The sequence below is a fragment of the Osmerus mordax genome, chromosome 10, assembly GCF_038355195.1.
Source record: "Osmerus mordax isolate fOsmMor3 chromosome 10, fOsmMor3.pri, whole genome shotgun sequence".
In the NCBI taxonomy this organism is placed as follows: Eukaryota; Metazoa; Chordata; class Actinopteri; order Osmeriformes; family Osmeridae; genus Osmerus; species Osmerus mordax.
In genome coordinates, this window is record NC_090059.1 from 5,295,570 (window position 1) to 5,367,658 (window position 72,089).

A 72,089-nucleotide genomic window follows, 5' to 3' on the forward strand; every position below is an offset into this window, starting at 1 on the left:
ACAAAGTTGCACATACAGCGGTTTACATACAAAACAACAGAATGAACAGTGGAAAGTTTGAAACTCCAATAGCTTTTTCGTCATGTGACCTATGATCCTCAAAACCATTTGAGAGTGTTCACTGACCATGCGTACTTGTAGCACAGCCTTTAGTTTCTTTATTTTCACCTCACTATTTTCAGTGAATTTTTCAGTATTTCAAACTTCAATAGCTTTTTGGTCATGTGACCTATAATCCTCAAATTACTTTGAGAGTGAGCGAGGTGAGGTTAGTTTCGACATTCAACCGTCGTCTCACATTTGGGAAACGCTAGTTTGCTGCATCGCGTTAGGGGCCATGTTTAAACTACCCGTACAATTAAAATCTAAACGGTAAAACCTTAAACGGACACCAGAGTATTCTAACAATGTCTGGTATACTTCCACACCTTTTACTTTTTCAATTAAGTTTAAAACAAAATTATAGAAAATTGCTAATCTCTGAAAATCAGGAAATCCTCGCTAAACCTAATAACTTTTAAAAAATTGTATAAAAAAATCTCAAATTGACACCAGATTGTTCTACTGTGTGGCCTACTTCCACGCCCTTTATGTTTTCATTAACGTTTTTTTTGTTTTTTATGATAGAAAATCGCTCATATCTGAAAATAGCATGAAATCCTTGCTAATCTTAATAACTTTTAAAAAATTTGATTGACACCAGATTATTCTAATAATGCCTGACATAGTTCCACATCCTTTACTTTTTTAATTATTACAATTATTATTATTTTAAGAAAGATATTGCAAATCTCTGAAAATAGCATTAAAGCCATGCTAAACTAAATTCTGACTAATGGCCACACAGCTGCAGGTCAACCAGGAGCTAGTCTGTGGTTTGATTGTGACAGGATAACCAATGTGTATTTGCACCAATTTGCTCTCCACCAAATGTATCACAGGACAGCCAGGGAGATGGACAGGAAGGGACCAGGAACTGCGTCATAGGAGACCAAAGTTCACTTGGGGACTAGGTCCAACATTGTTACACCAGCGACCAGGCCAATGTAGACAGGTGGGCAACAGAGAGAAAAAAAATATATAATTATAGAATGGAAAGGGACAAATAAAAATTACAATAACAGTAAGGGTGAGGTCCCCACCAGTCAAGTATGAATTAGTGTAGCAGTTAAGCAAACTAAAGAGTTTTTGATGTTGCCCTAAATCCCAAGACAGCACCAGCCCCCCTAGATTGGAAAATTAAGTATGTTCCAGAGAAGAGAAACTGTATACAATAATTCTCAGTAGAGCACAGCCTGATGCATGGCTGCCAGCTACATGGACATAAAAGTTATGTCTCCACTGGAACTGCATGACTATCAGTTTAGGCTAGAAATGTGCAACTATAAAGCAACCAGCTGATTGGAGAGTCTCTAAATACTTCCAAAACAATGATGACCAGGCCAAACACAGTGATAATAGCAACATATCTCCCTCTGGCATGAAGGTCAGAGTACAGTTTTACAAGTGAATAGAGAAAACAAAGAAAACATTCAGTCAACAGATGTTCCACTCCAAAACTCATGTTTCAATCATGTAGAGACAGCCACAGTACTTGGATTACTGATGTTCTTTGTTCTATACAGGGCTGTCATTGATACACAATATACATGGCATTGAAAGGAATACAATTATGTGAATGATTAATAGGACATAATACTGATAAAGATAATAATGCATTACCTATATAATATAATAACTCACTCTGGTGGGAGCGTCAGAAATATTTAGAACTAGAGCTACTTGGGTGGCAGTGAAGGCCAGGGGCCTCGACGGACCAGACCCGGGCGGCAGAGGCTGGCTCTGGGGACGTGGAACATCACCTCGCTGGGGGGACTGAGCCGTAACTGACGCGGGAGGTGGAGCGCTACCAGTTGGATCTGGTTGGGCTTACTTCTATGCAGTGTTGTGGCTCTGGATCCTTACTCCTTGATAGGGGATGGACTCTATTCTTCTCTGGAGTTGACCAGGGTGTGAGGCGACGGGCGGGTGTGGGAATACTCACAAGCCCCCGGCTGAGCGCCTTTATGTTGGAGTTTACCCCGGTGGACGAGAGGGTCACCTCCCTACGCCTACGGGTTGTTGGGGGGGAAAACTCTGACTGTTGTCTCTGCATATGGACCGAACATCAGATCATCAGAGTATTCTGCCTTTTTGGAGACCCTGAATGGAGTCCTGTGTATGGCCCCAGTAGGGGGACTCCATAGTGCTGCCGAGAGACTTCAACGAGTATGTGGGAAATTACAGGGACACCTGGAGAGGTGTGATTGGGAGGAACGGCCTCCCCGATCTGAACCCAAATGGATGTTTGTTGTTGGATTTCGGTGCTAGTCAAGGATTATGTATAACAAACACCATGTTCGAACATAAGGATGCTCACAAGTGTATGTGGTACCAGAGCACCCTTGGCTGAAGGTCGATGATCGATTTTGTAATCGTGTCGTCGGATCTGAGGCTGTATGTTTTGGACACTCGGGTGAAAAGAGGGGCTGAGTTGTCAACCGATCACCATCTGGTGGTGAGTTGGGTCAGGGGGTGGGGGAAGACTCTGGACAGACCTGATAAGCCCAAGCGAGTAGTGCGGGTGAACTGTGACTGTTTGGAGGAGGCCCCTATCCGCAAGATTTTCAACTCACACTTCCGGCAGAGTTTCTCAGGCATCCCTGCAGAGGTTGGGGGCATTGAACTTGAGTGGGCAATGTTCAAAGCCTCCATTGATGAACCGCAGTGGAGAGATGCGGCCTCAAGGTCTTAGGTGCCTCAAGGGGCGGTAACCCTCGACACTGTGGTCAGGGAAGCCGCCCGTGTCTGGAGGCAGTTGCAAGGTACCAACTGGCTTGAAGGGCTGCAGCTTCTGCTGTGAGAGAGGCAAAGCAGCGGGTGTGGTAGAAGTTCGGAGAAGATATGGAGAAGGACTTTTGCTCCGCACCAAGGTGCTTCTGGAAAACCGTCCGCCACCTCAGGAGGGGGAAGCGGGGAACCATCCAAGCTATGTACAGCAAAGATGGTACGCTGTTGACCTCAACTGAGGAGGTTGTTGGGCGGTGGAAGAACACTTTGAAGAGCTCCTAAATCCCACCATGGCTTCTAGGATGGAGTCAGAGCTGGAGGCTGATGGGGGGACAGATTCGATTTCCCTGGGGGAGGTCACTGAGGGAGTCAAACAACTCCATAGTGGCAGAGCCCCGGGGATTGATGAGATTCGATAAAAAAATGCTGGAAGCTTTGGATGTGGAGGGGCTGTTGTGGATGACATTCCTCTTCAACATTGCATGGATGTCTGGGACAGCACCTAAGGAGTGGCAGGACGGGGTGTTGGTTCCCCTTTTTAAGGGGGACCAGAGTGTGTGCCAACTACAGGGGTATCACACTTCTCATCCTCCCTGGTAAAGTTTACTCTAAGGTGCTGGAGAGGAGGGTGGCCTGGGAGTATGCCCATCCGGTCTACATATGTTTTGTGGATCTGGAGAAGGCGTATGACCGGTAGATACTGTGGGAGGTGCTGCAGGAGTACGGGGTGAGGGGAGCCCTTCTTGGGGCGATCCAATCCCTGTACACCCAAAGCGAGAGTTGTGTCCGGGTCCTCGGCACAGTCGAGTTTGTTTCGTGTGGGAGTTGGTAAGGACCGCGCTTTGTCACCAATCCTGGAAGGGTTGCCGTTTGGTAGATTGGGATTTCATCGCTGCTTTTTGTGGATGATGTGGTCTTCGTGTCATCATCGGTCCGTGACCTTCAGCACTCACTGGATCATTTCGCAGTTGAGTGTGAAGCGGCTGGGATGAGGATCAGCACCTCTAAATTTGAGGCCATGGTTCTCAGCAGGAAACCGATGGAGTGCTTACTCCGGGTAGGGAATGAGTTCTTACCCCATGTGAAGGAGTTCAAGTACCTCGGGCTCTATCGCACCGTTGAGCCGGAAGGCAAAGCTCTCAATCTACCGGTCAATTTTAGTTCCTACCCTTGTGGAAGAAATTGGGATTTCCTGTGTGCTTACATTATTCACTAATCAATAGAACTAGTCATTAGATACTAGTTAGTATGTTTTCATGTAAGCTTGCTATTAATAAGAGTACATTGTGTCTATGTGTCAGGGTTAATAGATGTTCAGGGTCAGGAGAAAGTACTGGCTTAACGTTCCTTGTCATGACTACAAGGAGAGCTCCAACTATGAACTCTCTAGTCTGAGAGTTGTCATGAGTTGGGAGCAGTGTTTGTTAGTTGTCAGTAGTTCGTTGTCACTGTTCTACAGTGCTATGTGATTTTGTGACTATTCTATAGTGCTGTGTGATCCTTGTTGCAGTAAATCATAAGAGTTGGCTGCATACCGTTACATAAATTTGTTACAGATACATTGTAATTCAGTATGGGTAATCTAGCTTCCACTACGGGAGCGATAGACGTTGTTGCCTGAGAATAGTCCAGCCCGATATATGTTTGATTTACATGGAATTCAAGCAGTGTCAGGCATTGACAAATGGCATGCGTGGACTAATCATGACCCCAGACATTGTTTTCCGCAGGAGGGAACGTTTGACGTAAAAATATAGGAGAGTTTAAAAGCGGTTTTGAAAGACAAGGAAACAAGTCGGACGTGTAAACAATTTGTCAGCTGGACAATGTTTATGATATGGTTAACTGAAGCTACGAGACGACGTGGCATTGTCTATCTTGGGAAAAGACGGTCAGATCAAGCTAAAACTGATTCTGATAGAGAAGCTAGAAATGAGCCTATTGAGAGACAGAGACAAGATGAACAGAAAAGTAGAGCAGTTTGAGAGAAAGGGAGAGGGTTTCGGGAGTCATTGTTAAAACGTGATCAGACTGAACAAAGTCATAGTGAGGGAACTCAAGATATTGATTGAACATGCTAACATGAAGTTCCTTGAACAGACTAACACTGCCAAAGTCAGTGAGAAGTTAGTAGTTGTGAAACAGGCTGAAGGTAGCGCTAATTATCTAGGGAAACAAGAGACTGCCTAAGATTTGTAGCCTATTTACAGAAGATGATGTTGCTGCTATAGCTGCGGCTATGCAGAGGAGAGCCAGAGACAAGGAAAATTCATTGTTAGGGGAAGCAGCGGGTCAGGTGTGGCCAGCACAAAACCTATAAAAGAAAAGATGAGGATCCTACAGATTATCTGGAAAGATTTACTAGGATTTTTTGAAAAACATTTCTGGTTTTAAAGCAGCTGCATCCCCATGCCACTTTGTCATGTGTTCATATGTGGATAGATCCCGGACTCCAGGTAGAAGTTAAGAAACAGGTTCTACATTGGGAGAACAAAACTGTTAATATGATTATGGATTATGCCAAATATAATTGTACATTGATGCAGGAGAATGCAGGAAAGAAAGTTGAGAAATTAATGACATTGCAAATGAATGTATTACGGAAATAACATAATATGTTTAAAGGAAAAAGGAGAGCCAGGAGCAGGCAGCAAGGGGAGTAAGAGATAGACAGGGATATGTGCATACTCTGTAGACAGATACGCCACAGGGCAGATGATTTTCCAGGCACAGTATACAGAAAATAATCAGTACGCTTCAGTCACATACTTCATACTACTGCACTCAACCCCTCCCGTTTTCTTCAGAACGAAGAGCTTGCTGTGGCCTGCTCAAGGACACTCAGACAGTAAACAGCCACAATCGAAATAATAATAATCAAGAATAGGGGAGACAGAGAGCTTCTCTTTTTCAAGTAAGACACAGAGCTACTATGTCAGCCAGTTCAACAGTAGACAGTACCCAAAACAATGAGATGGTAGTTGTAGTTTCTGGGGTTCCTGTGGACACAACTGTCAGTTAGCTCTTATGGGTGGATAGATGGATCTTTGAAAGATGAACATGTATTTCTTTAAACTATGGGGTGTCAAGTAAATTTGTTGGAAAGGAATTTGTTGTGCAAACTGAACCAAAATGAAATGCATTACTGACTTTTAGGTAACACTTTATAATAAGTCAACGCTTTTTGGCATTTACAAAGTGTTAACTAATAGTTAGTTAATTCTTTATAAAACATTTTGAAACATTAACAATACATTATTAAATAGTTAATAATCTTATTATTAAACACTATGTTGATCATTAATAAACACTGTTAAATATTATGGATTTGATTCATAATACAATTCATAAGGTGTTTGATAACTGCATTATCATACTTTATAGACAGCTTGTTAATATAGTTGCAAACCAGTAGTTTAAAAGGTGTTAGTGGTAGATGAGCTGCTATAGAAAGCATTAGCAAATGGTGAACAAACCATTTACATTACCTTTACATTACCGGCAGAAGGCTGCGGTCTATCAGGACCAATACCTCACGCCACAAAAACAGTTTCTTCCCTTCCGCTGTTGGCCTCTTCAACAAGGCCAAGGGACCACACTGACTCAAATGACTTATTGCTTAAAACACTCTGCTTTTGCACTGCACCACAACATGGTATCTTGTACATTTGTATTTTTTGTAATATTTGTATTTTTGTATTTTTATATTGTAATTTACGGCAACTTATATTTATCCCACTTAGTACTGCTAGTTTATGTACCCTTAGTATAGTTAGTCCACATATTTAAATTTTAGGTATATGTTTATTGTATGCACCTTCCTGCCAAAGCAAATTCCTTGTCTGTGCAAACTTTCATGGCGAATAAATCCCTTTCTGAGTTCTGAGTTCTGAGTTCCAAAGCATGAGTAAATAACTAACAACATATTTACTTATGTCTTTAATTAATGTACGCCAAGTCGAATACAGTACACTAATACTTAGCAGATATCTTAACAACTATTTTATAAAGACTTACTAATGATGCAACTTCTGATTAATAAAGCATTTACTAACTGTTAGTTAAGGCTTTTGCGTGACCTAATCTAAAGTGTGAACTATCTATGCCTTATTAAACATTTATAAGTTATTAAGGTATTCTTGTCCATTCTCGAACATCACATTCACAAGGCTGAACATACGTTTCTCAAAAGGAAACAGACACAACACAATGTGATACACAAGATTACTATTTTATTGAAGTAATGACAGGCATGTGTCTTACTAACTAATTGTTGGAATGCTGCTTCAGCATTCCAACAATTAAAAAGCTATTAAAACCGTTCAGCTATCATAAAATTCAGCAGTTTCAGGCCATGGGTGCTATGACCTTTCAGCTTTGTACCTCTTATGTTTGAATTAATATAAATCAATATTCATAATATTTTTAACATGGTTTTCCAATTGAGTTTTCTTTCAAATCCTCTCAAACTTCTTAAAACTTCTTCAACTTCCAAATCCTTCTTCTTCCTCAATCTTTCAGCTGGAGCCACCATTTAAACTTTAAAATGTTGACAAAATCCTAAACTATTTTTTAAAAATTCATCTTTTTGATATCTATTTAACTTTTTTCTATATCACTGATTATGTTTCATGAGTTTTTCAAACCGTTTCTGAGATTTACATGGGTTTCTATGTAGAGAGCTAGAGCTAATGGCACTTTTGCCCTCACGGCCACAATATTAACTTTTCAAGCTTCATTTTGGATCAAAACGATGCCGTGCTTGTGCTGGTCGGACTCATGGGTATGGAAACCCACAGTTATTTACTTTTTGCGTGAGGAGCCCGAGAGTGAGACAAAGTCTGTCTCAAGCCCCATAGAGACTAATGCAAATATGGTGACAAAATCGTCAGAGAAAGCAAAAAGAACCAGATTTTGAAACTGCCGGTAGAGTCGTATTTCTGACCGCACAGAAATATAAAGGACATCTCTGGTTTCGGCAGAGTCTTGGGCTTTTTTGGATTGGACGTATAGTTTTGCGTCTAGGTTAACTTGTTTGAGGTGTGGATTCTAGCTACATTTCTGTTATTCTCTGCCCTCAGCGCGTTAGCAATCATAGCTGCACCATCACCGTGGCAACGACAGACACGCACCACTCAGTCTCACGCAGGTGATTGGTATTAGCTGATTAGTATATTGGTATATTGTGGAAGAAAGTCAAACGTTTTTTAGGTGTGGAGAGGAGTATCCAGCCATAGCGCTAGCTACTTTTGGAGGAGGGGAATTCCGTTTTTTCAAAATGTTCCACTACATTTACATCTAGTCATTTAGCAGACGCTCTTATCCAGAGCGACTTACAGTAAGTACAGGGACATTCCCCCGAGGCAAGTAGGGTGAAGTGCCTTGCCCAAGGACACAATGTCAGTTGGCATGACCGGGAATCAAACTGGCAACCTTCGGATTACTAGACCGACTCCCTCACCGCTCAGCCACCTGACTCCCATTCTGACCCATCAGTCATTGGACCCACCGTTGTATTGCGACAACTTTACCGCATACAAAAACAAAGTGAATCATTTTCTTTTAACCGTTGGGCTGTCTCAGACCCCCCACATTGCGATAGTTAAAATAAATTATTTGTATTTATTTTTGTATTGGGTAAAATTGGGTAAACACAACGATGGTTCGTTATGAACCGTTGGGTCATGTGACCCGAAGGCAGCACAAGGGTTAAGACAACTCAGAAAATACGGGACAAAACCTGTCCCGTATTGATTCAAAACGGGACGCGCCATTTTATTCTCAAATACGGGACGATTCCGTATTTTAAGGGACGGGTGGCAACCCTACTCATAATATCGTCTCCGATTTCAATTCGAAGTGGTAAATCTAACACTGTATGCAATCTCCCATGGTATCCTCTCTGGCTTCGCCTCAGAAAACAATGGCTGCCGTTACTGACGATACATTTATATTTCACTGCCAGTATCCCCTTAACCAATGATATGTGCTTTGAGCTTAAGTTGTCATGAGTATCTGGCAGTTTTAAGAAATAAAATCGGTGATTGGACGGCCAAGATATTAAGGCGGGAACCATGGGAATTTTATTTCCCATATTTGAATGGTCCGGCAGGAAAGGGTTGCACCATGTCACAAAGCTCAAATCATCTTAAACTGTTTTTTTTAACATGACAATGAGTTCACTGTACTCCAATGGCCTCCACAGTCACCAGATCTCAATCCAATAGAGAACCTTTGGGATGTGGTGGAACAGGAGATTGGAATCATGGATGTGCAAGCTGACAAAAATGCAGCAACTGCGGGATGCTATCATGTCAATATGGACCAAAATCTCTGAGGAATGTTTCCAACACCTTGTTGAAAGTATTCCACGAAGAATTAGGGCAGTTCTGAAGCCAAAATGGGGTCTGACCCGGTACTAGCGAGGTGTACCTAATAAAGTGGCCAGTGAGTGTATATATATATATATATCGTTAAAAATGTTGTTGCCGATAATCGCTATAATTCTTTTTGTTTTGTGAGGTTCATCACCCAGGGACAAGGGGATAGGTAAGCTGCCCATGGGTATATATTCCCATCACATAGTGACTTGGCACCCATTCCTAACCTAAAGTGTTAACAGAGACAACACATGTATTTAGGTTAGGGCTGTTTTTTGGTTAAGTAGTTAGGGTTCATTTTACTTTTCTTTGGCACCATTTGTACATTCCCTTATTCCCTGGAGTGTTGTTGTAAATACTTAACCTTTTAAATTTGGTGTTTGCAGTTTGTTATGGCTCCCTACACCTAGACGTAAACAAGTTTTCAATCTGGGGCCATAACAGACAATTAGACAGTTACGTTTCAACAGGTTTGACCAATGTGAGGTTGAGGCCTCTGTTAATGTCTGAGGACTCATTTGAAGGTCTTTACAAATGATGAATATCCAAAGTCTTCCACTGCAAGGATTGTGAAACTGAGTCTGCATGATTTCAGTCAGAGTTCGCAGTGAGAACTGCGTTTTGGAATTGATTGGCAAACAGTCCTGATGTTCCCTCGTCTCTTCTGTTGTTTGGGGAAACTCAGATTTGTCTTGGTGAGCTCCATAATGCTCCATAATGCTAATCCTGACGGTGTTTTCCGTGCCATTGTTGTGGCATTGCTGGACTGGATTGTCATCTTAGAGTTCAGAGTACAGGAGGAGTCCTATGTCTAAGGTAAGAAGGTGATTGGTCAAAAGTGGAATGTTGGATTGTCCCATCCTCCCCTCTTCCATTCGTTCCATTTGTAGGTGTGAACAGGTCTTAGGCTGGTTCACAATAATCTTCATATTATTGTTCTGGACATATTTGTACAGTTAAAAAATACAGTTGAATGATTGTTTTATAACTTTTGTTTCATGTAGATACTGAGGATGACTTGGATATCTTGCAGAAAGGAGAAGTGGTTGCTAAAGTCAGTTCTAGTTGTACAGATGAAGTCTCAAATAACTTAAATCTTACAATTTGGTTCACTTCATTGCATCACTTCAAAGTATGTTCATTTGTTTGAAATCCTGCCACAACCTGAGAGGAACAAAAGGTGACTGGTCCGTAAATGGTGACTGGTCGTCTAAGCAAACCCTTTGAAGCTCCTTGGGAGAGATAAAGAGTCCATATGCAGAGTGGAGTGGTGACTGGATGGTGTGAAGAAGGCTGATTGTTTTGACTCCTGTGGTCATTGAGGCAACTCTGTTGTTGGCTGTATGTTAATTTTTTTCTTTTTCTATTCCATTTTGCAATACTTGAATCCAGAACTAAACTGAATAGTTACACCATTCCTGAAGAGACGGACATTCCTGACATCACAGCTGATTTACAACTACGAACTGGTTTACTTCACAAGGAAACATGTAATGATTAAGACTGTAATATTTAGAATTGACATTCTGAAATGTATAAGCTATGCTGACTGAGAGGAGAAGAGATAGTACAATGCATGTGCCTGCACATCAAGGCGCAACAAGTTACATTGTTAGATTGTTATTTTGGCTTTTTCCTAAATGAATGTACTTCACACCTTTTTCCCACCTAACCCTAACAATGGGAATAATAATCATTTAAAAAGCCATGTACAGAAAAATGTCCAGTCAATGCACCGACTAAGCTCCCAATGTTCTTGTATCTATTAATTTATGAGTTGCTGACAGTCAGCTATACTGTACAACTCTAGCTGCATACCATAATTTGCATGTACATCCGTGTTAATTTATTTTGATAATTGACTAAATGGGATGTCAAACTCTAAGAATTCATTCTAAAATAATAACTTACATTTAAGTGGTCCACATGTCTGTAGTCAAAAGTATGGTGATTACTTTTAAACATTAAACAATGATGTTTATTTATTTTTTATATATATATATTTTCACACTGTGGAAATATAATGCGACTCACTTCTGTAACTAAAATGTATTTTGTTGAGACATTGAAAAGCTATCACCATTTCTTATTGCTGTTTGGCACAGTTTCCATTGCACCACAATTCTACAATCGACAGTAATCTTGACGGTAACATCAAAGTAACTAAAGGCACAATATAATCAGGATCTGTAAATGTAACAGTTTCAAGTAGTTTGTTTTGCAAGTGTTTATATGGATCTTGTAGGTCAGGTCAAACCAAGTAAACATTCAGGTTTTAAAAGATGCTTGTCCCCCCCCCTTAAGCTCCCAACAAGGTGTAAGGCGAGTGGGTACTGTAAACATGAAACCAAAACAAACTTCTTGAATGCTACAAAATAATGTATATTTGTGTCTAAAATATTTGATTTGTGTATGAACTAGATAAATCTTCTTGTCCGTCTTTTGATTGATAGGCTTTTTTAAAAATTAATTGGCTTTTAAAAAGTTTAGTGAGTTGACCACTACAGAAATGTAGGAAATGAAACGTCCCTTTTTTCTATATTAGACTTTGAAACAAACATTGGGTGCAAGCGTGGGTGGCCCCGACTCATTCATGACTTTAATGGCACTTGGGATTAGTTCATATAACATGAACAAGGATTATAATATGACTAACATTTTCTTGTTGTTTTGCACTTGCTGTTGTTTTAAGGTAGACGGGGCCTTGTGACAGAACACAGCTCAGTATGTCAGTCCTTCAGATCTCTTTCCAGGTACTTCTGAAGACGCAAGCATCGCGGACACGAGAGTGACTGGGTCTTGCAAGCAGTGTGAAAGACAGCCTTGCACACCATACACCTGTGGTGAGAGAGTGTGGGTAATTTCATTCAGATTCTTGAACCATAAAGAAATTCAGTGTGCTTAGATACGCATAATATGTATATTTAAATGCATAATTGGCTATAAAATAATTATGTTGAGCATGCTGAAAATGACTGATTGGTAATACTAAACATAAATGTCTACATTACTCTCAAGACCCTGTAAAAGTATTCACCAGGTGGTGGAGCATCTTGGTACTAAATATATCTACTCCAGTAGGTATGCTTCTCTTTAGTCCTATTTTCTAACGGTCAGTTACAGATTATCAATCTTTACCATTACTGGAGGAGGATGAGCACTTACCGGACTGTGGTCTCAAACTGAAAGGGGAAGATGATGTCATTGGCTTGACATATTTGACAGATGAATCCTCTCTGGGTGCACAGGTCACATTGGTGAACATGGCTAGACGCAAACTGGATCAGGGTGTTCAGGTAGGCAGCATACTGGCCATCGGCTATCTAACCAGACAAGTGAACATACAGAGACACAAAAACACATACAAGGACACACACTGAATGACAGGTGTTTTTTCTGATCAAACCATCTTATTTATGATGTAATTTTGCACTCATTAAAAGACATGAGGAACAATACCTGTTGTAAGTCCAAGACACTGTAAAGATGACTTGATTCTAACAGATAAGTGCGTTGATCCAGTCTTCAGAGAATAGGAGAAAATAAGTCATTATTTTAGTGCAGTGAACACACAGGTATACTTAAGAAGTCTACTCCAATCTGACTGTGTGTACACAATCTGTTCAGAGACAGTATCAGCAGCATTTTGCTGCTCTGGTTTTGCTAATCCACTAAATGCCCTAGTAAACGGAGGGACAAACTTGCTGTGTCTGTGAATTGTTTGATCATTGAAACTGTGATGGTGATGCTGTAATCACACAAATGTAGTTAACAATAAAAGCCTATTTCATATAGGGTACTGTGACAGTGTGCTTGTAACTTAACTTAATGGAAGGGTGAACACATGTACATAATCCCAAATGGGTGTTGCTTAATGACGTGGTGGTGAAATTTGCATGGAATTTGCTAGGGATGCACCAATATGGAAATTTTGGCCAAAAAGGCAGACAAATAAAGTGGACAACTGTTTTTATTAAAACCTTAACCGCATAAAACATCTAGATCTTTCTTTTACCAAAATTATCAGATTTCTTAAATTCCCCCCAAAAATAAGTGGTTCAGCGGGCGGAAATAATCCATCATTTATCAGCTTTTATTTATCGACCACATTTTCTTATCGGATCAATAACAATAACAGTGCGTGTCCACGACAGCGATGCGAGCGACGCAATGCTCTCCATTCATTTCCAATGGAGCCATGCGTGGTGCATTGTGAGTTGCAACGCAACCCAAGCGATTCGAGTTGAGTTTCTCAACTTTATGTAAATGAGAGATTTTCACGAGCGATGGCCAATTGGATTGTTTTATGTTATTTCTAACGTAGCAACCATCATGGTAAACATTTCTAGCTTTCACAGTTTCAAGATGGAGGAAAAACGGATCCGTCTGTGTGGCTGCATACCCAGCCCTGTTTGATACGTCTCTGTATTCATACAGAGATGTTAACAAAAAAAGAATTGGCATGGCGCAGGGTTGTTGTTGCTCCTGGTGGGGGTTTTGTACTTTTAAATTCAGTCTTGTAACAAAATGTAACTTTGTTCTGTGCTAGTTAGCTAGCCCCGTCGGCAGTACGCGACTGGATACCCTGAGTGGCCGGTGGCATACTGTAACATTTAATCTTTCACCCTGAATAAAATAAAAATTGGTGAGTCATAAAATCATGCTGCATCTTGCCAGCGTATTGGATTTCTTGCATCATGTGTGTAAAAGTTGTGTTTCATTGATATTGTGAGACTGCGTTGCACACTATTAGTGGCGTTCGCATCCAATCGCGTACTGTAACATTTAATCTTTCGCTCAGAATAAAATACAGCAAAAAGAGCCAGAACTAGTGTGTATAGTAGATAACATCATGCTACATCTAGCCAGCGTATCAGATTTTTGATTCATGTGTGTAAAAGTTGTATTTTGATCGATATTGCGAGTATGTAAACCCAAGTCTGCACACTTTGCCATGACTTTATACGAACTACAAAAGTGACTTTAAAGAACTACAACTCTGCATTCATCTGTCTGACACGCCCCCGAGCGTGGTGCACTGTGGGAAGGCAAGCGATGGCAAGCATGTTGCATAGCTGTAGTGGACAAGCACCGTAAAAATAAGCATTTATCGGCCAATACTGATACAGCCGCCGATATATTGTGCATCCCTAGAATTTGCATAGAATAGGATTTGCTTTCATTTCTGTGCACCTTATCCACGTCACACATAGGCCTTCACGTGATTCCCATAAAAAATAAAGGAGGGCAAAGTTTCGCCAATTGAATTTCAAATCTGATTTGTGAGAGTGGATACTGCACTTGAGAATTAATAAAAACGTTGGTTTAGGCCGGTTTATGTGGTGGAAGCATGCACAGTTCTTGCATTCAGTTCAACTTTTAATGAATTCCCATTATATTAGGCTTTTTTTGAGGTTTGTATTTTCAAATTACATAAAGGTTTAATGTTATAAAATGTCACCTCTTAAATATCTTGCTTACATAGTTTATGTACAATGACAAACAATAAAAGAATACTTTGAGCAAACTTTTTCAAACCCTACACAGTACACACACGTTGCACCCAGACTGCAGATGCATACACGCACCTAGCCTTGACTTTCTTGCCAACTCCACTGCGGCAGATGAGAACGTAATCTCCCAGGAGGCGCAGTTTCTGACGGAGGTTTCGGGCCTGGATCATGTCCTCAGTGTGGTCCCACAAGTTAGAGTTCAACAGGTCAAGGTGCAGCAGTGGTTCATGCTCAATCTGTGTTAGCAGCTTTAGGGCCTGTCTGGAAATCTACAGAAATAATGAGCAACTAAACAACATGTCTGTGGAATACCTGAAATGGCGAAAGATGATGAGAGTACACACAATTATTAACTAGAGGGTACAATTTCTGTTGAAATTGTGAGGTGCACTTGTATCGGTTGCAGCTGGGCCATTATTATTATTATTTTTTACTATATCACCTCCAAACCTATTGTTTAAACTAATATTCAACATCAAAACATTCAGAGATTTTTCATGTGTACTTAAATTTTACAACTGATATTTATGTTTCCTTTTAACCCTTGTGCTGCCTTCGGGTCACATGACCCAAAGTTTCATAACGAACCATCGTTGTGTTTACCCAATTTTACCCAATGCAAAAACAAATAAAAATAATTTTCTTTTAACCTTCGCAATGTGGGGGGTCTGAGACAGCCCAACGCTTAAAAGAAAACACTTCACTTTGTTTTTGTATGCGGTGAAGTTGTCGCAATACGACGGTGGGTCACAATGACCCGAAGATAACACAAGGGTTAATAAGTATGCATACTTATTATTTATGAAGATTGCATAGATTAAAAAGCATACATTTGTTGCTGCTCATTTACACTTCAGAATGCTGAGAGTGAAGTGTAGAATGAAACGGTTCTCTTCTCATTTCCCTTAGTGCAAGAGGAAATGGTGATGCAGACTCACATAGTTGAAACAGTTACATCAAAACAAAGAAATTGGGCAAACTTATATGACTTAAACGTCCCTTAAGTTTTTCCCTTCTAGTGATATTTTTAAGCTTTTACGCATATTGCATTCATTTATTAATAAAGAACCTCCTTTGAAACAAGCTTATTCTAACGTCACAGGCAGTATCAGCTGCAATCACGATTCAAACTGTACCATCTGCAAACTGAAAATATGCCCCATAAAACAAACTTTATATGTATTTCTGGAAAATAGCTGTCTGAAGACTAGAGGGCTGTCACTAGCTATCCACACTGTAAGTACGGAAAAGTGCATTGAACTTTGTCAGCTTCTCTAATACTCCCTGTCAGCCTAAATCAATCCTGGTCATTAATCCTGGTCCTTGGGCCTACTGTAGCCCTAGATGTTTTAAGATGTTTATCTGCTCCAAATGACTGGTTTGTCAAAACCAATGTTGGAAGCAAGATACCACTAATAAATGTGTTCTTTGTGTACCTCCTCCCCACCTGAAGGTCAGTCACTGCTGCTGTTGCTAGCCAACTGCTGCTGTTGCTAGCCAGCTGGTTTGAATGCGCCGGAATTTAAATATGTTTCTTTATGTATATTTGAGTCCACACATTTGTAGATATAGGCCTATGTTTCAACTATATGGAAACGGATTACATTTACATTTAGTCATTCAGCAGACGCTCTTATCCAGAGCAACTTACAGTAAAGTACAGGGACATTCTCCCCGAGGCAAGTAGGGTGAAGTGCCTTGCCCAAGGACACAACGTCATTTTGCACGGCCAGGAATCGAACCAACAACCTTCTGATTAATAGCCCGACTCCCTAACCGCTCAGCCATCTGACCCCCCGATTAAATGAGCAAAAACGAGGCACAATTTTCCATCATCTGTCCATATATTTTTTTTTGCAGACAGGAGAGAAATGCCCATGGCAAGCTAACTAGCTAGACGGAGCGAAGGGCAGTTTGTAACACTCAGAATGTATCTCTAAAACAGGGGCACTCGTCGGACATAAACTCCATATCTCTAAACAAAAGTCCCAACTGGAAAATGTAAGCCGTTTTCACAGCCCTTATCTATAGAGGAGACCTTCGTAAAGAGGTTGGCGTAAAGTTTAGGCTATGGCATTGAAGTTCAGGTTAGTAGTCAGATTGTTTCACCAATTAAAAAACTAATCTGGGACTTTTGATAAGGAGAGTGCCGAAAATGTACTGTCGCCGTTTGGCTTCCTAATCAGCGGTTGAATTTAACTTTTTTCTTTCCAGTGTCACGTACAGCATTAAAGTGAGCTACATTGGTTTAAAAGTAGAGGTATATAATGATAATTTCACCAACGAATCGTTGACTTGTTACTTAATGTCATAATAAATCCTAAAACGCACATTTATTCTTGAGGCATGTTTATTATTTTAACGATTGAAAACAGACCTCTGTCGTATGTGTCGTTCAACAGAGGCTAATGTCATGATGCTAATGCCTCACTGAAATATCAGACAGAAGAAAGTAGATAAATAATATCAGCGTATATCGCATTGTACATTACATTTCACAATTGTGTTTTGTGAAATGAGTCGTCATCACCTTGGCCTTTGCCTGTGGCGTTTTTGCAGCTTTCTTCAGTTTTAGTTTAATAGCTATCTCCCAGAAGTTAGCAAGTGCACGGGTTTGTGACGTTAGGGATGTTTGTGACTGTGGCTAGCTAGTTAGCCACTGTTGGCTTCACTTTTAGCCACAAAAACTTACATTAAACCTAAACCGTGCAACAGAACGTAAAATACAATACAAGCAACGCTTTCGGGACCAAAACGCACACTTTGATACCGACATTGTATGTAGTGCAAAAATTGAGGGACGAGTTTGGATGGAAAAATAATAAATAATAATAAATATATATGAGAGAGAATATAGGTTGTGCCTTGTTAGAGGCAAGCACACCCAATTATAAATTAAACAGGGTCTTAAACTTATATAGATTGAGGAGTAGAGTTGGCTCACAAAGCTAAACCAGTGACAAGGTCACTTTTACAATATTTTGCCTTACCAATACATAAGTGTTGACAAATAAGCACTAATTATGTATGTGTGTTGGTCCTCTGGGGCTCACCTCTCGTAGACTGAGGTCCCAATTGTGCACCATGCGGGATGGAATGATGCTGGTGTCACCAAGGTGACATGAGTCACAGAAATATTGTCCTGTAAACTCACAGAGTCTGGCTTTCCCGAGGGAAACACCAATCTGCTTAGGGCATCCTGCAAAGAAGTTAGCAATAAAGTAATCGTACACAAACACAATTTCTATCAGTGTTACCGTTAGCATTATTGAATCCATCTTTTCAAATATTAAACTATATATTGTATGTAACTCAAAGTGGATCAAAAACAAAGTATATCACCTGCACATTTGAAGCTCTGTGCATCCAACCCTTTCTCTATGGGCACAGCATATAGATGGGCTAACAACAACCCATCCCCCTTTAGTCTGTGCTGCACCAGTCTGTGAATGTTTCCTCCTATGCTTGAGGGCATGCCTGGTTCCTCTGCCACCCCATCCTCCCCACTCTCCAGGTAAGAATCCAGAGCACCCCTGATGAGAGTCCTCCATGAACGCGCATCTTCGGGAGTCTCAGCCCTCAACTTGAGGGTCTCTTTGGTGGTTAGGATTTTAAAAAATGCAGGCCCTCCAAGAGAAACATCAGGAACTATGTCTCGGATTTCCTTGATGGGCTGAGACATGAGCGGCACCTTCCTCTCTTCCTGAACATTGAAGCCTTTTAGGGTTTCTAAGGAAAGAGAGAAGACCAGGGGGACCCAGGTGCGAACCTCGGGATCGGTGGAAAGGTACAGCACTGCCTCCTTGATGGAGTCTGATTCCAAGTCAGTGGGCCTTGTCCAGTCCAGTTCAAACACTGGTTTCTCCCCCCCAGCATCTAACAGCTCAACGGCTGTTCCCATTCGTTCTGGGCTGGAAGGGACAGAGGAAGTGGATGACAGCAAGGAGCATGGAGGCTCATCTTGGGCAAAGCCCATCTGTCTGGAGGTTGGCTGCAGAACTTCCCATAGGTCATCAGAACAGGGTAGAGGGCGGCACTTGTTGACGGCTTCAATGATGCGGTCCACCCAGTCCTCTGCCTCATCTTGATTGGCTGCCCGGAGGTACAGTCTTTTCCCGGGAAAGGTGAGCTCAAACCGGCCCTCAGAGGAGGTGATGCGAGCGTCCTCACAGCGGAGTAAGGAGCAGTTATCGCAGCAGGTGCGCTCCTCTGTGTTGAGGTAGAGGCGGAACTCAAAAGGCGAGAGCTCACAATAGTGGTCACGCCACATTCCCACAGCGCCGCGACGCTCAAGGTGGCCCAGTTTTAGCAAACCTCGGAAAGGGTTTGACAAGCCTACAGAAGTAGCACAAATTGAGAAATGGTGCAAATAAATAATAATTAATACACTGCGACTTATGAAGCAAAGGCATTGTTTCTTGAGTGACTTCAAATATGCAAGACAGCTAAATCATTCCAAAGTCAAAACAATAACAACACATTTCGATTGAATCTTCTGTCACAGGGATTGTAAGTAGTCTTTTTTTACTAATCAGAAATAAAAAGGTAAACTTAACCTCACTGTAACACAGAGTCAACCGACAACACAATGCCAATTTGATCACCTCAGTAAAACACAGTCAGCTTTTACTATGCTATAGTTTGGCATACTGATAATATATACTACTTATTGCTAGACCACCTACAATGACCTTGATCCAACCATAGCAGGGGATATTGTGCTATAGTGATATACGCTCTGCCCCATATGTCAGAAATATCTGAAACTTGTGTGCATGCATTATTTCTCATGGGGAACCAAAAAAGCCTCAAGAAACTTTAATGTCCGCCATCTTTTTTTAAAATTTAGAATCTATCAGATTTTTCCGCACATTGAAAATATGGGAATAACAACAGGAAAATCTTCTTGACATCGCCCATAGGAACGATTTCCAGCTGGTCACATGACATGATATGTTTTGGACATCCTCAGAAGAGAAGAGGATCTTTTTTGCTGAGATATGATCCAACTCTCCACTGCCAAATGCAATGATGTTCCGGACAAACATTTTTGTTTGCCAATTCGGCACCCAATTTTTCTCAGACATATGGTTTAAAAGTTACGTATGGGGATGCACCTCAAATTTTTATCCAATGGTGGCGCTTAAGTGCTCGATGGGTAGACATGGCTCATGCATAGTGTAATTGCCATTAGATGGACTTATAATAGTTAAATAAATGAATGAATGTCAGTGGGAGTCCTTGGCCTTGTTGAAGAGGCCAGTAGCAGATGGAAAGAGCTACAATTCTCAGAAAGCATGGGCCTGCTCAGAGCATAGGTGGCAATACAGGCCCCACCTAAAAAGTAAATTATGGCATGTCTGAAAGTTTGTATACTTGTGTTGTTGCTCATGGGAAACAAAGAACCATAGTGTTTGCATGATGGATTTCTCTCTAAAGTGATTTTTTACTTGAAAATTGCCCATTGATCCAATTGCCTGAAATGTTGTATACTTGTGTATACAACATACACATGTTATATACTCCCTGTATACACACTTGTATACAGGGAGTCAGGTGGCTGAGCGGTTAGGGAAGCGGGCTAGTAATCTGAAGGTTGCCAGTTCAGTTCCCGGCCGTGCCAAATGACGTTGTGTCCTTGGGCAAGGCACTTCACCCTACTTGCCTCGGGGGAGAATGTCCCTGTACTTACTGTAAGTCGCTCTGGATAAGAGTGTCTGCTAAATGACTGACTAAATGTAAATGTGTGCAATACGTTTCTCTACTATGACAATTTTTTTATGTTTAGCAATTTTCTTGAGGAATCCACCATTGCTGTTTGCTGCTACATTTAAACTCCGTTTAAAACTAGACAAACAGTATGTGCCATTCGTCAGAAGATTCAAAGCCAACAATAGAGGAAATGCCTATAGAATAATTCCTTTTCAGTGAGGTATGTTAAAATCAGGAAACTGGAACCTCCCCCCTTAGGTGCATGGCTTACGGTAAATACAGCATACCAAGGGGCGTGACCCTTATGACACTTCTTTGAAACTGATGTTTAAGAACAATTTTGTATGAGTTTTATGATTCTGTGGTTTGTGACAACAACCTTTTTTTCTTAATCAGATTTGAATACTTCAAAATACTGGAACACAGTGTAAATGTTAAAGCAGCAACATTACTGTGACAAAATTAGTAATGCAAATAGATTCATTAATAGTCTTTTTCATTTGTGACACGGTCCAGTCAAAAGGGGACGTTGTCGGCGAGGTCATTTCTCAGTTTTTTACAGGTTGTGAAAGTGCAGATTGTAAGTTTTCAAATGATGTGTCATACATTGAAATCTTAAATAGTTTAAGAAGATACGCGTATTTGAATGTTGTTAAACCTAGAAAGCTCTAGCCCAGATAAACGGCTTCAAAGATTTGAGACCTTTTCACGCCTTCAGAGAGGAGTAGCTGTTTTGTGTTAATCATTAGAAGCGTTCACTGCGGCGCCGGCCGCAGTGAAGAAAAGAAAACAATATTCGCACTTGATCTTAGATATGCGTTTTATCACCCAGCACTGTACCTGGCCCGATTATGGTTCAAGTCATGTGTTAAGTTGTTGGTGCAAATTGCATATTCTGAAAACAGCCTGACAGATGTAGCCTATTCATGGTTTACCAGGGCAAACAAAGAAAAATTAATCCTGTGCACAATGCAATGCCGGAGATTAATCATTCTATTTAGTCCATGGATGTAGGCTAAAACGAACGTAGGCCTATGGCAAAAATGTACGCCGAACACAGAACACATGCTTGAAAGTTGACAACTAGGCCTACTTGTGAAACATTATATTTAAGGGTTCTTGACTAAAGACCAAATCTGCTGATTCACTACTTGATTAGGAGGGGGGATTGGATTGTACTTTGTACAGACACAAACAGCCTACATACAAAACATCTAGTACATCCGCGCTAGCATAAGCAGCCCAAGGAAAAACAAGCTGCACCGTGATGCAAATCAAATCACATCACGTATGAAGCGCCCCCAACTCAACTTGAAGCTTAGGTAAACAAAAACAAAATTTAGCTGCAAGCAGCAATGGCGGATTCCTCCAAAACATTGCCAACCATTTAAAAATGTATATTCTTCACAAATTGTCACTGTATAGAACAGGGGTCACCAACCTTTTTGAAACTGAGAGCTACTTCATGGGTACTAAAAACAAAGGGCTACCAGTTTGATACACTCTTCTGAAATAACAAATTTGCTCAGTTTACCTTTAGTTATATATTATTATTAATGATTAATGATACTCATCCATGTGAAGACACTGATCACGTTAATGATTTCTCAAAATAATTATTAACAATGACTTAACAAGGTGGGAAAAAGATAATATCAATATTCAACACTTTATTACTTTTAATCTCAGCAATTATTTAAATGTTCAGATGATCACTTCTACAACTTTTCATAGGAAAAATGTCCCATTTTCACTAGCTACTGACAAACCCTTTTAACAAATCATGAGCTATGTTGCTTTTTCTGCCTGTAGCGTCCGTCCAGTCCGTCCCTGCCTACTGCATATTGAGCAAATTTAGATCGGTATTGCGCAACAATAGAGAGATGGGGACCCACCCGAATATTGACGGGTATTTCGCACACTGAGTGTTACCATTTAGTGCAATAGTAGCTACAGAACATATAGGCCTACTGTGCTGTGTAAACTGTACTGTATCACATAGCGTTTCAGACACAAACTTTTCAACTTTCAAACTTAAACGGTGCGCTCCCAGCGCACATACCGGCAGTGATCTACAGCAGTGGTTTTCAACTAGGGGTTCCCCTAGCACTCCCTCACAAAATTAGTTAATAGCGTCACAATCATTTAACCACTTAACTTTGGCTATTTTAGAAAAACCTTGAAAAAGTGTGCACATCTTTGAATATTTATATTTTTTTAAAGCGAAAATTTATTGATATCTTAGTGGCCGTTAGCTGTAAAAATCCATAGATTAGCCGCACCGTTATATAAGCCGCAGGGTCGAAAAATTAGAGAAAAGGTGCGGCTTGTAGTCCGAAAATTACGGTATATAAATGCAAGTGTGATTACAAAATTCTAGCAACAGAATACAATTTAATTTTAGACGCAGTTCACTGGTGAGTTGTGCTCTTTTTAGAACAGGCCTGCGGATGACTCATGTGGTCCTTGGGGGCGACCTGGTGCCCGCGGGCACCGTGTTGGTGACCCCTTTTATAGAAAAATTCATGCTGCAGACATCATGAGTCTATAGCCTGTTTTGTTCCCCATGAGTAATAAGGAATGCATACCAACAATAAGACATTTTGGACTTGAAATGCCATCACTTTTAAAATTGACAATTGGGGCGTGGCCCGTAGCGCCACCTATGGGCAATGGTGGGCCATTTGGTCAGCCCACCCTTTCCAGAAAGCTTTGAATGTGTGTGCATCTTCCCAAGCTTGTGTGTGTGTCAAGGGCCAGGATGTTAGTGTTTGGATTGTTAGCAATTAGAAGGTGTATAAACCAGCTGGTTTCATCCTTGTCAATTTGATTTCATTGAGTTTCAGAGGGTCAGAGACAACATGTAAACGTCCAGTGTTTGATGTATCCAGTGGCCGGTGTGTTGATAAGAGTTGTGCTAAATTGATTGGGATGTTGGCCTGTGTGGAATAGGGGTAGAACGGTGAAGTCACGGTTCGGTTCATACCTCGGTTCAGACATCACGGTTCGGTACGAGTTCGGTACAACGGAAAAGCAAAACAAACCAGGTTCCTCTACGAGTGAATACGGGCGCGTTGAAGATGACATGTAAATTCCGATTGCGTCAGTAATTTTTTTGGCCCTATTTGTATGTGTATCTATTGGCTGGTTAAGCTCTGTAGGGAGAAGTTTTTTTTTTGTCTCGTTCCATTGATGGCACACCTGGGTGATGGCGTCGGATATTTTTAGTCATTTAGCACACGCCAGATGCATTATATGCGTTAACATGTTAGATGTATTTCCACTCACATACCCCACAACCAGTGACGTGCGGTGATGTCAGTAAGAGGCTAGGCACTGAGTTATGAAAGCCAGATTACCTAATTACCACATTTTTTAAATAAAATTGAGCTTGGAGAAATTTCTCAACTCCGTGATATCGGCAGACACCACTGCTGTCATTTAGACTTGAATTTCGCGGGGATTAAGCTTACAATGTAGCTGGTGTAATGAAGTTAGCTGCGCACATGTCCAATAATATCTCGATTTTAATTGGTCCATGTTTGATACGTAACGGGTAATTACTGGCATAACATATTTACGTGTAAAGTCACAGCAGAGTTGTGCTTTTCAACGTACATGTAGAAGAATACAGGATCCAAGTGCGCAAGTGAGTTTTTCGCTTGTCGTCCGCAGTGAACGTACAGTAATATCACTGCTTATTCTACAATTTTTTTTGTAGGCTATTTGATTATGCATAACTGCTACATTTGTCTAGCCTGGCTCTGCCCTCCTACGTACTTCCGCTCAATTTTGATTTTGCTTCTGTACTAGGTCTGGGATTTCGGTGTATTAGTCGGTTTTCAGAAACACATTTTTTGTAGGTCCAATCAGCGAACAGAGGGAGTGGCTGAGAACGATGACGTTGATGTCGTGCATTAGTTTAAGTTGTAGTTCAGTAATGGCGGCGGAGAAAGATGCGAGCGAAGCTATTCGGTCTGTTGTGGCAACACTGCCGAATATCCATAAGTTAAATCCTTGCTGAATTTTGTTGGTGGCCATGATGTTGTGGCCCTCCTCCCCACGGGGTTCGGGAAAAGTTTGATTTTCCAGCAACGGCAGCTAGCTCCGTTACAGTAGTGGTGAAGGAGTTGGCTAAGGCGAACGCTAGCGATTGGTTATGGCAGATCAGAGTGGCTCTGAGCAGATCCAATAGTTCAACAGAGTACCCGCCTTCAAGGAAGTTAACGCTTGTCAATGGAGCAATCCCAGACCCTCTGTACAAATTAAATGTACGAGGGTCTGGTTAGGACAAGGCTAACATTTGTCATTGTAACGTCTAAACAATTGGAATAACACACATATTGCATATACAGTACTGTGCATAAGTCTTGGGCACCCAAGATGTTTTACACAAATAATGTGTTATATTGTATTTCTTCAATTAAATGCTACAGCTTTTCTTGAATTACATGTTTCGATGAGGTCGGTGTGTACACGAGGCCAGCTTTTATTATTATTATTTGATTCGTAATTAAGAACAACACAGGAATTGCGCAAAGCAGTTTATTAATTAGTAGGCGACATCTCTGGTGTCTCGTCGGTGAGGAGGCAGATGAGGATACTAATAGTGATGCAAACAGTTTTGTGCCGTACCTTGTAGTAAAAATAAAGTTGAATTATAGTAAATCTAAATTTAATGTTGCTGCCTTTTTTCGTTTAAGTATATCAGATTTGAATGCAACGTTTAATCAATGAAATATATGTAATATAATGTTTTTATCTGTGCAGCAGTATAAAAGTGCAATTTTGCAAAACTTTGTTAATTTTTAATTTCATTATTTCTTAAAGCATTTTTCCTTAACCTTTTTTATTTTTATTGTGCCTAATACTTTTGCACAGTACTGTATATCACAAGAATAAACAGTAAAAATACATAAATACATGAAATAAAATGATTTAATCAACATTTTTACGTTTGAATTTTGGCAGGGTAGGCAGTGCCTACCTTGCCTACCCAGACTGCATGTCACTGCCCACAACTGCTGAACAACGCCGACACACAGTGTTCGTCTTATCCACCACTCTCTCGCCTGTACTACTGTAACTGAATGGGAAACCGAAGTTTTCCCAAACTTGCAATCTTAAAAAGGCAGGCGGGTCCTCTATCTCTCGTGGGTCGCCACCCCTTGCCATACTCGTCCTGAGTGTTGCTAGCTAGCCTATCTCTGACTCACGGCGGCGCCAATCAGAGCTTCAGAGCTACAGATTAGATGTCCCTAAAGTACACGAGTATCTACAGGGCCGGATTAACAAATGTATGTGCCCTGGGCAACAAGGCTCAAGCCCCCCCCCCTGTGTTTGATGTGATGCTAGTTACTGATTTCAAAAATTAATGCTCGCGCGCAACGCAATTTTTGGGGCCTTTATTTGAGCGCAAGATAGTTTTTTGAGCTTTATGTAAAATAAACATTTTACAAGCCGTTTTTCAATTGGTAAAATCTTGTCTAGAGAAGGTGATGTCTTTTTGTCTCAGTTTTTCAGCCCCACGTACCTTGCGTTTCTTAGCCTGGTTTAGCCAAGGAGCTCTCCACCTTTATTACTAATTTAAAAACTATTTGATAAATCGGATATAAAAGCATCATAGAATGTAAAGTAATTTCAATTTAGCTTGCACCTAAGTTAAAACATTTGTGCTAACATTAGCAATAATGTCAGCTAGTTTGAGGTGTATGCATAGGCTAACCATTAAATTAGCAGCACATTTCCCGTATTTAACAATGATTAAACATGGGCTTACCTGAAAGTGATGCACGGGCACCAACTCATGGGCACGTCTCTTTCTTTTTTTCTTCCCGACTGTTATCTTTTTAAGACCATTTTAGAAAAGTTGACCTAGCCTACTGTCAAAGTTCGTCAGGCCACTGAGATACGGAAGGGCACCCACAGCGAGCTTGGGAAGTTGAGTGTGTATTTGTTTTTTGTTTTTTTGGGGGGGGCACCATCGTAACTTTTTTGAGCATTTAAATAGGCTATATCTCTTGTTCTGCCTGTTTTGTAATATACGTGCCTAATATACTAAAATAATATCGGCATTATAAGTATTATAACTATGATGATTTTTCAGTTGGCTAATTTTTGGTGCCCCCTCAGGAGTTGGTGCCCTACGCACAGCACGTAGTGTGCGTTATGGGAGCGGCGGTACTGGCTACTAGACTACACAAACACTGTTTTTGACGTGATTTGACATAATATTTTGATCGAACGAGTTGCAATAAAGTACTCACATTAAGGAAAGTTAGGACAGCGTTCATAACGTGATATAACATTTTAGTTGACATTGTCCAGGGCCCCTTAGATATCATGTGCCCCTGGGCAAGTGCCCAGTTGCCCAAATGGTTAAACCGGCCTTGAGTATCTAACAGTAGTTCCGCATTACATTAATTAATTTGCACGCAAGTTTTATTTATTTTTATACCGTGTATTCTCTGTGTAATTTCATGCACCGAACCGTGACGCCCGTACCGTACGGTTCGGTGCGAATACATTTACCGTTCCACCCCTAACACATACAGGGAAAACAAAGCTTACAAACTGGTTGGTAGCTAGTACTGTAGCTGGCTACCAGCTCGTACATCCAGTGCTTTGGAGAACTGTGTTTGAACTACAGAAGAGCACATCCTAGCAGGAATAATGAACCATTTTGCTCACCTGGAAAACCCAGCTGTGCTCCGTTTTGCTCCTAGCTTCAGATCTGACCCCTGGACCGGTAAGTAACTTGTACAGCTGAGCTAACAATTGCTGCTGCGTAGAGCTAACTAGCATGAAGGGCGAAAACACAGGGTGTTGAGTGTTTCCCCTATTAATGTATTAGTGTATCCCACCCAGGGGGCTTTCCCCTTCATTTTCAAAGGAAGTCACGTGACAGGCCCCGCAAGGCAGCCTAGCAAAAGAAGCAAACCCTATTTCATGTGTTTATTAGGGCATTTGTGGACAAGCAACGTCAGTATGTTGTCAATCAAAAATAAACTAGCTAGCCTAACACAGCTAGCACAGTAGGCTATTTGCAAGGAAGTAAATGCTATTCCCAGCACCACACAGTCGCTTGTGGGAAGCAAATAGGCGAATTCACACAAATTTAGTCGCTGCCAGTGGATCTCGTGTACTCATCGACAGGCGATCAAGTATATAACAAGGGCAACGTTGCACAAACTTTAGTCGAATATAAATGTAACTTTTGAGGCGAAGAGCAATAAGCGAATTGCCTGTATATGTGAAAACAGCTTAATCTCACGCGTCAGCGACACAGACACTAGGCTACCATCAAAACGTGGGATATCTAATCGGACATGTGTTTACAACGTCAGGGGAAAGATTTAATTAGGGATTCAGTATGTTGTCAATCTATTGTTATTGTTAGTTTAAAGGCCATGTTGCAGGTTAACCACCACTGTCGATTAACGGGTACATAAAGTACTAAAGATATGTGTATCATTAAAAAAATATGTCTCCAAATTGTGTTAAAGGCCAGTTTGTCGTTTTTGGTATTTGCAGGATTTTTTTACGCAATTCGGTGATGACGTAACGTTGGGGAGATGTTTATAGTATGTATGATGGCCTGCAGCCGTATAATTTAGAACCTGTCAGACGTGAGAGGGCGAATGAGCAATTGCCGAGAACAGATGGCCGTCAAAGCGAATTAAATGCACGGTCCGAGGAGAATGAGTGGAGAGTTGGTGAAGTGTCCTGGTTAGTTGCTATCATTTAGCAACGAGCGCTGGAGCTAGTCTACGAACAGCAGTGCATACAATATCGACACTTTTTTTTTCTTCTGTCTGAATAGCATCGAGTGAAAGTCAACGTTTTCTTTATATCTAGTGATAGTGATCATGTTGTTAGTTCAGATAAGTACCGGTAACCTTCTCTAGAAATAGAGGGGGCTCATGCTAGCTATGGGCTAACTTGCCAAATTTCCACTCAAAATGCTGACAAAAGTTTGATTTACGATTTCCAACGCAGCCTCCATTGGTATTCTTAACCTGGAATGATAATATATAGTGCAGTGTTTCCTCTATGGCTAAATTTCTGCCGCCACGGTATCAGAAATCAGGCTGTACAAAATTTTAGGCCGTCTATCAGCAGTGATTGTTAGAGTGCATGTCGGAGAATTGCACGGACACTCGCTTCACACCGCAGTTGAGATTGCGTGTGTGCGTCCTTGTGAACTGCAAGTCGTATTGTTGTCAGTTCATTTAAGCCTGTTAGCAAATTGAAATCAAGTTATCTGGTGATTTTCGTTGTTTGTATTCTTCCCCTGCTAGCTACATTTTCTGTTGATTCGATAGCGATTGCTGCCCTTGCTCAGGTTTGTATTTTAGGTGCATTATTATGCTGAAGTAGTTTTAATTAATAAAAAGTGGGTTTATTGTTATTATTTGCTACAGAATGCTTAGCCTATCAAGATCAAATGAAGCAGGCAGTGTACATGCTTCAGAGTGGCCTACCTTAATCGATAGGCTAGGCTACTGACCATGTACAATAAGTTATGTCAATTATTAATTGGCAGCCTTTATGCCATTTAGAACATACTTTGAGTGTAAGGTGTCTTTAATTAGCCTAACTTTATTGCTTTAGGGGAAATAGGACGAAAATATGTGCAATATTACATTAGCTATTAGACTATTACATTAACCTGTTCCGAAATATAGGTTTAGTTTCGGCGGGGGGGGGGAGGAGAGATGCAAAACAAAACACCTGGAAATAAATACATTGATTAGAAAAAAGAAGAGAAATAAGAATATATATATATTATTATTTTTTGGAGCACCGAAAACCCATTTTGACCTAGGAAAAACGACGTTGCTTGTTCACAAATGCCCGAAGAAGAAGAAGCTTCGCTGCTTGACCCTCAAAAATGGCTTACTGAGACAAAATCAGTGCTTAGAGTGCAACATCTGGCTTGGTCTGAAATTCTTACCTATTTGTCTTCGGTGAATCACGCTGGGGGGTGACTGGGGGGCCTTGGGCTCAAGAGGGGGTGAGGTTGAGCAGTTTACATGAGCAGGGGCCAAAGCATGCAACTCGGCATGGTCAGACAGTATATCCAGGTGAGGCTTGTAGATGTCATCCTCAGATATCCAGGAGTAGGAATGCTGGACACAGAAAGAAGAGTTACTGCTGGGTCACCATAACAAAAGACTGCTGCTGTGTCTGCAGTGTCTTTAACTATGTTTGTTGTTCTAGAGGGAGCACGTTGGTAAAAATAGAATATAGTTATGGAACACAACAGGCCCTAGTATCATGTATTTGTGTTGAATAGTTTCAGTTTCATCACAAGCTGCAGTTTTATGATATACAGATGAGGGACAATAAATAAACACATTTATTAAGAGATCCCGCAATTTTGCAACCTTTTGCAAAAGCCCCACTCCAAAACTTGCTTGACCAAGTCTACCTAAGCATCCAGTCACTACTTGAAGACGGTCCGTCAAGCTTTTGGTCGTTAAGGCGCAAAAGGGCATACGGAACCTACAAATCCAATAGCAAGTGTACTGCTCAAGAAAACCGTCTCATTTTCACATTGACAAAACTATGAAGATTTTATTCTATCGTGCTTTAATTGAATCTATTTTATAATTTTCTTTAGTGTCATGGTTCATAAATCTACCCTTAAAGAACCTAAATAGTTTGAGTCAAATTGTCAAATATTCTAGTAGCCTGATTGGGGAGTCACAGTTTAACCCAGTTACAGCTGGCTGGCTGGCTCGATATTTAATGACGACTCCCATCCTTTGCACAGTGAATTTCAGCTTCTTCCTTCTGGATGAAGGTTTATTGTTCCAAAGTGCAGAACAAAGTGTTATAAAAACAGGTTTGTTTTCAAGACCAGCTTGAATAAGTCCAAGCAACGTTGCATCTATATTACTGTACTAGCAAAGTCGATTTTATTGTTTATTATAATGTTTTTAAATGTTTGTTTGAAACATGGAGCAGCAGTTTTATCATGTTGTTTAGACTTTTAGGTCATACACTATTTGTGTTCTTGTAAATATGTCAAACGTACAAACTCACCCACTGCAGACCAAATGTACCTATGGGTAAACTGAGCTACCCCGAAAGCTGACTGGAGTAATGTCTCCCTTTTCCAAAGCCCATGGGTAAAACTGTGTGGAATGCCCAATTCTCTGCTAAATATCTAAAAGATCAAAAACTTCTGTCTGTTGTGTTCCAACGTAGCTACTGTACTCTTTATAAAAATTTGCTAATCCAGTTTAGCAAATGTTACCTCACATCTAACATAGCATTGGCTCTAGCTAGACAATTACAACAGATTACTAGCCAGCTACTGTAGAACTACGTATTTATAATCTACAAAATGTATTAGAGCTAGGCTACAGTATATGTTGTGTTGCATTTATAGTGGGTCTCAGTGCTGGAAGCTTCACATAGCCGACGTTTTGAAGATTATAAACTTGAACATGACATACCAAAAACCAATTACACATTTATTTAGCTTTAAATCCTTGAAACAATTTAACCTTGACCACTAGTAGTACTGTACTGTAGTAGTAGTGTCTGTTGAATTCTGTGTGCTTCAATTATTATTATGGCCCCACCCTAGTTGATTTAATTATTCTGAATATATTCCTCCATTTAATTTTGCAATCCCTTTTGCCTCGTTCTGGAGGATATTGTGGATGTATTACTCCAAAAAGAATCACTTACACTGACTGGCAGTTTGCTAATTATAGCAGTCTACTGTAGTACCCGCTATACAAAGAAGCAAAGCTTGACGGGCTAGCAACAGTAACTAAGGCTTTTGCAAAAGGTCAATTTCCATAAAGATCCATCACTATGCCAACATCGCTTGTTCAGCCTGAACCAAACAAATCCTGCATAATGCTGCCCCATGTGTGGTTTTGGATTCAGAATCAGAGGCGTGACGGCAGCATCTAGCATGTAGTCCCGCCATGTCGGCGAATCTCCCTATTATCCATATTTTCAGCTCTGTGACTACCTTTGCTGCTAGCTTTATGCCAGTACAACAATGACCCCCCCCATTTCATGTTTTTACCCTTTATACAGAACTGCAAAGAGGCATAAAGATACAACATTCCCACCGTAAACAGGCTGTGTAAAAGGGACTAACGTCAAACGGCACTCAAAGATTAAAAAGGTCAGGGCAATCATATGACGAGTCACGACTCAGGACAGACAGAGGGAGGGGAGGCAGGCACTTTGCTTACAGAGAGAAAGTCTGCAGACATTTTCCGGCTATGCATGCAAGCAGATTGCCATAGATCCATTTTGCCTGAAGGCTCTGAGACACTCAATGAGGAATTCTCCGCCTTCTTCTCTTGTCCATTATTCCTTATTTGAGGAGTCTCAGCAATCGCAAGGTCAGGCGTCTTCTCAACTTTTCCTACAGGCCCGATGAGGGAGGGTTTTATTGCTGAGGGCACAAATATCTCTGTTGGCGGCGACTCCTGGTCTCGGGTCTCAAGTTGAAGGTCAGAGAGGTCTGGGCAAAGTGCAGCATGGCCCTGGGTCTCACTGTCGGGGCAAAGTGCAGCATGGCCCTGGGTCTCACTGTCGGAGCCACTGATGGCGGTGGTCTCAGAGAAGAGGTTGGTACCAGAGCTGGAGACGTATGAATCTTCACGCATGGAGTCTTGACTGGAGTGGCCACTCTTTCTGTAGTACACAAGCACAAGAGGAACGGCACAAGATTTTATTCCATGTTTAACTTTTCAGTTCATTCAATTATGAAGTTACTTAATTAAGATAGTATTCCTTGATATATTTTAGACATATCATGTTTATATATACACATCACTAACTTCAAATTGCCGAATACATCACTTCATTAAATTATGAAGTTACTTAATTAAGATAGTATTCCGAGTATTGCGTTGATGATAGGAGCATATTTTCCTATCTCCCAACCCTACTGCATGCATTACTTACTCTATAAAAGGCCTCTTGGTGTTGTGTTCTAAAATCGAGGATATCTCAAGGTCACATGGCCAGGGCTCCTTGTCTGAGCTCCTGGGGTCATGACCCTGCAGCAGGCTGTCAGAGCTCAGGCTGGAAGAGAGTTGAGATGAACCTGTAGTGTCCAGGCTCAAATTGGATGAGTTCAGGGGGGACCGTCCTCCCACTACTGCACCCATCCCCCTCCCCATCACTGCTCCCAACCCCACTTGCTGCACCTCTACTGTGTCCGACCCACAGGACGACTGGGACGCTGTATCCCAGGACTCCTTGCACTTAGAGTAGGAGGAGCCACTGGCCCCATTGAGGAAAAGGTCAACGGTTTCACCTTGGGAGGCAGGGCAAAGGCCAGAAAGAACCAGCGGGGTGGTGGTCCACTCGTTCAGCACAGAAGACTTGTAGGACAGGTTAAAGGTGAGGGATCCCAGGCCCTGGAGGTAGCTGAGCAGCACCTCACGCTCTTCTGGGTTCAAAAGCAGAGCGTTGGGTTGATAGTGGCCCTGCAGCTTGGAGCCCTCACGGAACAACGCAGCCAAGTAACATTCCACCAGGCCATGGTTGAGGGCTAGCCGTACCCAAGCTCGGCAACGGCCCACGTCAGTGCCCACGAAGCACAGCTTCTCCACCTCTGTAATCACGTCACTATGGGGAGAGTGACATCATGCCATTTTATAATTAAAAGTACTTTACGTGTAATTGTGTACAGTATAGACAGTGTCCAAATGGTATCCATTTGCTGTAGGTTATTAACAGTGTTGGGAAGGATACTTTCAAAACTTATTTTGTTACAGAATACGTATTCCGTTACGTTACTCTATCTGAGTAATATATTCTGAATACTTGGATTACTTCGACATTGAATTGCATTGTATAAGTGCAGGAATGCGGCCATCAAATCCTGCTTTCTAAACTGCGTTTCCCAATAACGATGGATCTTAGTTGTTACGAGGGTTCTCTACTAGCAAAATAACAAACCATCGTTATTTCTTACGTGCGTTTCCCGAACATGCTCGTAAGGAGATCCCTCGTACGTGTCTCTTAAGAACTACTTGAGAGTGGATGAGGCATGCTTTGGCCAACTATGGTATGCAAGTTTGCATCCCCCGTGCATGTGATGACCATGCATTGGCTTAGCCAATAGCATTGCAGAAGGAAAGAACGAGAGGCAATGACATGGGAGCGATAGATGTAGTTGTGTTTGTACAGTGTAGAAACCACCAGCTAGAAGTTATGGGAAATGCATTAATTTAGTTGCCTTAATTTATTTAGAGAGTGAATAAACTTGTGAAACAGATAAGTATCGTAATGTAATCCATTGATTTCAACAATGTAACTGTATTCTAAATACCAACTATTTAAATTGTATCTGTAACAGAATTTACTCATAATTTGTATTCTGAATGCGTAACGCCGGTACATGTATTCCGTTACTCCCTAACACTGGTTATTAAACACATCACAATCCATTATTAAATATTCTCAGGTATTATCAAGTATTGATCGTCTTCTGTATTATCAGATACTAAAAGTGGAAATTGCAGTTGGTGCACTGCTTTTGCTGCAACTCACCGATGAGTGACGCTCTTGAGCAAACTCCAGAAGACCGGCTGAGGTAGAGGTCCCCGGGAGCCTTCTTTTCGGTTGCGGCCCCCAGCCTCATAGCGGATATACTTGCTCTTGATCCCGTGGATGAAGACAGCCTCAAGGGTACAGCACAGGAGGTTGGCGTCCCCGTCCTCGCTGGTCACCATAGCATCGGTCGTCACATAACGCTTCTGCAGAACCTTGAGTGCCAGCGCCAACTTCTCTTTGATGCACTAGAGGACACAAGTGTCTGATTATTGAAAGTCTCTCGCCTAGGGTGCCAGAAACGACACTGAACGAAACATCCCAACTTTCCCACTCTACGACCAAGCACTACCACTTTGAGTTACACAATGCTGGAAGTAACTTTCTACCACAGTGGAAACAACTCAAAGGCAGAAAAAACTAAATCATCTCAGTCTTGAGGTAACCTATTTTTTAAACTAATATCCAGATTCAGAGATTTTTCATGTGTACTTACATTTTCCAACTGATATTTCTGTTTATTTTAAATAAGTATGCATACTTAATATTTAAGAAGATTGCAGAGATTAAAAAGCATGCATTTGTTGCTGCTCATTTACACTTCAGAATGCTAAGAGTGAAGTGTAGAATGACACGGTTCTCTTCTCATTTTCCTTAGTGCAAGAGAGTAGAGGAGAGTGCAATCATCCAATCCACCAAGCAACTCAAAACGAGAGTGAATACCAACAGAAGAATATTGCTGGCACTTTTTTGGGCCGCTACCCACACGCTTAGCTGTGTTGCTCATTCCACGAATGCACGATCCTTACAAGTTGTACCTCGTTGTAAAGGTGACTAATCAGGCTTTCCAACGATATAAAATACAATACCAATTGGTATTATTAAAGGGGAGGAATAATCAACCAAAATAACGTTTCCAAACTTTTTTTGAGGAGTTAATATATTTTTATTTTTATTTGTGAGACCACACATTTGTAGATGTAGGCCTACGTTTCAACTAGCGTCCACCTAGCTATTGACGCTAGTCAGAAATTGTTATTAAAATTTCAATATAATACAAATAAAAAACATGTCACAGCATAGGGGTCAGATGGCTGAGCGGTTAGGGAGTCGGGCTAGTAATCAGAAGGTTGTTGGTTCGATTCCGGGCCGTGTCAAATGACGTTGTGTCCTTGGGCAAGGCACTTCACACTTGCCTTGGGGGGAATGTCCCTGTACTTACTGTAAGTCGCTCTGGAAAAGAGCGTCTGCTAAATGACTAAATGTAAATGTAACCCATAAGGTCCGCCATGATAGGTTTTGCTGTACTGTCCAAATTTGGTACAACCTTCAAAACCCTTCTCCTCATGAACCATAGATCCAATCGACTTGAAATTTTTTACAGATTTGTAGAATACATGTCTTTCTATAGGGTGAAATTGAATAAGGAATGCAATACAAAATGGCTGAAAGAAGTGTATTTATGCCCACATTGCCACAATATCTTTGTGTTAATAAATCAAATAACATTTTGATAACCTTTGTGCCTCCAAGATGACATCATTCTGAAGTACCATACGCAATTTCACCTTGATATGTCAATATATGATTGAATTCAATTTAATTGCTCCACAGCGCGCATGCTCCAAATTCTCAGACTCATCCTGCCCCTTGACACTAGGGTGACCATTTTTACACATTTTAAGCTAGAATCAATGATTGGTTTCGTGAAAGTACACTACTCTTGAATTATGGTGAAGGTTTTAGCACTTTTAGACCTTTAGATCGTGAGTCTGAAGTGATGGAAAACCGAACTCGAAAAGTAGCTACTGTAGCTCTAGATTTTTTCCTCTGTGTTTTTAATTAGTGAGTCATTTTGCATCTCGGCGAATTGTTCATCAAAAAGGTTGAGGAGGGCAGCCTTTATGACAAAAAGCAATTCCCCACAGACCAATCGGCTCAGAATTTTGATTTGGGGCGTGAAAGTCTTTGTAATAAGCCTATCCGCCAGGGAGACCGCATAGGCGCTTAGGCGGCAGCCATGTTTTGGTCGCGTCATGTTCATAAGTTCACCATTTTACAGTTAGGTCTACACGAAAAAGGTCGAGGAGGGCAGCCTTTAGGAGATGTGGGAATTGTGCTTTTAGCCAGATGCTCCGATTATTTTTGTGATTTGTGGACTTGCAATTGGAGTGATACTGCGTCTCGGGGGTACATTGTTTTGACGTTAGCCTCAGTCAGACTCGGCTCGCCCACTGGCAGTGTGTAAACAATTTTGTATTTCACTCAATTCTACTCCAAAAACGTCAGGGAGGACTGCTTTTTGTAGACAAGGGACTGCTAAAGATAGCTAGTATATCTGATTTTTCAAGGCGAGCCTGTTTCATTCGTCATATGCCCTGAGAAAGCGACCTACGTTAGCCAGGCTAGTTTTGCCAATTTCAGTAAGTCAGGCTATTTAAAGGTCTCTGACAGTCAGAATCACTGTTTACAGGCAAAGGTCGAGCTGGTCTTTTGTCAGATGTGTATATATTGACCAGTTTAGAGCTAAATACTCTTGCCAGAGCCTGGAATCGAACCCGTGTTTTGAGTGACTTTGCATGGGTCTCCATCAGGTCAACACATTTATATTGACATTTTATTGTTTGGAGGATAACCCCTTGAGATGCAGCATCTCGTTTTCGAGGGGGTCCTCAAGACACAAGACAAAGACAAATACATGCACATTCAAACTCGCTCAAGTTCCCCCACCCCCAGACCTCACCCACCCCACCGACTCCCTATTGAATACATATCGTATTATTGAGAGGCATATATACACATATACATACATACACATATTAATACATATATATGCACACATATACACAAACCTTCACCTATACACACGTATAATATTTATTCATAAATTTAAAAAAAAGAAAAAAGAAAGAAAAGTCCAGTCAAACATGAGCAAAACATTTACAGCAACAATTTGCTTGTAAGTGATTATAAAGGGATATTTTAAAGGAGTGCAAAGAGGTGATAGATCTTAGAGACCCTGGTAGGCTATTCCAGTCTGAAGGGGCTTTAAATTTAAAGGTACGCCTGCCACTCTCTTTTGAGATGTTTGGTACAGTAAAGAAGGGGTATTCGGTGTGTCTCAGTCTGTAGATAGGTCTATATGGAATTAAATATTCCTTCAGGTAAGGAGGATAGTCAGAGTAGATACATTTGAATATAATCTGGTACCAGTGAAACTGTCTTCTGGCTTTTGGTGATAATAAATTCAGTGTGTTATACATAATACAATGGTGAGTAGTGAACGGACATCTCAACACAAATCTGCACATACTATTGAAAACAACATTTAGTGCTTTTAGATTGGATTCTGATGTGTTTTGATAGACAACATCTACATAGTCTAATATAGGAAATATTGGCTGTGTCACAATTCTTAACCTAATCAGTTGAGTGAAACAGTTAATAGAACGATACAATATTCGTAAATTACAATTTATTTTATTGACTACTGAATGAATGTAACGCCTAAAGGAGAGTTGTGAGTCAGTACAAGGCCCAAATATTTGAGTTCATCAACTTTAACTAGCGGAGTATCATCTAAGAATTTAAGTAAGAGATTGTTGTCTTGATTCAGTGTAGCTGATCTGGTGGGAAACAGCATACTATCTGATTATTTCTTATTGAGTAGTAGGTGGTTGGAATGGAACCAAAGTTGGATGGCATTAAAGTTAGATTGCAGTGTGGATTGAATCCTAGAAATCGACGTGTTAGATGCATAGATCACCGTGTCATCTGTATTTTTGGATTCAAGTTCAAGTAATGCCACTGCATTTCACAGTCAAAACTGTAGTTTATGTCAAGTGTAGATGGAAAAAGCTGCGTTTTTCACAACTGAACTGACATGGATCTTTTCTTCACTTTTACAGGTCTGGAGGGTGATGCAGAGGCCTGCTCAACAGAGTTCAATAAAGGATGCTGAGAGCAACAACAGAGAATGCTGAGCGCATCACAGACCCCTTGCTGGACTATCCCTCTCTAGCTGGACAGCTTCATTCAGCTGGCCTGCCCCGCCTGCCTGCCGGCCCTGTTTGCCCCTGCCTGCCAGCCCTCCAGAGACAGACAGTCACCCCACAGACACAGTAGCTCTGCAGACTGCTTTTTTGAGGACATTGATGAAAAAGGACAAACCAGCATTTTTTACTTTGATGAAAGTCTAAATGTTTAATCCTTTCCATGTCCCAGTATGCCAAGCTGCTGACTTTTAGTGTCTTAAGTGATTAAACCAGTTCAAGTGATAGACTTTTGACCTGAATCCAATGATTATTCATCTGAATAAGAACCACTCAAGAGAATTACTGATTCTTTATTAATAGTATTTATGTATATATAATTGCGCAGCTCCCCCTGTCAATGATCTAGCACCTCCTCAGCACCTGTATTAAAAAGTCTCTGGCGCCGTCCCTGCCCAGGGTTGATTGTAACTGGTGTTGGAAAACACATGTAGTAGGGCAGAATAGAGGGACTGGGCAAAGGGTGCTGGTGTGGAAAGTCCCCAAACACTGTGCAGAATGGGCAGAAAATATTAGATGACATTGTATCGAGGCCCAATGGGAGAAGAAGCCATAGGATATTTACAATTGTAGTAGGCCATTAGATCTGTTGTAAAAGTTCAGGGGTGTAATTTGTTGGATATGAAGCCCCCACCCTCCACTCCAGAGACAGTTGGTGACAGAGAGGTGCAGACATTAAGTTAAACATAGTCATGCGTTAAGAGTAGAGTAAAAAATACAGATCCCCCCTTTCTGAATAAAGTTCGACTGATCTGATTTGTTGATTTCTGTTGCTATGAAAACCAGTTTAGCCAAGCTAACTAACATTTTTTTTAGCTAGCTTGCATTACCATTCAATAGCTAACAAAACATTAGTAAAAGTAGCTTGCTAATCGAGCAGAACTTGTTAATGCAGGAAACTCAGAGACCTTAGCGCGTCACTAGCATCTCGTCATATCACGCAGTCGGAGCACAGCTAGATAATCAGCTGTCAGCACTCGAGTACCCAGCATGCAGTGCGGCATGTCAAAAAACGCAAAGACTTATGGAAAATTGTTCGGTTACAACAGCCATGCGAGGGATTTCAGTTGTTGTCTTCGTTCAGTTAGATGTTTGTAATGTTGTTGTTTGTTAGTTAATATCATCTTGTTGGTCACCCTGAGTGTGCATGTCGTGTAGTTTAATGGGAACAGTCGGCTATTTTACTATCAGAGGCTACACTCGCAAAGATCTGGACGTGGGCTGTATCCTAACCAGTTGCCTATGAGGCTATTCTTGAGATCTACTCAAGAAGACAATCATCTTTGAGAAAGTTTGATAACAATGTTGCGGTTGATATGTATTGATTGTGGGAGGTAATTTTTGGACTACATCTAAACCTCATGTGGCTGCTGCAGCATTTCTGTTTTGGCATGACCTGCGCTGGGAGAGAGGGAAACAGCATGGATGGGGATAGTGTGCGGGCAGATGTGACTTTATATAGGGTGAAATGGAATGAGAAATGCAATACAAAATGTCTGAAAGGGGTGTATTTATGTAAGTGTCCACATTGCCTCAATATCTTTGTCAATAAATCAAATATAATTTTGACTGATGGTTATTCAAACCTTATTGGCTTCAAGGTGACATCATTCTGATGTACCATGCGCACTTTTATGCAATTTTACCTTGAAATGTCAACCGTTTCTTAACCTTTGTCCCAAAGCTGACCAAAGCTCATACTCTGCCCTTTCTACTCATACAATCTCAACAGTTGGTGTGTAGCAGAGGATAGAGAGACTGACTTGTGACCTTATGCTCATGAGTTCAAATCCCCATTCAGCCTATTGTTGTTGGCCAAACATGAAGTAGTTTTGCTCTCTTGTTGTCCAACTCTCCATCTTCAACAGTGTACATGTTTATAATATTTTGCCATTTTGCGGAGGAACCCGCATCGCTGCTTGCAGCTATATTTATTATTATTATTATGCATAGCGATTGGTGCGAAGTTTTGAAATTTGGCACGCTGATTGGGAACGGTCTCCTGATTGTCACCAAGTTTCATGTCGATCCCTGAAGCACTATAGCGCCACCAAGGCGTCAAAGTTGGAGTTGTGTTTACGCCCATAACTTTTGAACCATGAGACAGTTTTTCTTAAGTGAGGTATCATTGGATTCCTTAGATGCAGACGATTCGACTGAACCCTGTGACGTCATTGTCATCATGGTGGTTTTTCCGTCATTTGTATTGTACGAAAAGCCAACTTTTTCGAACTCCTCCTAGGCGGTTGCTCCGATTTTCATGAAAATCGTAACAGATTATCTTCAGACCATGCCAACGAAAAATCATTAGAATTTTATCGATAAGTCAAACCGATCACGAGTAACGCGCAAACGAATTTGACAAAGAGCACGCCAAAGCGGACGTGAGGCCTTGTCTCTGCGACGGTTTACCGTCATCTAATCATCTTCCTACCACAATCACCTTGAATTGTCAAAATATGACTGAATTACAGCTGTTTATACTTGGGTCAAATCTGACAAAGCTTGCCACGGGAGAAACGGCTTTTTATTTTATTTTAAAGTAACCAAACACAGAATTTCCCAGCAGCGAGAATAGCTCACTGGGATAAGACGGGCTCCTTTGAAACGCAAGGTCGTAGGATCGAATCCAGCCACAGTCATAAAGCAAGTCTTGATACCGGATCATCTGTTTAGCGAAGCCAGTATTTTACATTTAGTCATTTAGCAGATGCTCTTATCCAGAGCGACTTACAGTAAGTACAGGGACATTCTCCCTGAGGCAAGTAGGGTGAAGTGCCTTGCCCAAGGACACAACGTCATCTTGAACGGCCGGGAATCGAACTGGCAACCTTCTGATTACTAGCCTGCTTCCCTAACCGCTCAGCCACCTGACTCCCAGTATAATCACAATGGTAACTATAACGTTTCATTGTCAGGTGATTTATAGTCAAGAAGAAGCGGATTCATTGTGCTTTGAAGATATAATGCTGCTACATCTAGCCAGCGCATTTTGTCTCAAAATGACATTTACGAAACGCATCGGCTTATCGTTACAAAACTCGGTATACGTCTTTTGCGCAACGCCGTGAAGGTAATCAAAAGTTTCGGGGTAGCGCCACCGCGTTGCTCCGTGAGGAGGAAACCTGTTGTTATTGTTAGTTTTATTATTATTGGGTGTGCTTTGCCTTTGGCAAAGGCACAAACTTTGTTCTCTCACATATTATTATTATTTCTCTTCACACCCCTAAATCTTCATCCATATTTGGACTACATAGACAACGTCGATGTCAAAAGTTTCATCTTGGTAGCGATTGGGTTGCTTGTATTTTTATTTACGTTCCGTTGCACGGTTTAAGTAGAAATTACGTTTTTGTGGCGAAAAGTGAAGCTCACGGTGGCTAACTTGCTAGCCACAGTCACTGACGCTACTTACGTCACTAACGTCACGAAAACTCGCGTGACTACCTCTAGCAGAACATTAGTTTAGCAGCTCGTTAACTTATGGGAGATAGTTAAGCTAACTGCTTTACTGGAAGGCAGCTGCAGAAACGCCAAAAGCAAAGAAGCCAGAGTGATAACTATTTACTAATTTTACTTTGTGATATGACACACAATTGTGATGTGTAATGTACAATATAAGCTGATATTATTAAGGAAGTACATCTACTTTCGGAAACAGTAGTCTACTATTTCACTGAAGTATTAGCATCATGACATTAGCCTCTGTTGCCCGGGCAAAACATACTTCAGTGGTCTATGATGCATCTGTTTTCAATCGTTAAAATAAACATTCCTCACAAATACATTTTCGTTGTAGGAACGTTTCCAAACAAACTAGCTATTATACAATGAGCTGTAGTGTGCTCTTTAATCCCTATTATTTGACTGAGTGTAGTCAAGTTGGTATTGTTTACTGTGTTTAACCATTACAGCATAATTAATACTTTATAGTTGAACAAATAAAGAAGTTGTGGAAAAATTTGAGGGACATGAAGAAGAGGGGGATGTGAAGAGTGGCCAGGCAGGTAACAGACAGAAGAAGAGATGGAAGTATATGGAGGCAATGTCTTTCCTAGACAAGTCCACTTCATTTAGGAGGTAGGCTCAATTCGAAAAAATTGGAATCTACACAGGGCCTGAATATTATGTTTAAGAATGACTCTTATACACTTGTCATTATCTGAATAGTACCCAGAGCAATCTAGATGCTGAGGAAGAGCAGGAAGAGAGCAGGTGTGTGACCAAGAGGAAAGTGAGCGAGAGGGTAGTGCTGTAGCTAGTGCTGTAGCTCCCAGGCGAGCCAATGCAAAGAGGAAGAGTAATGACAGCATGCTGGAGGATTACCTGAAGAAGAAGGAAGCCAGAGAAGCTGAGAGAGAAAGAGAGAGAGCACTAGAGAGAGAAAGAGAGAGCACTAGAGAGAGATGGGGTCACTCAGTTTCTTTTAAGCTTAGCCCCTGCAATGAGGCATCTGTCTCCAGAAAGGCAATCCTGTGTTAGGTTCAAGATGCAGGAGGTGTGTCATGAGGCAGAGTTTGGAGCTGTTTATTCTCAGCCATACACAAATTTTACTTCCTTGTAACGGTGCTGCTATATTTTTCATATTTATTAAGTTATATTAATGTTATTGTTGAATTTGTTCAATAAAATCTTATTGTAACAACAAATTGGTTTGTATTGTCTGAAAACGTGGTAAGGCAAGTTCAAGAAACATGGCTTGTACTAAAAGTAGTTAACATTCAAAAGTCTACATAGGCTATTTATCAGAGAAATGTTTTTGATTTGTATGCTCTACTGGGATAAAAAATTAAAGGAAATGATCAGGACATATAATTTTCTTTAGGAAGCAGAACCACGTACATGGGCATATTGCCAAGGCACTTGTCCGGCTGGTGAGCTGAAGTAGTTGCGGAAGGTTTCCCACGCTCTTAGGGCTTCTGCCGATGCCCTGTTTCCTCGCAGGTTCCTGATTGGACCTAGGATGCTCTCTCCACCATCATCTTCAGCTGGCTCCCCATTGTCTGGATTCTGACCCTCCTCAGCAGAATGCAGATATGGATAGTATGCATGTTGCCTGCACGATACTGTCTACTGCATCAGGGCACACTTGCAGTCTTCGACAGTAGACTTGCCAGCGTTGCATGAGGATGCCAAAACAGTTCTCCACTATACGGCGTGCTCTTGAGAGACGGTAATTGAAGACTCTCATGTCCTCTTGAAGGTGTCGCCCTGGATAAGGCCGGAGGAGGTAGGGCTTCATTGGGAAGGCCTCGTCAGCCACAACCACATATGGAACATGTCTCAACTCTGGTGCAGAAGGTAAGAGAGCTGGTGGGGGGACATTAAGGTCACCTGCCTGGAGGGCTTTGCCAAGTTGAGAGTTGGCAAAGATGCCTCCGTTGCTGTTGCTGCCAAAACCTCCAACATCAACAGCCAGAAATCGGTAGTCTGCATCTACCAGGGCAAGCAAGACTACTGAGAAGGTGCCATTATAATTATGGAATTGTGATCCTGAGTTGGGAGGTGCCTGGATCACAATGTGCTTCCCATCCAGTGCACCTATGCAATGTGGAAAGTTCCATCGCTCTTCAAATCTCCTCGCAGTATTCATCCACAGATCCTTATTTGGACATGGCATGTAGTCTTCTTTCAGGACTTCCCAGATGGCATAGCAGGTTCCCCTCATTATTGGTGCCACTGTTGAGCTACCTAAACGAAAACTTGCTGCAATTGTGGTGAAATTAGTCGTCTGCTTCTTCAAGATGGTGCCAGCTGTTGCAGCAGTGTTTCAAATTTTCCAACGGACATCCTGAAGTACGCTTTGAAGCGGCTGTGGTACAGTTTTAGCTCCTGAACCAGGCAGTGGAACTCCCCAAGTGCTCCTCTCCGTGTTACAGTTTTTCTCAATTGTTTACACACAAATACTGGTACTGGTACAATAGGAAGTCAGGTGGCTGAGCGGTGAGGGAATCGGGCTAGTAATCCGAAGGTTGCCAGTTCGATTCCCGGTCATGCCAACTGACGTTGTGTCCTTGGGCAAGGCACTTCACCCTACTTGCCTCGGGGGGAATGTCCCTGTACTTACTGTAAGTCGCTCTGGATAAGAGTGTCTGCTAAATGACTAAATGTAAATGTACTTGAGACACAATGACCACAACATGTAACTCATGCACCAACCCCATGAACCAATTCTGCTAAACTACAAGCACAATTCCTGCTTTACACTCAAATTGCAGTTCTAAAACACACTTTTTTCAAAACACTACACACAATTCTCTGCATTTGGCACAATTTTCATGAAGAAAATCTTTTGTTTTCACAAGGAACACACTGCCATTCAAATACGCACAATGACTCATCGCATGGACAAACACCTGTCACACAGTTTTACAATTAGCAATCAGAGCTTTAGCATAAAAGGGCAACAGGTGACCTCTTCTGTTTTTGAGCAATGGATTCCAACATTGGAAACAGAGGCAGAGGCAGAGGAGTGAGAGTAAGAGGAGGAGGATGGGGAGGACGAGGATGAGGAAGGCCAAGGACCATAATCTCTGATGAGATCCGAGCCGCTTTGGTTGACCATGTGGTCAACCATGGTCTAACAATGAGGGAGGCTGGGCAAAGAGTACAGCCAAATTTGAGCAGGTACACTGTAGCATCCATCATCCGGACTTTCCGAAATGAGAATAGGTAAGAAATCTACTCTAACTACAAAATTGAAGTAGGCCAACTGCATATCAATACAGTACTCAATGAGTACAGTATTGCCTGTGGACTGTTCTGTATGACTGTAAAAATAATAATAATAATAATAAGTATGTTTCAAGTATTTGGAAAATGTATTCCTACTTTGTATTCCTACACAGTATTTACAGTATTTTACTATTTGTTTGGCAGAACTGAAAGATTACCAACACAAGGTGGTCGGGAATGTCTTCTGTCTCCTGAACAGGAAACTGAAATCATGAACATGGTCCTAGAAAATAACGCCATAACATTACGGCAAATACAAAGAAAAATAATAATAATGTAACTGTATACACTATACAGTAAATGATTCTGTTGTTTTGTATGTAGACCACTGTATGTGCAACTTTATGTTGGTTGGGATGTACACTGTGTACATTGTTTTTCTGGGAAAAATACGTAAAACATATTTGTTACCGTGTATTTCTGTGTTCTGAGTATAAAAATAATATTTTCAAATATTTTACAACACACTTATGTATGTACTGTCTGTAGTAAGTGTAACACTGAACAAAAAAAGGCCTAACTCACTATGATGAATGAAGAAGTGTTTTCCATTCATCATAGTGTTTTACATTGAGCACATTAGTGTTCAAATGGTTCTTATAAATGTCTATAAATGTCTATAAATGACAAACACAAACCATCATATAAATATGATGGTTTGTGTTTGTCATTTGAAAACAAAATACCATTTTGAGATTAAATAACATTGTTTTGAATGTTAAGTTTAATTTTGCAGGAGAAGTGAGGGGTTTTGCCCATTGTGTGTATGTTTTTTTGATGGTATGCATTCAGAAAATGTGTGTAACCAATCGAGAAAAACTGTAATAATGGGGGTATTTCGTTTTCTTTTTTTATTATTTATTAAAAGAAGCACCAGCTTATCATCGATTGATGTTGAGTCAAGTTTTTTACGTTTTTTACGTTATTATTTTAGAACTTTAATTTATTCTCAAAATTGCGTCAGGCTTGATTTGCATGATAAGGCGCGTCATACATTTTCTGAAATATTCATCCGAATTATTCGCTATTTCGTTTATTTGTGTTGCGTCCAGTGTGCAAAGACCTTCAGTATGTATATTAAGTATAACAATAAAGAGACGATAAAATATCATGAAACATGTTTAACATATTCCACTCTCTTTCTTAGAGACGCTTTTTAGAGACGCAACATAAATCATAGCAGCCTATGCTGAGTTATGGATAACTGCTTATACTATCCTTGCCGTAATAATAAAATAAATGTTTTACATCTTAACTTTAGACTATAAAATCTGCAACGTAAAAGGCCCTAGTCAAAATATTGTTTCACATTTGTTTCTTTAGGTAGGAGATAAAGGACCATGGGCACAGCAAAAAATTATGTAAACAATTCTGCTCTTTTGATTGGCCTTTATAGTGAGCACCGATCTGAATATTTAAAATGATTATCGGACGATAATGATCGGCGATCGATCGGAGCACCCTTAATATTTATCACAATTTTATCATTCACAAAACAATGTGAAAGCTATAAACCCTTACACGTTATGAACAAGATAAACAAAATTTTAAAAAACTAAATGCATATCAATATGCATTATAACTTCTAGCGAATGCCAACTTATGTTGAGGTAGTTACTGTCTACACGCAACAAAGACCAAGTCTGTTCAGGTGGTAAAAAAGGTTTGTCGTATTACCAGACTTGGTAGCCACCTGTTTGCTACACAATTTGCACCGAACATTGCTCTGCTCTTTGTCGGATTTCAAAAAGCCAAACCACTCCTTAATAGCCGAAGAAGACGAACCCTTTTTATCAATAATTTCTTCATTGGAAGTTGTTCCCTCGCCATGGCTATCGCTGCCAGTTTTTGGGAACAAGACTCATTTTCCGCGGTTAATATTAGCTACTCCACTTGAGGTGCTCAGTTTATTTTAGTGGGCGTATACCATTCCTCCGCAACTTCCTACTGCATCACCAAAATTTAATGGACTGCTGTTCATCGTAGCACTTTTCAGTTAGGGCGGCCGCCTAAAGCACACACGCCTGCCGCCTTAACTACGTTGTCTTTTTTTTTTTATAGCGATATCCGCCGTGTTACTCTGTCCCGTTTCCTCCCTTCCATTCCAAACCGTGACCAAAGCCAGTCTCCCTTCTCTGCAGAACGCATTAGTCTATCGCCCCACCCCACCCTACCACCTTAACTAACACATTTTCCGCGGGAAACCTTGCTGTTCCTAATTATTCTCTATCGTCAATCATATTGAAAATGAATTAATGTTATGATATCTTTATTGAGGGAAGTCATTACTTAGATAATATTTTTTATCGATTTATTGCCCAGCCCTAGTTAAAGTATGGTTTGGCGTTTGTTACCACGAACAGCTTAACTTCTATTACTAGTTTGTAGCCTGTTCTCCCATTCAAAAATTGCCTCAGGGCAGTAGAGAGCTGCAAGACACTGAATGCAAATGCTACGAGACACTGTTGCAAGAGACTGTTAAGAGACAGTGCCACTGCCGCGAGACACTGGTAAGATATGGAAAGGCAAATGTGTCAAAACCCCAAATCTTACGTCTGTGTACATGTAACGGGGGTTTAACAGACGTGGTCTTGCTCCGTCAGAAGGCTTTATGGACCATTTGTTCGTCCCTGCCTGGTCTCGAACACGCCACCTCTGAACTGCCAAGCGCAACCACTACCAGCTACGCCAAAGAAAAGCTAGCTATTAGTTAACGCGAGTGGCCTGTTACATACCTGAGGAGTGAGTTGCACCGATTCACACCGGTTACATACAGACAACAAATTTTGCCGTGCTGTTTTTGGCACATTTGGCTTTCCATAGTAAGATGTTGGCAGCGCTGTCATGTGCCAGTGGGAGCGCTGGTACGGTATGGTCAAGCACACCTCTCTAATTTGAATAATAACTCACTAGTAGGCTAAGTAACTCAATAAACTATACAGTACATTTTGTAGGTATTTTGATGACGTCATAAAACACTAACCTTTGACTTAATGTTATTGACAAGCTTTTCTGCATGTCCGTAAACTTTCCAAAAACGATTTACAACAAATACAATGTACAACGTGTAGTAAAGAAGTAAGTTGTCATAAATTCTCAGTGTGAAAAGTCAGATTTACCAGTTTGACATCTTTCACCTCTGGCCCCGTATCTAGGGTTTGTGTGGCTAGCATTTTGTCTCCAGAAATCTTCTAGTCCCGCATTGCAAACTGTAACAAACAAAATAACACAGTCAACTATCAGACAACTCCACAAAACAAAAACTCTTACTACGTAAAACTATCCTCACGTTCCAACTATTACAATGTTCAGCATAGCCCGTAGCGTACACGAAACATAAAATTATATTTGACTTCGCTGGAAAACCTAAACTCATAAAAATGTAAAACTGGATTAACTGGATTAACTGGATTTTTTGCCCCCTGTCATCCATAGACAGCTGGCGATTGCTTTTTCCGTGATATTGCTTTGGGTTATTGTCAGTGACAAAATCAGTCACGCGACTACTGGATGTTTTTTTGGTCGACTGTAAAGGAAGCTGCTAGCCATATACTTCCTGAAACATGGGTACAGTGACTACTAATCATGGGAACAGTGTGTGTGTTAAACCAAGGCAGACATCAGCACGTGTGACTCAATTGGAAATATTATGACTGGTACGGAGCAGCCTCTGTGCATGACAGAGTTCCAAGATTGAAGATAACTCGAGATCTCTTTCAGCAACTGTCTGTTGCGCAATTTAAACTGTTCACAGCATATTGTCACCTGAGACTGCATCACTGAATTTTCAATAGAGCCACAAACATTATATGTAAACACTTATATTTAAACACTGATATGGCTGAGAAGATAAGCTAACGTTAGCTAGCAAGCTGTGTGTTTGTGACATGAAAAGGCTTTCCTAAAGCTCGAACACAAGCAACCAGGCCATGCATGCGCTTACCGTTTTGTGACAGCACCATCAAAATGGCTCGCCAGTTAGCTAGCAAGCTAGCTGCTTTGGAATTCAGTCATGCAGCGGGCAGTTTTCGATACGTCTCTTCAAGACTGTAGACCTTTAGTCTAGCACACACAATTTTTCCTCAGTACAAGCAGGTAAACTAACTGTTCCAACACTCACAGGCTGGCTGATGCATTATGGGATAAGAACTCCTGCTCCTTGGATCTTGTGGTAAACCTGCGCCACCTACTGCAATCCGGTGTAATGTCACTACAGTGTAGTGAAAGTTACAAAAGTAACACAAGTATCAGGAATCTTAATGTCAATGCTACATTCCCTGAAGATTATTTTGTTTTGCTATTTTCGGGAATTGAAAAGATTTGTGTAATGTCTTTAACAATTAGAGAGGGTACAATTTCTGGTGAAATTGTGAGATGTGCTTACGTCCGGTGAAGAACCGAGGTGACATCAGTTTTATATTAGATATTCAACAGACGTTCATATTCGTACCTCCGTTCAGGCTCCGCGTCATATTTAGGGACTGGGGTAAAAGAGTAGACAGCCCTAATGTTTCTCAAATATCTTTGTCAAAATCGACCATACAAACTTGTTTCACATTATTCTACTATTAGCTGACCAAGTTGTCCAACCTTTGGTTTAGTGATAATGTTTGTTATTGATTAACCCATAGCCAATAAATCAGAATCAGAATTCGGTTTATTCGCCATGTATGTTATACAAACACAGAATTTACTGTGGCAGGGAGGTGCAAAACACTAAACATATACAGATCTTAAATTAAGTAAAAGTACAAATTTCTAAGAACTAAACAATCTAAGAATACAACAATTTAAATATAAAATAAAATATATATAAACAATAAGAATAATGAGCAGGGTGAATGGTCAACATAGTGCAGTCGGATACTGAGATAAAATCAATGAAAACACAAATTTTTCAGAGTTTCCTCAATATCTTTGTCAAAATCGACCATACAAACTTTAAGCTTGTTGCACATTCTTCTACTATTAGCTGACCATTGCTCAACATTGTCCAAACTTTGGTTTTGTGATAAGGTTGATTATTGATTAACCCATAGCCAATAAATCAATGAAAACACAAATATCCCTTACAAAAAATAAGTATACTTCAAAGTTTCCTAGGGAGTCAGATGGCTGAGCGGGTAGGGAAGAGGGCTAGTAATCTGAAGGGTGCCGGTTCAATTCCCGGCCGTGCAAAAAGAAGTTGTGTCCTTGGGCAAGGCACTTCACCCTACTTGCCTCGGGGGTAATGTCCCTGTACTTACTGTAAGTCGCTCTGGATAAGAGTGTCTGCTAAAATGACTAAATGTAAGTTCATTTTGTAAGTATACTTCGTATAAAAAAGTATACTATTATCATGGTACTAAAAGTATACTAGCAGTGTACTTATCTATATACTATTTTTGTACTAAGTAAACTGAATTGGCCCACTTTTTAGGTAATTTAGTATACTTTAAAGTAAACTTAGTGTATTTGAAGTTTACTTTTGAATACTGTAAAGTAGCCTGTGTAGTGCACTTTTAGTTCATGAAGTATACTTCCTAAAGTACTTCAAAGTATACTTTGGAATACTCTAAACTTTAACCTGTGTAGTGCACTTTCAGTTCATGAAGTATACTTCCTAAAGTACCTCAAAGTATACTTTGCAATACTTTCAAGTGCACTTTCAATTAATGTAAGTAAACTTTCATTTTGTGTTTCTAAGCATACTTCTTAAAAGTATATCAAAAGTGAACTATTTTCTAAGTATACTTCTAAAAAGTATATCAAAAGTGAACTATTTTCTAAGCATACTTCTTAAAAGTATATCAAAAGTGAACTAAAAGTGTACTATTAATATTTTAGTATACTTATAGTATACTTTAATAAACTTCTTTTTTGTAAGGGTTTTCAGTGTTTCCTCAATATCTTTGTCAAAATCGACCATACAAACTTCAAACTTGTTGCACATTCTTCTACTACTAGCTGACTAAATTATCCTAGTCAAGTTGCCAAAATGCTGACCCTGCAATGTTAAGTACTGTAAACCTCTTTTACAGAATTGTGTTCTATGCAGTTTGAAGAGCTAAATTAGCTGGGTTGCTACTTGTGCAACATTGAGCATTTCTCAGAATTCAAGATGGCGGGTGCCGCCATATTGGTTGTTGGCCAATTTTCAACTTTTGATCTCAATGACTTAGAGGGTCGTGTAATACCTATTTTTAGGTGGTTTCAATGGCACAGAGTCCCTTTCTGAAGTTATATTTTTGTTACAGGGTCAAGTCAAGGTCAAAAGAAAGTCAAAGGTCAAATTTGACCATAAATCAGCTAAATTACGTCAATTTTGATTGCTTTTACTGCTGCCTTCCACAGAAGGATTTGAAGGTGAGCTCAGATTATGTGCAGCTGCAGGTTTACATCAGTCGGCGGCAGTTTTCTTTTGTGACGGAGGCTTCTTACGGCTGCGGTAGAAGTGAGCACGCGCATCCGTCCTTGTTGTACAGCTCTTCTGTCCATAGAAGGGTAAGAAAAAGCTATCTGCTGTCTCCTTGAGCTGAGCATGGGTTGCACCAGGCTGTCCAAGCACTTGATCAAGACCTGGGATGTCGATCTCCAGGAGCTTGAGAGCAGACTGCTGCCCTTTTCCGAAGGGGTACGACACCGTATTGCAGCCCAACAGCACGTGTACACCAAGAAGCTGGCTGCATTTTCTGGGGCCTAACCGCTCAACAGTTTTGTTTACATCCAGTACATTGCCATTCCATTTTTCCATCTGAATGTTGTCCAGTACACAAGTAGGACTAAGACGTCTGTGTCATCACTGAGGATCCGGATTGTCTCGGGGCGCCGTCCGCCACTGCGTTCAGCATGTAGCTGCACTGGGTGATGTCTGCTTCTGCATGAGTGACGACACAGTCCAGCTTGTTGAGTTGACCAGCTGGATGTTGTGTGGAAGGGGGTAGCCACAAAGAATGTTGTTAAGCAGGCTCTTGTTAAAGGCATTGTGAAGAATAGCTTTTTGGCAAGGAAGGGGGGTGTTTGGGGTCAGCCGGACTTCCTTAGTGCTTCCTCTTCTCATCCGCTCGTGGTCCTTTGCACTCGGAGTTTCCTCGCTATACCTGTCAAAAAACGTTTTTCTTGGAACTGGGAGGGCAGTGGGCCAGTCGAGTGCCGAAGCTTGCAGCCAGGTCTCCTGTGGTCCCGTTGACTGGCCAGACAACATGGTAGAGCATCTGGCCAGCATCTACTAGCACCACGTCTGGAGCAGCTGGAGTCGTGACAGAGACACAGAGACACTTGACGAGCACTGCCTTGTCACCTTTCCTCAAGCAGCCATACTCGTCGATCAGGGCATCAGGTACTGGACTTAGCTCAAAATTGAAGATGTTGGCTACCTCCATGCTGCACTGCTCCCCCAAAACCAACAGCCGGCTGAATAGCAGTTCAGTCATAGTCATAGTCAACTATGACTATACATTTACATTTAAACTAGGGATGCACCAATACCATTTTTTAAGGACCAAGTACGAGTACCAATATTTTTTTTGGTGATGTGGCAGTTTTCCAAGACCAACAGTGAGACTAATGAATGTAGGACAGCTTCTTTATTATTATTAAACCTTCAAAGGGCATAATTGGGTGTGCTGTGCCTTCGGCAAGGGCACAACCTTTGTTTTCTCACATATATATTATTATTGGGTGTGCTCACGCCTTCGGCGAGCACAACCATTGTTCTCTCACATATATATTTGGGTGTGCTCAAGCCTTCGGCGAGAGCACAACCTTTGTTCTCTCACATATATATTTATTATTATTATTTATTTTCGCCCCCCTAAGGATCAGTCAATATTTGGACTACATACACAACGGCGGTGTCAAAAGGTTCGTCTTGGTAGCGATTGCATTGGTTGTATTTTTATTTACGTTCCGTTGCATGGTTTAAGTAGAAATTGCGTTTTTGTGGTGAAAAGTGAAGCTAACGGTGGCTAATTTGCTAGCCACAGTCACTGACGTTACTAACGTCACTAACGTCACGAAAACACGCGTGACTATCTGTAGCAGAACATTCGTTTCGCATCTGTTAACTTGGGGGATAGCTAGGCTAACTATAGCTTTACTGCAAGGCAGCTGCAGGAACGCCACAAGCAAAGAGGCCAGGGTGATAACTATTTACTCATTTTACTTTGTGATATGACACACAATTGTCATGTGTAATGTACAGTATAAGCTGATATTATTAAGGAAGTACATCTACTTTCGGAAACAGTAGTCTATTATTTCACTGAAGTATTAGCATCATGACATTAGCCTGTGTTGCCCGGGCAACACATACTACAGTGGTCTATGATGTAGCGTTATCTGTTTTCAATCGTTAAAATAAACATTCCTCACATATACATTTTCGTTGTAGGGTTTATTTTGACGTTAGTAAATGATTTGTTGGTGAAATTACCATTACCTGTGGTTTCAAACCAGTGTAGCTCACTGCAACGCTGTAGCTTACGTGAGACACACTACAAAAACATCTACACTACACAGCTGTTTAGGAAGTCAAACGGCGACAGAACATGTTCGGCACTCCCCTTACTTAAATCAAAAGTCTAACTACTAACCTGAACTTCATTGCCACAGCCTAAACGTTGTCAATCTGTTCATGAAAATAATTAATTTAAGCTTAAACCGTACAACGGAACGTTAAATCCAATTCAACCAACGCAATCGCTACCAAGACGAACACAGCAGTAGTCTAGTACTGTACCGTAGTAGTACAATTTACCGGGGCAGCTTCTCCACACAGGGCTATATCGCATTTTGTGTTGTTACTGACAATGATCGCTACCAGTGAGCTTTTTATGAATGAGCGATTTTCCACTAAATAAATGTCAAGCTTATTTACGTTTTGGGGGGCATATTTTCAGTTAGCAGATGGTACTGTTTGAATCGCGATTCCATCTTCTACTGCCGGGTAACGTCGTAGAATAATCTTCAAAGGGGGTTCTTTATTAATGAATGAATGCAATGAGTAGGCTAAATGCCTGAAAATATCATGAGAAGGGAAAAACTTAAAATGAAGTTTAAGTCATAGAGATTAGGTCAATTTTTACACCGGTCTGCCCAATTTATTCGTTTTGTTTCAACGATGAGGCTGCCTCTTGCAGGGGAAATGAGAAGACATCTATTTCATTCTACACTTCACTCGTATTTTCAGCTGTAAATGAGCAGCAAAAAAAAAATGCTTTTAAAAAACAATGTCATGTCATCTTTATAAATAATAAGTATGCATTTTTATATAAAATATACAGAAATATCAGTTGTAAAAATGTCATTCAAAAACTGACCCCTGTGCAACCGACGCAAGCAAGCACACCCTACAATTTCCCCAGAAATTGTACCCTCTCTAGTTATTGGGTGTGCTTTGCCTTCGGCAAGGGCACAACCTTTGTTCTCTCACATATATATTATTATTATTCTTTTTGCCCACCTAAAACTCAGTCAATATTTGGCCTACATAGACAACGTAGGTGTCAAAAGTTTCGTCTTGGTAGCGATTGAGTTGCTTCTATTGGAATTTACGTTCCGTTGCATGGTTTGGGCTTCAGTTAAGTTTTTGTGGCGAAAAGTGAAGCTAACGGTGGCTAATTTGCTAGCCACAGTCACTGACGTTACTAACGTCACTAACGTCACGAAAACACGCGTGACTACCTTTGGCAGAACATTCGTTTCGCATCTGTTAACTTGGGGGATAGCTAGGCTAACTATAGCTTTACTGCAAGGCAGCTGCAGAAACGCCACAAGCAAAGAGGCCAGGGTGATAACTATTTACTCATTTTACTTTGTGATATGACACACAATTGTGATGTGTAATGTACAATATAAGCTGATATTATTAAGGAAGTACATCTACTTTCGGAAACAGTAGTCTACTATTTCACTGAAGTATTAGCATCATGACATTAGCCTGTGTTGCCCGGGCAACACATACTACAGTGGTCTATGATGTATCTGTTTTCAATCGTTAAAATAAACATTCCTCACATATACATTTTCGTTATAGGATTTATTCTGACATTAGTAAACGATTTGTTGGTGAAATTACCATTACCTGTGGTTTCAAACCAGTGTAGCTCACTGCAACGCTGTAGCTTACGCGAGACACACTACAAAAACATCTACACTACACAGCTGTTTAGGAAGTCAAACGGTGACAGAACATGTTCGGCACTCCCCTTACTTAAATCAAAAGTCTATCTAACTACTAACCTGAACTTCATTGCCACAGCCTAAACGTTGTCAATCTGTTCATGAAATAATTAATTTCAGCTTAAACCGTACAACGGAACGTTAAATCCAATTCAACCAACGCAATCGCTACCAAGACGAACACAGCAGTAGTCTAGTACTGTACCGTAGTAGTACAATTTACCGGGGCAGCTTCTCCACACAGGGCTATATCGCATTTTGCGTTGTTACTGACAATGATCGCTACCAGTGAGCTTTTTATGAATGAGCGATTTTCCACTAAATAAATGTCAAGCTTATTTACGTTTTGGGGGGCATATTTTCAGTTAGCAGATGGGACTGTCTGAATCGCGATTCCATCTTCTACTGCCGGGTAACGTCGTAGAATAATTTTCAAAGGGGGTTCTTTATTAATGAATGAATGCAATGAGTAGGCTACATGCCTGAAAATATCACGAGAAGGGAAAAACTTAAAATGACGTTTAAGTCATAGAGATTAGGTCCATTTTTACACCGGTCTGCCAAATTTATTCGTTTTGATTCAACGATGATGCTGCCTCTTGCAGGGGAAATGAGAAGACATCTATTTCATTCTACACTTCACTCGTATTTTCAGTTGTAAATGAGCAGCAAAAAAAAATGCCTTTAAATCTATTTAATCTTTATAAATAATAAGTATGCATTTTCATATAAAATATACAGAAATCAGTTGAAAAAAATTTCATTCAAAAACGGACCCCTGTGCAACCGACGCAAGCAAGCACACCCTACAATTTCCCCAGAAATTGTACCCTCTCTAGTTATTATTATATTTTTTTCCTCCCACTTTTTTCCGTCGCCTACTCCTTTCACACCGTTTAAGCTAGAAACACCGTTCAAACTTCATTTGATAAAGTCTGAACTGCTCTAGTGTGCTATTACTTTTCTCATTGATAACTTTTAAAGTTTTTAAGGTAGGCCCTATTAAAGTTTAAAGTGCTAAAAAAAATGAATGGGTTTCAATGGTTCAGAATGTTCAAGTCAAATTCAATTGTGACGTCATGCACTGTCAGAACTGTTTCTCACCGCGTCAATTTTTGACACTTTAACACTTTCCTGCCTGAATATGCAGACTTTTTCAAATAATATACCTGAACTGTTTATACCATTTTAAAGACAAGATTTAGGGCTTTCTAATGATGTAAATATTTATATGATCATGTTAGGCAAATCATCCTTTATCAAGACGATTTCACGGAGCCATTCTGACAAAAGTCTTCTCCGTCTGCATTACTTTTTTTTAGAAAACCTACTTTTTAACCACTTTCACTACAAGATAGAGGATAAGTTAGAGCGTATGAAATGTGCGTACTTTTTCAGAATTCAGAACAGCAGACAGATTTAAGATAGACTATTTTATTTAAAAGTTATGACCACTGAAGTGATGAGTGGGATAACGCAATTCCAAGCTAGCGCGAAGGCTCTCCATAACTAAAAACGGTTCTACTTTTTTCCACAATCGACCAAATTGGCCAAACAAGGTATGTACATTGAACTTAAAGTGTACATAATCTAGCTAGATTATTTTTCTTTAAGAAAGTTGCACAGAAATCTGCAAAAATCGAGGCTCAACACTGTCATCCGACTCAGCCAGTCACGAACAGCCAAACCGGTGTCACGAAAGGTTTACTGCAGCTAGCGTTACTACGAACAAAAGCTTCGTAACTGAAAAGTTTACTTTTAGTTGACGATATTGAACACAGACGTTAAGAAACTTGTCTTTACTCTAAATTTCTTCTCCGTTTTCAATTTGAAGCAGTAAATCTAACACAGTAGGAATTCTCCCACGACATCCGCTCGCTCCGCTTTGACAAATATGTTTTCTCAGTCCACCATACATTAGACAAGCTAATTTTCGAGCACTTTCAATACAAGATACAGGCCATGTTAGAGTTGATATATATATACATAATTGTGTGGGCAATGTAGAACAGCAGACAGATTTGAAATATGATCTTTTGTTTTAAAGTTATGGCCATTCTAGTGACGAGTGCTTACAACGCTAGCTACGACTGTCATCATACAGTACTGTAGCTGCCATAGAACTGCGAGAACTGGCTACGTCTATCGTTCGTTACCTACAAACAAATGCTTGGTAACAGTATTTACTTTTTATCGGCGATATTGACAACAGAGGTTAAGGAACTTGTGAAGGATTCATATATCTATGTGTCTATTCCAATATGTAATGATAGTATTCAATGACACAAATCTGTGTTCTAGAAAGAGTGGTCTGGAGTCGCAGAGGTCCCATAATATCAGCTTTAATGCAGCAGTTGGAAATCAACAAGTACAGAGCTCTGGGGCTCTCTACGTTTCCCTACCCGCAACAGAGTTTGGGCTGGTTCACGAAGTCCAACTGGCTATCTTTCCCTGCCCCAGCATATAATATACAGTGCAATTAAAACAGAAAGATGAAAAGAGGGTTGAGCTTGTTCTCTCGTGCATCAGGGAGTTGTTCTTGCCTCCGCATCCCACCTGCTCGGGTGCCATCTCCACCCAGTTTCAAGGTTGTTTCTGAAAATGAGGAGATAGAGACACAAAGAACAGCCTGCTTCCCACACTCAGTGTGAGACCCAATGTTTAAGCCTGAGCACACTTCTAAGTTCATAACTTTAATAAGCACAATGCATAACTTTAATAAGCACAATATATTCTTTAATCCCTCTTTTGATCTTTGAAAACACCAGAGATCAATCAACATAGCCCGGACCAACCACCGTCTCCTCGTCCTGGTCAGCCAGCCCCAGCAACGGCATTTGGAACCCCGTCTTTGGGTTCTCCACAGCCGAGACAATGATTCGGTTTCACAGGGACCTGATACACGGGATACAGCAACAATCATGTTGATATTGATATAGCACACTCTTAAGTAAAATAGCGGAAACCTTCTTAGTCCAGTACAATTCTAGTGTGGTCAAGCAGTATCACTCTTGACCTAGTCGTAACCCTCTTTTCCGGACTCTCACATTCGTAGCAATAGCAAAAGGTTCACTGGCCCTTCTCCACCAACTCCTGCAACGTACGACTGGATTCTGGAGCAGCACAACACATGCTCCAGTGGTACCACGTACTTCCTTTCCCCAGCACCCTTAGGGCGTGCAAGGTTCTCTCGATGACCTTGAATGGTCCTGTCCATAAATGTACAACAGGCTTTCCCGAACATCTGATGATGTATTGGGGCAGGTGGGACAGGGTCTTCAAGGGGAAGGGGTAGATCATCCAGTGAGAAAGGGGGGGGACATGGTCTCCAGGGGAATGGGGCCTTAGAACAGGGGTTAGGTAGTCAGACCCGCCGGTCTGACTCGTCCTGAAGCAGAAAAGAGTTACAGTCCCAGCATCACCTTATCTCCCATGATCAAGCAGTAACTGAGTCAAATGAGATGCGAACAGTAAGGTGTGACAACAAACCCAAATGTAAAAAATATCCCATTACCGATTACACAATGTTGACATACAAATCAACAATAATGATGAGACTATGCAGCGTTATGGCCAAGTGGTGTGGACACACTGGACACAGTGGGAAAACCCTAATGATGATATAGGGGAAAACCCACCGTCACTCCACAGAGTGGACATTCGACATCCATGTATCCACGGCAGACCTGGACATGCTCACAGGCCCCCTTCACCACATACATACAACTTTAGCCAAGCTTTTAGAATTGTAATAAAATAAAATAAATTCGAAACAAATAGAAAAACCAGAAATTAGACAGGATATTTTAAAGTTTTCATAAGATCCCTCCTTTCATTGATAACTTTAATCAATACCCAATCTCCTCGTTTGACTCCTCCACTCTTTGGTTTACTGCTTCACCTGGAACAGAATTTAGCAGAAGACATCTCTTTTCTAGTTAGCATTTTTTCCATTTGATTCGCCTCTTCATTATGCTATGTGAAAGGTTTAAGTTGTGGTATTACATATGATCTCCAATAAATCAATTCAAATGGTGTTATGCATCTGGTATAGGACTGGGAAAGACTTCAATTCACATAGTAAACATACTGTATCTATAATTACCAGGCAGTATTGACCCTTCAGTTTTCTTATTGTTGAGCAAACACATGTAACAGCATCTAATAAGACCATACATCATCATTTGATAGTCAACTCCTATTAGTCATGCCTAGAAATGACAATCTGTTTCTTTGTTCCCTTCTGTAGAAAATCAACTGTTAGTCTAATTTCTTTCACTTCAAAAAACCTTTTCTGTCTTTTAAAACAGTTAAGTTTAAGACCAATATTGTTTTAGATTCTCTATTTTACCAAATCACACCTCTTTTTATCAAAGATATGATAAAAGCAATTTTCATTATGCCAAACCAGAATCCGTATGCTTCTTAAATGAAATATAAACCAAATAATGTCCTTAATGTAGCTATTAACCAAACATTTTTCCCAACTATATTTTCTATAAAGGTCAGATAGGTAGAACTTCATAACTCGTTTTGCTGCAGTTCAAAACGAGCCAATTAGCTCAAACCATCATAACCACAATTTATCAGACTTGATGAGTCTTCCCAAATTATTTCAGAACTGAATGTTATAATAACCCTCTTCATAATACAACATTATCACAGCCTAACTGTTTATCCCAAACAGTATGCCAGGCTCTATTAAACTCTCAAATAAAACTTAAAACCAAATTACAATTAAACTCCAAATAAAAGTACATTTAGTTATTTTCTCTTTCTCATTTTTAACCAAATTATATCTAATACCTTTATCAAAACTCTTAAAAACCCTAGATTTTACTATTTTGACTTAAAATGTTATCCCATATACCTTCAAAGTATATTCATAGTTTCCTCTTCAAAACATCAGTGTTTAAACCAATCATCTCTTCACATCCACAAAACGTTCTTGTTTTATTTCATAACCCTCCATGATCCTCTCTAAACCAATCCTTTATGTAACTTTCCAATTGCTTCCTCATAATTTTTCACATACATTTCCTCAAACCATTCTTTGACCAACACAGCTGTTTAGCGTTTACCGTCTATTCACTTAATTTTGCTCTAGTATAACTCTTCCAATTGTATTCGAACCAATTTATAAACCAGGGGTATACCCTCTGGGATCACCTTTGTAAGATCTCAACGTAACTGGACTCTTTTAGCCCCCACCTTTCTCCAACTCTCCTCGGGATTTCTGTAACTTCTTGGTCAAAGAAAAAAGCACGAGATTAGTAAAAGTGAGTGATTGCACAAGAAAAAAGCATGAGATTGATAAAAGTGAGTGATTTCACAATTTGAAAACTTGTTAGACTTTGCAGTGAAGGCAATTATGGTCCTTGGAGGGCACCTAGTGGATTTATTTATTTATTTATAAAGAACGACAGATCTGTTTAAAATACCATTCCACTCAACCCGATTCCACACAAATATTACTTTTTCAGGGACTGTGACCCTTTTGTACCGGAGAGGACAAAGGAAAGAAAAAATAAACAAACCCTTGGATAAACCCTTGGAGTGCTCCTTTTTTAAACACAAAACAAGTTCAGGGACTCTAACCCTTGGAGTGTATTTTAACCTCTCCTTTTTTAAACATAAAACACGTAGGCCTACAGGGACTCTCACCCTTTTTGAAGAGGACTCTAACCTCTCCTTGACAAAGACAAACCATGTGTTAGGACTCTCACCCTTTTGAAGAGGACTCTAACCTCTCCTTGACAAGACAAAACACATATAGGGACTCTCACCCATTTGAAGAGGACTCTAACCTCTCCTTGACAAGACAAAACACGTGTAGGGACTTCCACCCTTTTGGAGAGGACTCTAACCTCCCCTTGACAAAGACAAACGTGTAGGGACTTCCACCCTTTTGAAGAGGACTCTAACCTCCCCTTGACGAAGACAAGCCACGTGTTAGGACTCTCACCCTTTTGAAGAGGACTCTAACCTCTCCTTGACAAGACAAAACACGTATAGGGACTCTCACCCATTTGAAGAGGACTCTAACCTCTCCTTGACAAGACAAAACACGTGTAGGGACTTCCACCCTTTTGGAGAGGACTCTAACCTCCCCTTGACGAAGACAAACGTGTAGGGACTTCCACCCTTTTGGAGAGGACTCTAACCTCCCCTTGACGAAGACAAAACTTAAAAACGGTTGATTTCCCACCACTGTTTGTTTGACTAGGTACGATGAAACATAGTAATCGTCTAAATTTGGTTCTCAGTTCCGAATAGCAGTACTTTGAATTAACAGGTGTCTGCTAACCTTTTTTTAATGTTGAGGCGACTCTGACGATTACGTCTGCCTCCTCGTACCGGTGTATGGGTCTTTCTCCCGATCTGTCGGTCGGGCCGGAACCCTCTGGACTCCCTCTTTTCAGCGTCGGGGTCACCATTTGAAGGATTCATATATATATGTGTCTATTCCAATATGTAATGATAGTATTCAATGACACAAATCTGTGTTCTAGAAAGAGTGGTCTGGAGTCGCAGAGGTCCGATAATATCAGCTTTAATGCAGGAGTTGGAAATCAACAAGTACAGAGCTCTGGGGCTGTCTACGTTTCCCTACCCGCAACAGAGTTTGGGCTGGTTCACGAAGTCCAACTGGCTATATTTCCTTGCCCCAGCATATAATATACAGTGCAATTAAAACAGAAAGATGAAAAGAGGGTTGAGCTTGTTCTCTCGTGCATCAGGGAGTTGTTCTTGCCTCCGCATCCCACCTGCTCGGGTGCCATCTCCACCCAGTTTCAAGGTTGTTTCTGAAAATGAGGAGATAGAGACACAAAGAACAGCCTGCTTCCCACACTCAGTGTGAGACCCAATGTTTAAGCCTGAGCACACTTCTAAGTTCATAACTTTAATAAGCACAATGCATAACTTTAATAAGCACAATATATTCTTTAACCTACCAGCTAAAAACCCATACTAAATGACTCATTATGATAAAATATGTAAGTTTTTCAAGGTTAATTAGTTCATATGCACGTAGAAATTGAACAATTGACAAACAAAAACACATTTCAACAACAACAAAAACACATTTCAACAACAAAAAAACATTTCCATCCTTTATCTTTCAGATATCTGTTAAAAAACTGACTGAAAAGGGCAGGATGACATGAACAAATAAATACAAGTAGTATTAGTAGTATGAAGATGGGGGGTAGGAGGACAGAGCTGGGGTCTCATTTATAAAGCTTGTGTACGCACAAAACGGGGCTGAAAATGTGCGTACGCCACTTTCCACGCAAAGGTTGTGATTTATAAAAAACAAACTTGACGGGAGAATGTGCGGTCCTCCACGCAAACTCTGACCCTCCCGTAGGCCTACGCACATTTTGGAAACATTTGGAATTGCCGACGCAGATGACCGTAGGCTGCTGTAGTCAGACTGCAGAAAGTAAACTTGTACTGAGTGATAATTGTTCCATAAACAGCTTGTACAATCCAACTCAAATTTTGGTAACACTTTATAATAAGTCAACGCTTTTTGGCATTTACAAAGTGTTAACTAATAGTTAGTTAATCCTTTATAAAACATTTTGAAACATTAACAATACATTATTAAATAGTTCATAAGCTTATTATTAAACGCTATGTTGATCATTAATAAACACTGTTAAAAATTATGTATTTTATTCATAATACAATTCATAAGGTGTTTGATAACTGCATTATCATACTTTATAGACAGCTTGTTAATATAGTTGCAAACCAGTAGTTTAAAAGGTGTTAATGGTACATGAGCTGGTATAGAAAGCATTAGCAAATGGTGAACAAACCATTTACATTACCTTTATAAAGCATGAGTAAATAACTAACAACATATTTACTTATGTCTTTAAATTATGTATGCCAAGTCGAATACAGGATGTACACTATGCTTTGCAGATATCTTAACAACTATTTTATAAAGACTTACTAATGATGCAACTTGTGATTAGTAATGCAAGTTATAAAGCATTTACTAACTGTTAGTTAAGGCTGTTGCGTGACCTAATCTAAAGTGTGAACTATTTATGCCTTATTAAGCATTTATAGAAAGACTATAGGCCTATAGATGTTGTGTTTTTGTTTTTTTTAGAAGAAATAGCTGTTAATTTATTTACCTGGGTAATAAAATAGTATTTTATTTCCATTAAGAAGCGATACAGTAGAATTGGTATAAAAGTTGGTTACCCAAAGCTGTATTTTATTTTCAAAAAATGGCTGTAATAAACTGCAAATGTTTAGCTACTCCTCGACAGGTCTGCAAACGCCTTTGAAAGCAGAGATTTGTTAAAACGTTTGTTAACCGAGACCGTAGGTCGAGGGTTACAAACAAACAAATCGTTTTAACAAATTGAGGCGACAAAGCGTTTGCTGACCTGTCGAAGAGTAAACATTTGGTTTCTTATATACTACAACAATACGTGGGAAGATCCCAAATCAAACACGGCGAATCTGGAGCAGACGCCATCTTGTCAGAGCAATCAGTGGCACTTGTACTGGTGACGTCACTACATCTCCAAGGCAACATATCAACAACTCTTTTGAGAACGTCTTCTGAACCAATAAGAACAGCATATTGGTTCAATTGCGACAACAGTACGAGCGTTCTGATTGGCTAATGGGTAGTCATGCCAGCCGCGTATTACGTCTTTATATTCTATGCGCGTTTTGACCTCCGGTCTGATACGTATTCTTATTGCCCTCCGCTGATGTCATCTTCAAAATGAGCGAGGTCGAGGAGTTTTACTCATAGACATATATACATGTCTATGGTTTTACTATCCAGATGACAATGAAGACATCAACAGCGACGAGGAAATTCTTAACTTTCTAAAACAGCAGAAAAGTGTGAACACAGAGAGATAAACGACAAGCGCTAGGCAGATTGCTAGGTTTGGTTGCTCAGATTTCAGATTGGTTGCCAGGTACTGTAGGTGCTAACACCTGAAACACACCGTGTGAAGACTTGAGTAGAGCTGAACAAAACGACATGTTTTAAATGAAAAGAGCTAAAAATGCCATATAATAAACAACTTACTAACCTCGACCGTTCGGTCATGCCGGGAAATATCAAACTGAGGTTATAAGTATCGACCGCTGTCACTCTCGGCTAGTAGAGCTAAGTACTGTAGTTAGTAAGACACATGCCTGTCATTACTTCAATAAAATAGTAATTTTGTGTATCACATTGTGTTGTGTCTGTTTCCTTTTGAGAAACGTATGTTCAGCCTTTGTGAATGTGAGGTTCGAGAATGGACAAGAATACCTTAATAAATAACTTATAAATGTTTAATAAGGCATAGATAGTTCACACTTTAGATTAGGTCACGCAAAAGCCTTAACTAACAGTTAGTAAATGCTTTATAACTTGCATTACTAATCACAAGTTGCATCATTAGTAAGTGTTTATAAAATAGTTGTTATGATACCTTTGTGAATGTGAGGTTTGAGAATGGACAAGAACACCTTAATAAATAACACAAAAGCCTTAACTAACAGTTAGTAAATGCTTTATAACTTGCATTACTAATCACAAGTTGCATCATTAGTAAGTGTTTCAAATCAAATAGTTGTTAAGACATCTGCTAAGTATTAGTGTACATCATGTATTCGACTTGGCGTACATTAATTAAAGACATAATTAAATATGTTGTTAGTTATTTACTCATGCTTTGTAAAGGTAATGTAAATGGTTTGTTCACCATTTGCTAATGCTTTCTATAGCAGCGCATGTACCATTAACAGATTATAAACTACTGGTTTGCAACTATATTAACAAGCTGTCTATAAAGTATGGTAATGCAGTTATCAAACACCTTATGAATTGAATTATGAATCAAATCCATAATGTTTAACAGTGTTTATTAATGATTAACATAGCATTTAATAATAAGCTTATTAACTATTTAATAATGTATTGTTAATGTTTCAAAATGTTTTATAAAGGATTAACTAACTATTAGTTAACACTTTGTAAATGCCAAAAAGCGTTGACTTATTATAAAGTGTTACCCAAATTTTAAATAAAAATTCAGCGCTGTATGTCTCACCATCAGATTGTCCACTACGGGATGTAGGAGGGGGAGATGCCCGAGCCCGACTGCATGGAATACAGGATAACATCACATATCCTACCTTTAGATAACTGCAGAACACATTGTATAACTAAATATATTTCTTCAATACTGTGCATATATCATCATATGTCAAAAACTGGAAATACAGTCGCTAAGCTCCCGCGCAATCGCTACACTCTACGTCCTCGTTATCAGTCCAGACTTCAATAGACAACTGTTCAATAACAAAACGCTTTTGTTTTCAAAATTGTATCTCGACTCCCGGTATCACTGGCACAGTTGACGCCACTCGCACTGTTTTTTTTATTGGTGATCCACCGGCCACCAAATAATGTGGTTTTCGGGCCTCCGCCAATAGGCTAACAGTGTCTGAGAAGTTGTCATGCGCCATGATTCACAGTGAAGAAGAATCACATGCCAGGGTCATTCATGAGGTGCTTTGCATTGACCATTTATAGTCAAAAATGGGCGTGTTTAGGGCGGGGTAAAATGCAGATTCACGTATGCACACTTGTGGGTAGTCTGTTATTTATAAAGGGAACATTGCTTACAGGTGTGCGTACGCACAGTTTTATAAATCGGATTAGGCTTTTGGGCGCACGTACACTTTTAGTAAGAATCCTACGCACAGTTTTATAAATGAGACCCCTGGTCCTGACAAGAGAAAACAGGAAGTTTTTGTTATAAACTTTAAGTCTGAACCTAAACTTGCTAAAAAGGTTTATTATTCACAATAATGAAATACCTTATTTTCTACTGCAGGGCAGATCAGCATGTACTGTCTGTCCAGTGCAACTGAATACGGCTGCATGATGTTTAGCTTCTTTTATGTGTTTAGCCCTCTCTGCACTCCTGAGTATCCCCACTGTGAAGTGGAGGGATCAAAGAAGAAGACCTGAAGGAAGAAGTTGATATAAATTACAATGTTATATTAGATGTACAGTTAATGTCATTAACACTATTGCATTGAAATAAAATGAATACATGAATGAAACAAAACCTTAGGAATCACATATGAAACTAGAGAGGATACAATTTCTGGGGAAATTGTAGGGTGTGCTTGCTTGCGTCGGTTGCACAGGGGTCTGTATATTTTATATAAAAATGCATCGGCCCTACTTATTAATTATAAAGATTACATAGATTTAAAAGCATCTTTTTTTGCTGCTCATTTACAACTCAAAATACGAGTGAAGTGTAGAATGAAATATGATGTCTTCTCATTTCCCCTGCAAGAGGCAGCTGACAGGCTGAATCAAAACGAATACATTTGGCAGACCGGTGTAAAAATGGACCTAATCTCTATGACTTAAACGTCCTTTTAAGTTGTCCCTTCTCGTGATATTTTCAGGCATTTAGCCTACTCATATTGCAGTCATTCATTAATTAAGAACCCCGTTTAAAGACTATTCTACGACTTTACCGGCAGAAGATAGAATCGCGATTCAAACAGTACCATCTGCTAACTGAAAATATGCCCCCCAAAACGTAAATAAGCTTGACATTTATTTAGTGGAAAATCGCTCATTCATAAAAAGCTCAGTGATAGCGATCATTGTCAGTAACAACTCAAAATGCGATATAGCCCTGTGTGGAGAAGCTGCCCCGGTAAATTGTACTACTACGGTACAGTACTAGACTACTGCTGTGTTTGTCTTGGTAGCGATTGCGTTGGTTGAATTGGATTTAACGTTCCGTTGTACGGTTTAAGCTGAAATTAATTATTTTCATGAACAGATTGACAACGTTTAGGCTGTGGCAATGAAGTTCAGGTTAGTAGTTAGATAGACTTTTGATTTAAGTAAGGGCAGTGCCGAACATGTTCTGTCGCCGTTTGACTTCCTAAACAGCTGTTTAGTGTAGATGTTTTTGTACAGTAGTGTGTCTCGCGTAAGCTACAGCGTTGCAGTGAGCTACACTGGTTTGAAACCACAGGTAATGGTAATTTCACCAACAAATTGTTTTCTAATGTCAGAATAAATCCTACAACGAAAATGTATATGTGAGGAATGTTTATTTTAACGATTGAAAACAGATAACGCTACATCATAGACCACTGTAGTATGTGTTGCCCGGGCAACACAGGCTAATGTCATGATGCTAATACTTCAGTGAAATAGTAGACTACTGTTTCCGAAAGTAGATGTACTTCCTTAATAATATCAGCTTATATTGTACATTACACATCACAATTGTGTGTCATACCACAAAGTAAAATGAGTAAATAGTTATCACCCTCGCCTCTTTTCTTGTGGCGTTTCTGCAGCTGCCTTGCAGTAAAGCTATAGTTAGCCTAGCTATCCCCCAAGTTAACAGATGCTAAACGAATGTTCTGGCAAAGGTAGTCACGCGTGTTTTCGTGACGTTAGTGACGCAGTGACGTTAGTAACGTCAGTGACTGTGGCTAGCAAATTAGCCACGTTAGCTTCACTTTTCGCCACAAAAACTTAACTTAAGCCTAAACCATGCAACGGAACGTAAATTCCAATAGAAGCAACTCAATCGCTACCAAGACGAAACTTTTGACACCTATGTTGTCTATGTAGGCCAAATATTGACTGAGTTTTAGGGGGGCAAAAAAATAAAATAATAATAATAATAATAACTAGAGAGGATACAATTTCTGGGGAAATTGTAGGGTGTGCTTGCTTGCGTCGGTTGCACAGGGGTCTGTATATTTTATATAAAAATGCATCGGCCCTACTTATTATTTATAAAGATTACATAGATTTAAAAGCATCTTTTTTTTGCTGCTCATTTACAACTCAAAATACGAGTGAAGTGTAGAATGAAATATGATGTCTTCTCATTTCCCCTGCAAGAGGCAGCTGACAGGCTGAATCAAAACGAATACATTTGGCAGACCGGTGTACAAATGGACCTAATCTCTATGACTTAAACGTCCTTTTAAGTTGTCCCTTCTCGTGATATTTTCAGGCATTTAGCCTACTCATATTGCATTCATTCATTAATAAAGAACCCCCTTTGAAGATTATTCTACGACTTTACCGGCAGAAGATAGAATCGCGATTCAAACAGTACCATCTGCTAACTGAAAATATGCCCCCAAAAACGTAAATAAGCTTGACATTTATTTAGTGGAAAATAGCTCATTCATAAAAAGCTCATTGGTAGCGATCATTGTCAGTAACAACACAAAATGCGATTTAGCCCTGTGTGGAGAAGCTGCCCCGGTAAATTGTACTACTACGGTACAGTACTAGACTACTGCTGTGTTCGTCTTGGTAGCGATTGCGTTGGTTGAATTCGATTTAACGTTCCGTTGTACGGTTTAGGCTGAAATTAATTATTTTCATGAACAGATTGACAAAGTTTAGGCTGTGGCAATGAAGTTCAGGTTAGTAGTCAGATTGTTTCAACTATTGAAAGACTTTTGAGTAAGGGGAGTGCCGAACATGCTGAGGAGTTTTTGTTAGCTACTCACACTAGTGTCTCGGGTAGGCTACAGCGTTGCAGTGAGCTACACTGGTTTGAAACCACAGGTAATGGTAATTTCACCAACAAATCGTTTACTAATGTCAGAATAAATCATACAACAAAAATGTATATGTGAGGAATGTTTATTTTAACGATTGAAAACAGATACATCATAGACCACTGTAGTATGTGTTGCCCGGGCAACACAGGCTAATGTCATGATGCTAATACTTCAGTGAAATAGTAGACTACTGTTTCCGAAAGTAGATGTACTTCCTTAATAATATCAGCTTATATTGTACATTACACATCACAATTGTGTGTCATATCACAAAGTAAAATGAGTAAATAGTTATCACCCTGGCCTCTTTTCTTGTGGCGTTTCTGCAGCTGCCTTGCAGTAAAGCTATAGTTAGCCTAGCTATCCCCCAAGTTAACAGATGCGAAACGAATGTTCTGCCAAAGGTAGTCACGCGTGTTTTCGTGACGTTAGTGACGTTAGTAACGTCAGTGACTGTGGCTAGCAAATTAGCCACCGTTAGCTTCACTTTTCGCCACAAAAACTTAACTTCAGCCTAAACCATGCAACAGAACGTAAATTCCAATAGAAGCAACTCAATCGCTACCAAGACGAAACTTTTGACGCCTACGTTGTCTATGTAGGCCAAATATTGACTGAGTTTTAGGGGGGCAAAAAGAATAATAATAATATATATGTGAGAGAACAAAGGTTGTGCCCTTGCCGAAGGCAAAGCACACCCAATAATATATATGTGAGAGAACAAAGGTTGTGCTCTCGCCGAAGGCTTGAGCACACCCAATGAAATAAGAAAACAATACCTTATTATCTGTTGTGAAGAAACCTCGACACTGACAGGGAGAACATGTGTCTCTGTGGTTCAGCAGTGATGTGTCCACTGTTGATGAACAGTTAAGATGGTGCTCCAGGCCAAGATTGGCACAGGTCCTTACATATTACCCACAGGAGGACTGTCTTCCGTCCATCCAAAAGGAAACTTAACATTACAGAGGACACATGAGAACTGTCTCCTGTCCATCATAAAGGAAACTTAACATTACAGAGGACACAGGAGAATTGTGTCTCCTGCCCATCATAAAGGAAACTTAACATTAGAGGACACAGCAGGACTGTGTCTCCTGCCCATCAGAAAGGAAACTTAACATTAGAGGACACAGGAGTACTGTGTCTCCTGTCCATCAGAAAGGAAACTTAACATTAGAGGACACAGGAGGACTGTGTCTCCTGTCCATCAGAAAGGAAACTTAACATTAGAGGACACAGGAGTACTGTGTCTCCTGTCCATCAGAAAGGAAACTTAACATTAGAGGACACAGGAGAATTAAAATGAAATGAAGGGGGATTAGGGGAAGTGTGGGGTTTCAGCTGGTAGTTACCCGTACATCAGAAAGTATTATATCTAGAACACATACTTTCTGATGCATGTCTGCTATACTAAATGTCAGCAGCTGTGTACAATGCTGCACACAGCTGCTGAAAATGTTTTGGCCTGTGCATTTATCAACCCTAACCCAAACCCACCCTGATAAATGCACAGGCCAAAATGTGTTAAAATATTGCTAAACAGAACATGGTTACCTGGAAAACTTTATGACCCATAATATTATCCATAACTGTGAACACTTAAAATTACCCTTAAAATTGCCATTCTACTAAGTAAATACAGTGCAACAATATATTTTGACCAGATGATTAGGTTTTCTTTACATCAACAGTTACAAAATCCCAGTCTAACAACAATGTGGTATTGTTAGAAAATACATGATTCTCAGTGGATTTTGGTCTTACCTGACAATTCTGAGACCTGTTGGAGGAATGTAGACAGAAAACATGACAATTGATATTTTTGTGTGTACCAGAATGAGTGTCCTGCTGTGGTGGAGAGATAAAAATGGCTGCACAGAGGATCCCTCTCCTCTGGATAATTGTGGAAGATTGTATTAAATCACTGCAGTCACTGTACGATATTAGTTTAATTTAAGTCACAAGTACTTTACATTTTCTTTAAAACTCAGCTGATACCTTTATGAACTGTTAGAGGACATGACACAGTAGACAGGGTTGTGATAACTGTAATAGCTTCTCATCCCACCAGAGTGGAGACAGTGTTGTGGTTGAGAGATAAAAATGAGGTCCAGCAGTGTGTTCTTATCGGTGGTTGCATTAGTGATGACTTGTGCATATTCTCTGGACTGGAAGAGCTCAAGGATTGGCTTACCTTTGTTGGAGAAGAGATTCTCGTTGAAATCACCACAGACAATGATGGGCTGACAGTCCATGATCTCCAATGAGTCCAGCAGGCTCCCCAGGTTAAACAGGAATGATCTCACACTGTAGTCTGGAGGTCTGTACACAGCTGCAATCAGGGCACTCACTGGGGCTTCTACCTTCAGAGCCACAAACTCAAGATCAGTTACATTATGTATGTACTGTTTCTCACGCACTTGAATGTGGCTTCTCACATAAACAGCAACTCCACCTCCACCTCTGTTGGCTATTTGTGGCACATTTGTGTAGGAAAGGTGTCTGTTGCGTTTAAACATATTGTAGCCATCTAAATGGAGACTCTGCAACAAAGGAGCCTTGAAGGTGAGTTTCTGTGAAACACAAAACATCTGCAAGACACAGTTCATGATGGCTCCTGATGTCATTGACATGAGATGGCAAACCTTCTGTGTTATGGTGAACAATGGTCAGAGTGTCACGTCTGCTCGATGTCTGTTTGATGCGAAGAAGAGGCATCATGTCATCCAAGTTGACTTGTCTCATGGTCTGTAGGGCTCCAGTGATTTCTGGGTTGGCATATATTTTACTCTCATCCAGATCCAGCATGTGCAGTCCACTGAGAGAGGTCACTCTACTGATAGCTACATAAGCCATGCCAGGTTCAAAAATGTGTTTTAGTGACACTACAGCTGATGTCTTTGTCATACCCTGAACCTTGTGTATCGTACAAGCAAAGGCAAGTCTAACAGGAAACTGTCTGCGTACCACTCCTTTCTGTTTCAGATTGTCCTCGGCTCTCTCTATGTACACTACATCATCAGAGCGGCCTGGTGCTCTATTATGGTAATTCCTTCCAGCGGTTTCATCATCCATCTTGAGCCCAAGCATAGTGACATGTGCAACACCACTTTGTTCTGAGGTTATTACCCTGACTAGTGTAGAGAAGGATCCATTCACCAGTCCTTGAGACACGTCTATGTTTCTGGTGAGCATGATTTGAGCACCTTCGGCTAGGCTTAGTGTATCTGGTAACTCATTTCTGTTTCCTTTGTATGGTTTGTCTTGTCGAGCCATTCTTCCAGTTCGTGGGTCCTTCTTATAGTCATCTGCATCAATCTTGGTGATATTAGAATGGAGCAGAGATAATGTTACTGAGTTGTGAGAATCAACCTGTTTATTAGTTGCAATGATGTGCAGGACATCAGGTGGACAAAGTGATGGTTCAGTGATGGTCTGTGACAGCAAAGCTCTGTCTGCTTGAGACAACGCTTCTGACTTTCCTTTCACACGGATCCAGTTCAACATCTCAGCAAAGGCAACATCATCCTTCTGCCGCATAATATCAG

General features: G+C 40.4%; 1 protein-coding gene across 2 annotated transcripts; it reads right to left on the bottom strand.

Moving 5' to 3' along the window:
* Window positions 1-11,674: 11,674 nt before the first annotated feature.
* plekhm1 (pleckstrin homology domain containing, family M (with RUN domain) member 1) lies at window positions 11,675-48,830 on the bottom strand. Of its 2 annotated transcripts, none has more exons than XM_067244972.1 (12): window positions 48,707-48,830; window positions 47,883-47,972; window positions 33,977-34,224; window positions 32,381-33,049; window positions 31,660-32,107; window positions 29,391-29,565; window positions 18,065-19,057; window positions 17,776-17,921; window positions 14,798-14,991; window positions 12,669-12,732; window positions 12,375-12,532; window positions 11,675-12,047 (listed from the first exon to the last, which is right to left on the bottom strand). In XM_067244972.1, the coding sequence occupies exons 2-12, from the start codon at window positions 47,934-47,936 to the stop codon at window positions 11,939-11,941; spliced, it is 3,258 nt and encodes a 1,085-aa protein (XP_067101073.1). In that variant the 5' UTR covers window positions 47,937-47,972; window positions 48,707-48,830; the 3' UTR covers window positions 11,675-11,938. The 2 variants fall into 2 exon arrangements, with proteins under 2 accessions (XP_067101073.1, XP_067101074.1); XM_067244973.1 differs by lacking the exon at window positions 48,707-48,830 and adding an exon at window positions 48,171-48,197.
* Window positions 48,831-72,089: the final 23,259 nt, after the last annotated feature.

What these genes read in the sequence shown, in the direction of transcription:
- plekhm1 (XM_067244972.1), bottom strand. Translation starts at nt 47,936, where the DNA reads ATGCTAGCCACACAAACCCTAGATACGGGGCCAGAGGTGAAAGATGTC. An exon ending in ACCAAGAGGCCTTTTATAGA is followed by an intron (nt 32,108 to 32,380) that starts GTAAGTAATGCA and finishes TGTGTACTACAG; the next exon opens with AAAGAGTGGCCACTCCAGTC. An exon ending in GATTCACCGAAGACAAATAG is followed by an intron (nt 19,058 to 29,390) that starts GTAAGAATTTCA and finishes CTACTTCTGTAG; the next exon opens with GCTTGTCAAACCCTTTCCGA.